This window comes from Hyla sarda, unplaced genomic scaffold, assembly GCF_029499605.1.
Source record: "Hyla sarda isolate aHylSar1 unplaced genomic scaffold, aHylSar1.hap1 scaffold_59, whole genome shotgun sequence".
Taxonomy (NCBI): Eukaryota; Metazoa; Chordata; class Amphibia; order Anura; family Hylidae; genus Hyla; species Hyla sarda.
This window is the reverse complement of record NW_026610603.1, coordinates 736,356-808,444: the sequence shown is the minus strand read 5'-3', so window position 1 is coordinate 808,444 and position 72,089 is coordinate 736,356. Positions and strand designations below refer to the sequence as shown.

At 46.0% G+C, this 72,089-nt stretch overlaps 1 protein-coding gene across 1 annotated transcript; it reads left to right on the top strand.

The window, feature by feature from the left end:
• The first annotated feature begins 25,778 nt into the window (after positions 1 to 25,778).
• LOC130340398 (calmodulin-binding transcription activator 1-like) lies at positions 25,779 to 51,990 on the top strand. Its single transcript, XM_056554185.1, has 14 exons — positions 25,779 to 25,800; positions 26,392 to 26,519; positions 30,843 to 31,024; positions 31,130 to 31,208; positions 31,411 to 31,687; positions 31,781 to 32,064; positions 32,210 to 32,394; positions 35,035 to 35,184; positions 40,000 to 40,219; positions 40,561 to 40,632; positions 45,255 to 45,275; positions 47,303 to 47,478; positions 48,350 to 48,424; positions 51,199 to 51,990. The coding sequence occupies exons 1-14, from the start codon at positions 25,779 to 25,781 to the stop codon at positions 51,260 to 51,262; spliced, it is 1,935 nt and encodes a 644-aa protein (XP_056410160.1). The 3' UTR covers positions 51,263 to 51,990.
• The last annotated feature ends 20,099 nt before the right edge of the window (positions 51,991 to 72,089 follow it).

The following is a 72,089-nucleotide window of genomic DNA, read 5'->3' as shown; positions in this document are numbered from 1 at the left end:
TGGAGCAGTAAATCCAGGTTACAGTGTAGTGTGGCTGTACATTGCCTGTATACTGTATAGAGCAGTATATCCAGGTTACAGTGTAGTGTGGCTGTACATTGTATATTGAATGGAGCAGTATATCCAGGTTACAGTGTAGTGTGGCTGTACATTGTATACTGTATGGAGCAGTATATACAGGTTACAGTGTAGTGTGGCTGTACATTGCCTGTATACTGTAAAGAGCAGTATATCCAGGTTACAGTGTAGTGTGGCTGTACATTGTATGCTGTATGGAGCAGTATATCCATGTTACAGTGTAGTGTGGCTGTACATTGTATACTTTATGGAGCAGTATATCCAGGTTACAGTGTAGTGTGGCTGTACATTGTATACTGTATAGAGCAGTATATCCAGGTTACAGTGTAGTGTAGCTGTACATTGTATACTGTATGGAGCAGTATATCCAGGTTACAGTGTAGTGTGGCTGTACATTGCCTGTATACTGTATAGAGCAGTATACCCAGGTTACAGTGTAGTGTGGCTGTACATTGTATACTGTATGGAGCAGTATTTCCAGGTTACAGTGTAGTGTGGCTGTACGTTGTCTGTATACTGTATGGAGCAGTATATCCAGGTTACAGTGTAGTGTGAATGTACATTGTATACTGTATGGAGCAGTATATCCAGTTTACAGTCTAGTGTGGCTGTACATTGTATACTGTATAGAGCAGTATATCCAGGTTACAGTGTATTGTAGCTGTACATTGTATACTGTATAGAGCAGTATATCCAGGTTACAGTGTATTGTAGCTGTACATTGTATACTGTATGGAGCAGTATATCCAGGTTACAGTGTAGTGTGGCTGTACATTGCCTGTATACTGTATAGAGCAGTATACCCAGGTTACAGTGTAGTGTGGCTGTACATTGTATACTGTATGGAGCAGTATTTCCAGGTTACAGTGTAGTGTGGCTGTACGTTGTCTGTATACTGTATGGAGCAGTATATCCAGGTTACAGTGTAGTGTGAATGTACATTGTATACTGTATGGAGCAGTATATCCAGTTTACAGTCTAGTGTGGCTGTACATTGTATACTGTATAGAGCAGTATATCCAGGTTACAGTGTATTGTAGCTGTACATTGTATACTGTATAGAGCAGTATATCCAGGTTACAGTGTATTGTAGCTGTACATTGTATACTGTATGGAGCAGTATATCCAGGTTACAGTGTAGTGTGGCTGTACATTGTATACTGTTTGGAGCAGTATATCCAGGTTACAGTGTAATGTGGCTGTACATTGTATACTGTATGTAGCAGTATATCCAGGTTACAGTGTAGTGTGGCTGTACATTGTATACTGTATGGAGCAGTATATCCAGGTTACAGTGTAGTGTGGCTGTACATTGTATACTGTATGGAGCAGTATATCCAGGTTACAGTGTAGTGTGGCTGTACATTGTATACTGTATGGAGCAGTATATCCAGGTTACAGTGTAGTGTGGCTGTACATTGTATACTGTATGGAGCAGTATATCCAGGTTACAGTGTAGTGTGGCTGTACATTGTATACTGTAGGGAGCAGTATATTCAGGTTACAGTGTAGTGTGGCTGTACATTGTATACTGTATAGAGCAGTATATCCAGGTTACAGTGTAGTGTGGCTGTATATTGTATACTGTATAGAGCAGTATATCCAGGTTACAGTGTAGTGTGGCTGTACATTGTATACTGTATAGAGCAGTATATCCAGGTTACAGTGTAGTGTGGCTGTATATTGTACACTGTATAGAGCAGTATATCCAGGTTACAGTGTAGTGTGACTGTGCATTGTACACTGTATGGAGCAGTATATCCAGGTTACAGTGTAGTGTGGCTGTACATTGTATACTGTACAGAGCAGTATATCCAGGTTACAGTGTAGTGGGGCTGTACATTGTATACTGTATGGGGCAGTATATCCAGGTTACAGTGTAGTTTGGCTGTACATTGTATACTGTATGGAGCAGTATATCCAGGTTAAAGTGTAGTGTGTCTGTACATTGTATACTGTATGGAGCAGTATTTCCAGGTTACAGTGTAGTGTGGCTGTACATTGTATACTGTATGGAGCAATATATCCAGGTTACAGTGCAGTGTAGCTGTACATTGTATACTGTATAGAGCAGTATATCCAGGTTACAGTGTAGTGTAGCTGTACATTGTATACTGTATGGGGCAGTATATCCAGGTTACAGTGTAGTGTGGCTGTACACTGTATAGCGCAGTATATCCAGGTTACAGTGTAGTGTGGCTGTACATTGTATACTGTATGGAGCAGTATATCTAGGTTACAGTGTATTGTGGCTGTACATTTCCTGTATACTGTATAGAACAGTATATCCAGGTTACAGTGTAGTGTGGCTGTACATTGCCTGTATACTGTATGGAGCAGTATATCCAGGTTACAGTGTAGTGTGGCTGTACATTGTATACTGTATAGAGCAGTATATCCAGGTTACAGTGTAGTGTGGCTGTACATTGCCTGTATACTGTATGGAGCAGTATATCCAGGTTACAGTGTAGTGTGGCTGTACATTGTATACTGTATAGAGCAGTATATGCAGGTTACAGTGTAGTGTAGCTGTACATTGTATACTGTATGGAGCAGTATTTCCAGGTTACAGCGTAGTGTGGCTGTACATTGTATATTGTATGGAGCAGTATATCCAGGTTACAGTGTAGTGTGGCTGTACATTGTATACTGTATGGGGCAGTATATCCAGGTTACAGTGTAGTGTGGCTGTACACTGTCGGTATACTGTATGGAGCAGTATATCCAGATTACAGTGTAGTGTGGCCGTACATTGTATACTGTATGGAGCAGTATATCCAGGTTACAGTGTAGTGTGGATGTACATTGTATACTGTATGGAGCAGTATATCCAGGTTACAGTGTAGTGTGGCTGTACATTGTATACTGTATGGAGCAGTATATCCAGGTTACAGTGTAGTGTGGCTGTACATTGCCTGTATACTGTATAGAGCAGTATATCCAGGTTACAGTTTAGTATGGCTGTACATTGTATACTGTATGTAGAAGTATATCGAGGTTACAGTGTAGTGTGGCTGTACATTGTATACTGTATGGGGCAGTATATCCAGGTTACAGTGTAGTGTGGCTGTACACTGTTGGTATACTGTAAGGAGCAGTATATCCAGGTTACAGTGTAGTGTGGCTGTACATTTTCTGTATATTGTATGGGGCAGTATATCCTGGTTACAGTGTAGTGTGGCTGTACACTGTCGGTATACTGTATGGAGCAGTATATCCAGGTTACAGTGTAGTGTGGCTGTACATTGTATACTGTATAGAGCAGTATACCCAGGTTACAATGTAGTGTGTCTGTACTTTGTAAACTGTATGGAGCAGTATATCCAGGTTACAGTGTAGTGTGGCTGTACATTGCCTGTATACTGTATAGAGCAGTATATTCAGGTTACAGTGTAGTGTGGCTGTACATTGTATACTGTATAGAGCAGTATATTCAGGTTACAGTGTAGTGTGGCTGTACATTGTATACTGTATAGAGCAGTATATCCAGGTTACAGTGTAGTGATGCTATACATTGTATACTGTATGGGGCAGTATATCCAGGTTACAGTATAGTGTGGCTGTACATTGTATCCTGTATGGAGCAGTATATCCAGGTTACAGTGTAGTGTGGCTGTACATTGTATACTTTATGCAGCAGTATATCCAGGTTACAGAGTAGTGTGGCTGTACATTGTATACTGTATAGAGCAGTATATCCAGTTTACAGTGTCGTGTGGCTGTACACTGTATAGAGCAGTATATCCAGGTTAAAGTGTTGTGTGGCTGTACATTGCCTGTATACTGTAAGGAGCAGTATATCCAGGTTACAATGTAGTGTGGCTGTACATTGCCTTTATACTGTATGGAGCAGTATATCCAGGTTACAGTGTAGTGTGGGTGTGCATTTTATACTGTACAGAGAAGTATATCCAGGTTACAGTGTAGTTTGGCTGTACATTGTATACTGTATGGAGCAATATATCCAGGTTACAGTGTAGTGTGGCTGTACTTTGTATACTGTACAGAGCAGTATATCCAGGTTACAGAGTAGTGTGGCTGTGCATTGTATACTGTACAGAGCAGTATATCCAGGTTACAGTGTAGTGTGGCTTTACATTGTATACTGTATAGAGCAGTATATCCAGGTTACAGTGTAGTGTGGCTGTACATTGTATACTGTATGGGGCAGTATATCCAGGTTACAGAGTAGTGTGGCTGTACATTGTATACTGTATAGAGCAGTATATCCAGGTTACAGTGTAGTGTGGCTGTACATTGTATACTGTATAGAGCAGTATATTCAGGTTACAGTGTAGTGTGGCTGTACATTGTATGCTGTATGGGGCAGTTTATCCAGGTTACAGAGTAGTGTTGCTGTACATTGTCTGTATACTGTATGGAGCAGTATATCCAGGTTACAGTGTAGTGTGGCTATACATTGTATACTGTATGGGGCAGTATATCCAGGTTACAGTGTAGTGTGGCTGTACACTGTATAGCGCAGTATATCCAGGTTACAGAGTAGTGTGGCTGTACATTGTATACTGTATAGAGCAGTATATCCAGGTCACAGTGTAGTGTGGCTGTACATTGTATACTGTATAGAGCAGTATATCCAGGTTACAGTGTAGTGTGGCTGTATATTGTACACTGTATAGATCAGTATATCCAGGTTACAGTGTAGTGTGGCTGTACATTGCCTGTATACTGTATGGAGCAGTATATCCAGGTTACAGTGTCGTGTGGCTGTACATTGTATACTGTACAGAGCAGTATATCCAGGTTACAGTGTAGTGTGGCTGTACATTGTTTACTGTATGTAGCAGTATATCCAGGTTACAGTGTAGTGTGGCTTTACATTGTATACTGTATGGAGCAGTATATCCAGGTTACAGTGTAGTGTGGCTGTACATTGTATACTGTACAGAGCAGTATATCCAGGTTACAGTGTAGTTTGGCTGTACATTGTATACTGTATGTATAGATTGGTTTCGCCAGGTGCTGGTGTAGTTTGATGGTGTGCTGGTGTAGTCTAGTTTTGGCTTTTGTAGACTGGTGTTGGAAGTGCTGGTGTAGATATGCTAGTGTTAACAGCTATTTGTGTAAATAGATTACTTGTTTCCTTGGCTGTTCTGCTGATAGGTATTGCTTTTAGCTTTTTGGGGTTTTAAATTGTGCAGTGTTGGCAGGTTGTGGTGTAGCTTGGTTGGTTTTCAGGTTGTGTTGTAGCTTGGTTGGGTATATAGAAGACTGTGTTGTTTGCAGGTGCTGGTGTAGTTTGGTGTCCTAGCGTAGACTGGTTTTGGCAGGTGCTGGTGTAGATTGGTTTCGGCAGGTGCTGGTATAGTTTGATGTCCTAGCGTAGATTGGTTTTGGCAGGTGCTGGTGTAGTTTGATGGTGTAGACTGGTTTCAGCTGTTGTAGACTGGTATTGGTGTAGGTGCTGGTGTATGGAGCAGTATATCCAGGTTACAGTGTAGTGTAGCTGTACATTCGATACTGTATAGAGCAGTATATCCAGGTTACAGTGTAGTGTGGCTGTACATTGAATACTGTATGGGGCAGTATATCCAGGTTACAGTGTAGTGTGGCTGTACAGTGTATACTGTATGGAGCAGTATATCCAGGTTACAGTGTAGTGTGGCTGTACATTGTATACTGTATGGAGCAGTATTTCCAGGTTACAGTGTAGTGTGGCTATACATTGTATACTGTGTGGGGCAGTATATCCAGGTTACAGTGTAGTGTGGCTGTACATTGTATACTGTATGGAGCAGTATATCCAGGTTACAGTGTAGTGTGGCTGTACATTGCCTGTATACTGTATAGAGCAGTATATCCAGGTTACAGTGTAGTGTGGCTGTACATTGTATACCGTATGGAGCAGTATTTCCAGGTTACAGTGTAGTGTTGCTGTACATTGTATACTGTATGGGGCAGTATATCCAGGTTACAGTGTAGTGTGGCTGTACATTGTAAACTGTATAGAGCAGTATATCCAGGTTACAGTGTAGTGTGACTGTGCATTGTACACTGTATGGAGCAGTATATCCAGGTTACAGTGTAGTGTGGCTGTACATTGTATACTGTGTAGAGCAGTATATCCAGGTTACAGTGTAGTGTAGCTGTACATTGTATACTGTATGGAGCAGTATATCCAGGATACAGTGTAGTGTGGCTGTACATTGCCTGTATACTGTATAGAGCAGTATTTCCAGGTTACAGTGTAGTGTGGCTGTACATTGTATACTGCATGGAGCAGTATATTCAAGTTACATTGTAGTGTGGCTGTACATTGTATACTGTATGGAGCAGTAAATCCAGGTTACAGTGTAGTGTGGCTGTACATTGCCTGTATACTGTATAGAGCAGTATATCCAGGTTACAGTGTAGTGTGGCTGTACATTGTATATTGAATGGAGCAGTATATCCAGGTTACAGTGTAGTGTGGCTGTACATTGTATACTGTATGGAGCAGTATATACAGGTTACAGTGTAGTGTGGCTGTACATTGCCTGTATACTGTAAAGAGCAGTATATCCAGGTTACAGTGTAGTGTGGCTGTACATTGTATGCTGTATGGAGCAGTATATCCATGTTACAGTGTAGTGTGGCTGTACATTGTATACTTTATGGAGCAGTATATCCAGGTTACAGTGTAGTGTGGCTGTACATTGTATACTGTATAGAGCAGTATATCCAGGTTACAGTGTAGTGTAGCTGTACATTGTATACTGTATGGAGCAGTATATCCAGGTTACAGTGTAGTGTGGCTGTACATTGCCTGTATACTGTATAGAGCAGTATACCCAGGTTACAGTGTAGTGTGGCTGTACATTGTATACTGTATGGAGCAGTATTTCCAGGTTACAGTGTAGTGTGGCTGTACGTTGTCTGTATACTGTATGGAGCAGTATATCCAGGTTACAGTGTAGTGTGAATGTACATTGTATACTGTATGGAGCAGTATATCCAGGTTACAGTCTAGTGTGGCTGTACATTGTATACTGTATAGAGCAGTATATCCAGGTTACAGTGTATTGTAGCTGTACATTGTATACTGTATAGAGCAGTATATCCAGGTTACAGTGTATTGTAGCTGTACATTGTATACTGTATGGAGCAGTATATCCAGGTTACAGTGTAGTGTGGCTGTACATTGTATACTGTTTGGAGCAGTATATCCAGGTTACAGTGTAGTGTGGCTGTACATTGTATACTGTATGTAGCAGTATATCCAGGTTACAGTGTAGTGTGGCTGTACATTGTATACTGTATGGAGCAGTATATCCAGGTTACAGTGTAGTGTGGCTGTACATTGTATACTGTATGGAGCAGTATATCCAGGTTACAGTGTAGTGTGGCTGTACATTGTATACTGTATGGAGCAGTATATCCAGGTTACAGTGTAGTGTGGCTGTACATTGTATACTGTATGGAGCAGTATATCCAGGTTACAGTGTAGTGTGGCTGTACATTGTATACTGTAGGGAGCAGTATATTCAGGTTACAGTGTAGTGTGGCTGTACATTGTATACTGTATAGAGCAGTATATCCAGGTTACAGTGTAGTGTGGCTGTATATTGTATACTGTATAGAGCAGTATATCCAGGTTACAGTGTAGTGTGGCTGTACATTGTATACTGTATAGAGCAGTATATCCAGGTTACAGTGTAGTGTGGCTGTATATTGTACACTGTATAGAGCAGTATATCCAGGTTACAGTGTAGTGTGACTGTGCATTGTACACTGTATGGAGCAGTATATCCAGGTTACAGTGTAGTGTGGCTGTACATTGTATACTGTACAGAGCAGTATATCCAGGTTACAGTGTAGTGGGGCTGTACATTGTATACTGTATGGGGCAGTATATCCAGGTTACAGTGTAGTTTGGCTGTACATTGTATACTGTATGGAGCAGTATATCCAGGTTAAAGTGTAGTGTGTCTGTACATTGTATACTGTATGGAGCAGTATTTCCAGGTTACAGTGTAGTGTGGCTGTACATTGTATACTGTATGGAGCAATATATCCAGGTTACAGTGCAGTGTAGCTGTACATTGTATACTGTATAGAGCAGTATATCCAGGTTACAGTGTAGTGTAGCTGTACATTGTATACTGTATGGGGCATTATATCCAGGTTACAGTGTAGTGTGGCTGTACACTGTATAGCGCAGTATATCCAGGTTACAGTGTAGTGTGGCTGTACATTGTATACTGTATGGAGCAGTATATCCAGGTTACAGTGTATTGTGGCTGTACATTTCCTGTATACTGTATAGAACAGTATATCCAGGTTACAGTGTAGTGTGGCTGTACATTGCCTGTATACTGTATGGAGCAGTATATCCAGGTTACAGTGTAGTGTGGCTGTACATTGTATACTGTATAGAGCAGTATATCCAGGTTACAGTGTAGTGTGGCTGTACATTGCCTGTATACTGTATGGAGCAGTATATCCAGGTTACAGTGTAGTGTGGCTGTACATTGTATACTGTATAGAGCAGTATATGCAGGTTACAGTGTAGTGTAGCTGTACATTGTATACTGTATGGAGCAGTATTTCCAGGTTACAGCGTAGTGTGGCTGTACATTGTATATTGTATGGAGCAGTATATCCAGGTTACAGTGTAGTGTGGCTGTACATTGTATACTGTATGGGGCAGTATATCCAGGTTACAGTGTAGTGTGGCTGTACACTGTCGGTATACTGTATGGAGCAGTATATCCAGATTACAGTGTAGTGTGGCCGTACATTGTATACTGTATGGAGCAGTATATCCAGGTTACAGTGTAGTGTGGATGTACATTGTATACTGTATGGAGCAGTATATCCAGGTTACAGTGTAGTGTGGCTGTACATTGTATACTGTATGGAGCAGTATATCCAGGTTACAGTGTAGTGTGGCTGTACATTGCCTGTATACTGTATAGAGCAGTATATCCAGGTTACAGTTTAGTATGGCTGTACATTGTATACTGTATGTAGAAGTATATCGAGGTTACAGTGTAGTGTGGCTGTACATTGTATACTGTATGGGGCAGTATATCCAGGTTACAGTGTAGTGTGGCTGTACACTGTTGGTATACTGTAAGGAGCAGTATATCCAGGTTACAGTGTAGTGTGGCTGTACATTTTCTGTATATTGTATGGGGCAGTATATCCAGGTTACAGTGTAGTGTGGCTGTACACTGTCGGTATACTGTATGGAGCAGTATATCCAGGTTACAGTGTAGTGTGGCTGTACATTGTATACTGTATAGAGCAGTATACCCAGGTTACAATGTAGTGTGTCTGTACTTTGTAAACTGTATGGAGCAGTATATCCAGGTTACAGTGTAGTGTGGCTGTACATTGCCTGTATACTGTATAGAGCAGTATATTCAGGTTACAGTGTAGTGTGGCTGTACATTGTATACTGTATAGAGCAGTATATTCAGGTTACAGTGTAGTGTGGCTGTACATTGTATACTGTATAGAGCAGTATATCCAGGTTACAGTGTAGTGATGCTATACATTGTATACTGTATGGGGCAGTATATCCAGGTTACAGTATAGTGTGGCTGTACATTGTATCCTGTATGGAGCAGTATATCCAGGTTACAGTGTAGTGTGGCTGTACATTGTATACTTTATGCAGCAGTATATCCAGGTTACAGAGTAGTGTGGCTGTACATTGTATACTGTATAGAGCAGTATATCCAGTTTACAGTGTCGTGTGGCTGTACACTGTATAGAGCAGTATATCCAGGTTAAAGTGTTGTGTGGCTGTACATTGCCTGTATACTGTAAGGAGCAGTATATCCAGGTTACAATGTAGTGTGGCTGTACATTGCCTTTATACTGTATGGAGCAGTATATCCAGGTTACAGTGTAGTGTGGGTGTGCATTTTATACTGTACAGAGAAGTATATCCAGGTTACAGTGTAGTTTGGCTGTACATTGTATACTGTATGGAGCAATATATCCAGGTTACAGTGTAGTGTGGCTGTACTTTGTATACTGTACAGAGCAGTATATCCAGGTTACAGAGTAGTGTGGCTGTGCATTGTATACTGTACAGAGCAGTATATCCAGGTTACAGTGTAGTGTGGCTTTACATTGTATACTGTATAGAGCAGTATATCCAGGTTACAGTGTAGTGTGGCTGTACATTGTATACTGTATGGGGCAGTATATCCAGGTTACAGAGTAGTGTGGCTGTACATTGTATACTGTATAGAGCAGTATATCCAGGTTACAGTGTAGTGTGGCTGTACATTGTATACTGTATAGAGCAGTATATTCAGGTTACAGTGTAGTGTGGCTGTACATTGTATACTGTATGGAGCAGTTTATCCAGGTTACAGAGTAGTGTTGCTGTACATTGTCTGTATACTGTATGGAGCAGTATATCCAGGTTACAGTGTAGTGTGGCTGTACATTGTCTGTATACTGTATAGAGCAGTATATCCAGGTTACAGTGTAGTGTGGCTGTACATTGTCTGTATACTTTATGGAGCAGTATATCCAGGTTACAGTGTAGTGTGGCTATACATTGTATACTGTATGGGGCAGTATATCCAGGTTACAGTGTAGTGTGGCTGTACACTGTATAGCGCAGTATATCCAGGTTACAGAGTAGTGTGGCTGTACATTGTATACTGTATAGAGCAGTATATCCAGGTTACAGTGTAGTGTGGCTGTACATTGTATACTTGATTGGGCAGTATATCCAGGTTACAGTGTAATGTGGCTGTACATTGTATGCTGTATGGAGCAGTATATCCAGGTTAAGGTGTAGTGTGGCTGTATATTGTCTGTATACTGTATAGAGCAGTATATCCAGGTTACAGTGTAGTGTGGCTGTACATTGTATACTGTATGGCGCAGTATATCCAGGTTACAGTGTAGTGTGGCTGTGCATTGTATACTGTACAGAGCAGTATATCCAGGTTACAGTGTAGTGTGGCTGTACATTGTATACTGTATGGAGCAGTATATCCAGGTTACAGTGTAGTGTGGCTGTGCATTGTATACTGTACAGAGCAGTATATCCAGGTTACAGTGTAGTGTGGCTTTACATTGTATACTGTATGGAGCAGTATATCCAGGTTACAGTGTAGTGTGGCTGTACATTGTATACTGTATGGAGCAGTATATCCAGGTTACAGTGTAGTGTGGCTGTACATTGTATACTGTATGGAGCAGTATATCCAGGTTTCAGTGTAGTGTGGCTGTGCATTGTATGCTGTACAGAGCAGTATATCCAGGTTACAGTGTAGTGTGGCTGTACATTGTCTGTATACTGTATGGAGCAGTATATCCAGGTTACAGTGTAGTGTGGCTTTACATTGTATACTGTATGGAGCAGTATATCCAGGTTACAGTGTAGTGTGGCTGTACATTGTATACTGTATGGAGCAGTATATCCAGGTTACAGTGTAGTGTGGCTGTACATTGTATACTGTATGGAGCAGTATATCCAGGTTTCAGTGTAGTGTGGCTGTGCATTGTATGCTGTACAGAGCAGTATATCCAGGTTACAGTGTAGTGTGGCTGTACATTGTCTGTATACTGTATGGAGCAGTATATCCAGGTTACAGTGTAGTGTGGCTTTACATTGTATACTGTATGGAGCAGTATATCCAGGTTACAGTGTAGTGTGGCTGTACATTGTATACTGTATGGGGCAGTATATCCAGGTTACAGAGTAGTGTGGCTGTACATTGTACACTGTATAGCGCAGTATATCCAGGTTACAGAGTAGTGTGGCTGTACATTGTATACTGTATAGAGCAGTATATCCAGGTTACAGTGTAGTGTGGCTGTACATTGTATGCTATATTGGGCAGTATATCCAGGTTACAGAGTAGTGTGGCTGTACATTGTCTGTATACCGTATGGAGCAGTATATCCAGGTTACAATGTAGTATTGCTGTAAATTGTCTGTATACTGTATAGAGCAGTATATCCAGGTTACAGTGTAGTGTGGCTGTGCATTGTATACTGTATAGAGCAGTATATCAAGGTTATAGTGTAGTGTGGCTGTACATTGTATACTGTACAGAGCAGTGTATCCAGGTTACAGTTTAGTGTGGCTGTACATTGTATACTGTATGGGGCAGTATATCCAGGTTACAGTGTAGTGTGGCTGTACACTGTATAGCGCAGTATATCCAGGTTACAGTGTAGTGTGGCTGTACATTGTATACTGTATGGGGCAGTATATCCAGGTTACAGTGTACTGTGGCTGTACATTGTCTGTATACTGTATGGAGCAGTATATCCAGGTTACAGTGTTGTGTGGCGGTGCATTGTATACTGTATAGAGCAGTATATCCAGGTTACAGTGTAGTGTGGCTGTACATTGTATACTGTATGGAGCAGTATATCCAGGTTACAGTGTTGTGTGGCGGTGCATTGTATACTGTACGGAGCAGTATATCCAGGTTACAGTGTAGTGTGGCTGTACATTGTATACTGTGTGGGGCAGTATATCCAGGTTACAGTGTAGTGTGGCTGTACATTGTCTGTATATTGTATGGAGCAGTATATCCAGGTTACAGTGTAGTGTGGCTGTACATTGTCTGTATATTGTATGGGGCAGTATATCCAGGTTACAGTGTAGTGTGGCTGTACATTGTCTGTATATTGTATGGGGCAGTATATCCAGGTTACAGTGTAGTGTGGCTGTACATTGTCTGTATATTGTATGGTGCAGTATATCCAGGTTACAGTGTAGTGTGGCTGTACATTGTATACTGTATGGGGCAGTATATCCAGGTTACAGTGTAGTGTGGCTGCACATTGTCTGTATATTGTATGGAGCAGTATATCCAGGTTACAGTGTAGTGTGGCTGTACATTGTCTGTATATTGTATGGTGCAGTATATCCAGGTTACAGTGTAGTGTGGCTGTACATTGTATATTGTATGGAGCAGTATATCCAGGTTACAGTGTAGTGTGGCTGTACATTGTCTGTATATTGTATGGAGCAGTATATCCAGGTTACAGTGTAGTGTGGCTGTACATTGTATACTGTATGGAGCAGTATATCCAGGTTACAGTGTAGTGGGGCTGTACATTGTATACTGTATAGAGCAGTATATCCAGGTTACAGTGTAATGTGGCTGTACACTGTCTGTATACTGTATGGAGAAGTATATCCAGGTTTTGTCTCCGGTTTAAAAACTGTACTGCAACCACATACTTTGTTTTTTACATGAATGTCAATGGGGAAACGCACATGTATACGGTTCCATACGGGAAAACGTGTACAGTTTTTACTAAAGTCCCCACCCAACACCTCTCCCATTAAAAATAAACAAAATTTTAAAAAACGTATCCTTTTTTTAAATTTTTTTAAAAATTTTTCATAAAAACAGTCGGAACCGTATGCACTTTTAAAAACAGTATACGGTTTAAAAATGCATACTGTTTACTTTTTCCCATACAGATCCATCCGTTTTTATTTTTGCCAATATGGTTTTCTCTAGAAAACTGATTGAAAACAGTATGGAAAAAGTGATGTGAACCCAGCCTTACATCGTATCTATGTTACATTGTATCTAGTTTATACTGTATCTAGTTTACATTGAATCTAGTGTAGGTACATTGTATCTAAGGTGGTTAAATTGTAACTAGTGTGTTTACCTTGTATCTAGGTAACATGGTATTTGGTGTGGCTACATTGTATCTACTTTACATTGTTTCTAGTGTGGTAACATTGCATCTAGGTTACTTTGTATCCAGGTTACATTGTATCTAGGGTGGGTACGTTGTATCTAAGGTGGTTAAATTGTAACTAGTGTGTTTACCTTGTATCTAGGCAACATGGTATTTGGTGTGGCTACATTGTATCTACTTTACATTGTTTCTAGTGTGGTAACATTCCGTCTAGGTTACTTTGTATCCAGGTTACATTGTATCTAAGGTGGTTACATTGTAACTAGTGTGTTTATTTTGTATTAAGGCAACATGTTATTTAGTGTGGTTACATTGTATCTACTTTATATTGTTTCTAGTGTGGTAACATTGCATCTAGTGTGGTTACTTTGTATCTAGTTTACATTATATCTAGTGTGGTTACATTGGATCTAGGTTACATTGGATCTAGTGTGGTTACATTGGATCTAGGTTACTTTGTATCTAGTTTATATTGTATCTAGTGTGGTTACATGGGATCTAGTTTGGTTACATGGGATCTAGGTTACATTGGATCTCGGTTACATTGTATCTAGTGTGGTTACATTGGATCTAGGTTACATTGTATCTAGTGTGGTTACAATGGATCTAGGTTACATTGTATCTAGTGTGGTTACTTTGTATCTAGTTTACATTGTATCTAGTGTGGTTACATTGTATCTAGTGTGGTTACATTGGATCTAGGTTACATTGGATCTAGTGTGGTTACAATGGATCTAGGTTACATTGTATCTAATGTGGTTACTTTGTATCTAGTTTACATTGTATCTAGTGTGGTTACAATGGATCTAGGTTACATTGTATCTAGTGTGGTTACTTTGTATCTAGTTTACATTATATCTAGTGTGGTTACATTGTATCTAGTGTGGTTACTTTGTATCTAGTTTACATTATATCTAGTGTGGTTACATTGTATCTAGTGTGGTTACTTTGTATCTAGTTTACATTATATCTAGTGTGGTTACATTGTATCTAGTGTGGTTACTTTGTATCTACTTTACATTGTATCTAGTGTTGTTACATTGTATCTAGTGTTGTTACATTGTGTCTAGTGTTGTTACATTGTGTCTAGTGTTGTTACATTGTGTCTAGTGTTGTTACATTGTATCTAGTGTGGTTACTTTGGATCTAGTGTGGTTACTTTGGATCTAGTGTGGTTACATTGGATCTAGTGTGGTTACATTGGATCTAGGTTACATTGGATCTAGGTTACATTGGATCTAGGTTACATTGGATCTAGGTTACATTGGATCTAGGTTACATTGGATCTAGGTTACATTGGATCTAGGTTATATTGGATCTAGTGTGGTTATATTGGATCTAGGTTATATTGGATCTAGGTTATATTGGATCTAGGTTTTATTGGATCTAGTGTGGTTATATTGGATCTAGGTTACATTGGATCTAGTGTGGTTACATTGGATCTAGGTTTTATTGGATCTAGGTTATATTGGATCTAGGTTACATTGGATCTAGTGTGGTTACATTGGATCTAGGTTATATTGGATCTAGTGTGGTTATATTGGATCTAGGTTGCATTGGATCTAGTGTGGTTACATTGGATCTATGTTACATTGGATCTAGGTTACATTGGATCTAGGTTACATTGCATCTAGTGTGGTTACATTGGATCTAGGTTATATTGGATCTAGTGTGGTTATATTGGATCTAGGTTATATTTGATCTAGGTTACATTGGATCTAGTGTGGTTACATTGGATCTAGGTTACATTGGATCTAGTGTGGTTACATTGGATCTAGTGTGGTTACATTGGATCTAGTGTGGTTACATTGGATCTAGGTTACATTGGATCTAGGTTATATTGGATCTAGGTTACATTGGATCTAGTGTGGTTACATTGGATCTAGGTTACATTGGATCTAGTGTGGTTACATTGGATCTAGGTTACATTGGATCTAGGTTACATTGGATCTAGGTTACATTGGATCTAGTGTGGTTACATTGGATCTAGGTTATATTGGATCTAGGGTGGTTACATTGGATCTAGGTTACATTGGATCTAGGTTACATTGGATCTAGGTTACATTGGATCTAGGTTACATTGGAGCTAGTGTGGTTACATTGGATCTAGGTTACATTGGATCTAGGTTACATTGGATCTAGTGTGGTTACATTGGATCTAGGTTACATTGGATCTAGTGTGGTTACATTGGATCTAGGTTACATTGGATCTAGGTTACATTGGATCTAGTGTGGTTACATTGGATCTAGGTTACATTGGATCTAGGTTACATTGGATCTAGTGTGGTTACATTGGATCTAGGTTACATTGGATCTAGTGTGGTTACATTGGATCTAGGTTACATTGGATCTAGTGTGGTTACATTGGATCTAGGTTACATTGGATCTAGTGTGGTTACATTGGATCTAGGTTACATTGGATCTAGGTTACATTGGATCTAGTGTGGTTACATTGGATCTAGGTTATATTGGATCTAGGTTACATTGGATCTAGGTTACGTTGCTGGGTTCCTGTGCCCATCTTGCTCCCTCCGCCATGGCGTCCACGTACAGGGCTGACCAGTCATGACTTATTTTGATGTGTTCCATGAGTCGGATTTTCCTTCCCTTTAATGATCCGGAGGGAGGGGGGGGGGGCGTCTATTTTAGTAGGGTGAGGATTATAGGATGGAGGAGGCGACACGTCTCATCACAGGACAGCAGGAAACATTAGTCTCAGGGTGATTCCCTGCAGACACTTCACAGGACTCGCCGAACAGGGGGATCCTCTGGGCCGCACAAGAGGATGCTGGGAAGGATCTGACTACTGTGTGCATGACATGAAGGTAGGGGAGGGGGGTGCTCATGGTGCAATGTAGATTGGTGTCATTGTATTCCTTTTATGCCTTAACACTAAAGGATACACGGGGTCTCTGAGGGTGAACTGTGGGTGGGCAGTGAGTGGCACAGTGTACTCGGGTACTGAGTGACACAGTGTGGCAGTAGTCTCTGTGATCAGTTAGTAGCACAGTATGGCAGTAGTCTCGGTGATCAGTTAGTAGCACAGTGTGGCAGTAGTCTCGGTGATCAGTTAGTAGCACAGTATGGCAGTAGTCTTAGTGATCAGTTAGTAGCACAGTATGGCAGTAGTCTCTGTGATCAGTTAGTAGCACAGTATGGCAGTAGTCTTAGTGATCAGTTAGTAGCACAGTATGGCAGTAGTCTCTGTGATCAGTTAGTAGCACAGTATGGCAGTAGTCTTAGTGATCAGTTAGTAGCACAGTATGGCAGTAGTCTCGGTGATCAGTTAGTAGCACAGTGTGGCAGTAGTCTCGGTGATCAGTTAGTAGCACAGTATGGCAGTAGTCTTAGTGATCAGTTAGTAGCACAGTGTGGCAGTAGTCTCGGTGATCAGTTAGTAGCACAGTATGGCAGTAGTCTTAGTGATCAGTTAGTTGCACAGTATGGCAGTAATCTTAGTGATCAGTTAGTAGCACAGTGTGGCAGTAGTCTCTGTGATCAGTTAGTAGCACAGTATGGCAGTAGTCTTAGTGATCAGTTAGTAGCACAGTATGGCAGTAATCTTAGTGATCAGTTAGTAGTACAGTATGGCAGTAGTCTCGGTGATCAGTTAGTAGCACAGTGTGGCAGTAGTCTCGGTGATCAGTTAGTAGCACAGTGTGGCAGTAGTCTCTGTGATCAGTTAGTAGCACAGTATGGCAGTAGTCTCGGTGATCAGTTAGTAGCACAGTATGGCAGTAGTCTCGGTGATCAGTTAGTAGCACAGTATGGCAGTAGTCTCGGTGATCAGTTAGTAGCACAGTGTGGCAGTAGTTTCGGTGATCAGTTAGTAGCACAGTATGGCAGTAGTCTCTGTGATCAGTTAGTAGCACAGTATGGCAGTAGTCTCTGTGATCAGTTAGTAGCACAGTGTGGCAGTAGTCTCGGTGATCAGTTAGTAGCACAGTATGGCAGTAGTCTTAGTGATCAGTTAGTAGCACAGTATGGCAGTAGTCTCTGTGATCAGTTAGTTGCACAGTATGGCAGTAATCTTAGTGATCAGTTAGTAGTACAGTATGGCAGTAGTCTTAGTGATCAGTTAGTAGCACAGTATGGCAGTAGTCTCGGTGATCAGTTTGTAGCACAGTATGGCAGTAGTCTCTGTGATCAGTTAGTAGCACAGTATGGCAGTAGTCTTAGTGATCAGTTAGTAGCACAGTATGGCAGTAGTCTCTGTGATCAGTTAGTAGCACAGTATGGCAGTAGTCTCGGTGATCAGTTAGTAGCACAGTATGGCAGTAGTCTCGGTGATCAGTTAGTAGCACAGTGTGGCAGTAGTCTCTGTGATCAGTTAGTAGCACAGTATGGCAGTAGTCTCGGTGATCAGTTAGTAGCACAGTGTGGCAGTAGTCTCGGTGATCAGTTAGTAGCACAGTGTGGCAGTAGTCTCGGTGATCAGTTAGTAGCACAGTGTGGCAGTAGTCTCGGTGATCAGTTAGTAGCACAGTATGGCAGTAATCTTAGTGATCAGTTAGTTGCACAGTATGGCAGTAGTCTCTGTGATCAGTTAGTAGCACAGTGTGGCAGTAGTCTCGGTGATCAGTTAGTAGCACAGTGTGGCAGTAGTCTCTGTGATCAGTTAGTAGCACAGTGTGGCAGTAGTCTCGGTGATCAGTTAGTAGCACAGTGTGGCAGTAGTCTCGGTGATCAGTTAGTAGCACAGTGTGGCAGTAGTCTCTGTGATCAGTTAGTAGCACAGTGTGGCAGTAGTCTCGGTGATCAGTTAGTAGCACAGTATGGCAGTAGTCTCGGTGATCAGTTAGTAGCACAGTATGGCAGTAGTCTCGGTGATCAGTTAGTAGCACAGTATGGCAGTAGTCTCGGTGATCAGTTAGTAGCACAGTGTGGCAGTAGTCTCGGTGATCAGTTAGTAGCACAGTATGGCAGTAGTCTTAGTGATCAGTTAGTAGCACAGTATGGCAGTAGTCTCGGTGATCAGTTAGTAGCACAGTGTGGCAGTAGTCTCGGTGATCAGTTAGTAGCACAGTGTGGCAGTAGTCTCGGTGATCAGTTAGTAGCACAGTGTGGCAGTAGTCTCTGTGATCAGTTAGTAGCACAGTATGGCAGTAGTCTCGGTGATCAGTTAGTAGCACAGTATGGCAGTAGTCTCGGTGATCAGTTAGTAGCACAGTATGGCAGTAGTCTCGGTGATCAGTTAGTAGCACAGTGTGGCAGTAGTCTCTGTGATCAGTTAGTAGCACAGTATGGCAGTAGTCTCTGTGATCAGTTAGTAGCACAGTGTGGCAGTAGTCTCGGTGATCAGTTAGTAGCACAGTGTGGCAGTAGTCTCGGTGATCAGTTAGTAGCACAGTATGGCAGTAGTCTTAGTGATCAGTTAGTAGCACAGTATGGCAGTAGTCTTAGTGATCAGTTAGTAGCACAGTGTGGCAGTAGTCTCGGTGATCAGTTAGTAGCACAGTATGGCAGTAGTCTTAGTGATCAGTTAGTAGCACAGTATGGCAGTAATCTTAGTGATCAGTTAGTAGCACAGTATGGCAGTAATCTTAGTGATCAGTTAGTTGCACAGTATGGCAGTAGTCTCTGTGATCAGTTAGTAGCACAGTATGGCAGTAGTCTTAGTGATCAGTTAGTAGCACAGTATGGCAGTAGTCTCTGTGATCAGTTAGTAGCACAGTATGGCAGTAGTCTCGGTGATCAGTTAGTAGCACAGTGTGGCAGTAGTCTCTGTGATCAGTTAGTAGCACAGTGTGGCAGTAGTCTCGGTGATCAGTTAGTAGCACAGTATGGCAGTAGTCTCGGTGATCAGTTAGTAGCACAGTATGGCAGTAGTCTCGGTGATCAGTTAGTAGCACAGTATGGCAGTAGTCTCGGTGATCAGTTAGTAGCACAGTGTGGCAGTAGTCTCGGTGATCAGTTAGTAGCACAGTATGGCAGTAGTCTTAGTGATCAGTTAGTAGCACAGTATGGCAGTAGTCTCGGTGATCAGTTAGTAGCACAGTGTGGCAGTAGTCTCGGTGATCAGTTAGTAGCACAGTATGGCAGTAGTCTCGGTGATCAGTTAGTAGCACAGTATGGCAGTAGTCTCGGTGATCAGTTAGTAGCACAGTATGGCAGTAGTCTCGGTGATCAGTTAGTAGCACAGTGTGGCAGTAGTCTCGGTGATCAGTTAGTAGCACAGTATGGCAGTAGTCTTAGTGATCAGTTAGTAGCACAGTGTGGCAGTAGTCTCGGTGATCAGTTAGTAGCACAGTGTGGCAGTAGTCTCTGTGATCAGTTAGTAGCACAGTGTGGCAGTAGTCTCGGTGATCAGTTAGTAGCACAGTATGGCAGTAGTCTCGGTGATCAGTTAGTAGCACAGTGTGGCAGTAGTCTCGGTGATCAGTTAGTAGCACAGTGTGGCAGTAATCTTAGTGATCAGTTAGTAGCACAGTGTGGCAGTAGTCTCGGTGATCAGTTAGTAGCACAGTGTGGCAGTAGTCTCTGTGATCAGTTAGTAGCACAGTATGGCAGTAGTCTTAGTGATCAGTTAGTAGCACAGTGTGGCAGTAGTCTCTGTGATCAGTTAGTAGCACAGTATGGCAGTAGTCTCGGTGATCAGTTAGTAGCACAGTATGGCAGTAGTCTCGGTGATCAGTTAGTAGCACAGTATGGCAGTAGTCTCGGTGATCAGTTAGTAGCACAGTATGGCAGTAGTCTCGGTGATCAGTTAGTAGCACAGTATGGCAGTAGTCTCGGTGATCAGTTAGTAGCACAGTGTGGCAGTAGTCTCTGTGATCAGTTAGTAGCACAGTATGGCAGTAGTCTCTGTGATCAGTTAGTAGCACAGTGTGGCAGTAGTCTCGGTGATCAGTTAGTAGCACAGTGTGGCAGTAGTCTCGGTGATCAGTTAGTAGCACAGTATGGCAGTAGTCTTAGTGATCAGTTAGTAGCACAGTATGGCAGTAGTCTTAGTGATCAGTTAGTAGCACAGTGTGGCAGTAGTCTCTGTGATCAGTTAGTAGCACAGTGTGGCAGTAGTCTCGGTGATCAGTTAGTAGCACAGTATGGCAGTAGTCTTAGTGATCAGTTAGTAGCACAGTATGGCAGTAATCTTAGTGATCAGTTAGTAGCACAGTATGGCAGTAATCTTAGTGATCAGTTAGTTGCACAGTATGGCAGTAGTCTCTGTGATCAGTTAGTAGCACAGTATGGCAGTAGTCTTAGTGATCAGTTAGTAGCACAGTATGGCAGTAGTCTCTGTGATCAGTTAGTAGCACAGTATGGCAGTAGTCTTAGTGATCAGTTAGTAGCACAGTATGGCAGTAATCTTAGTGATCAGTTAGTTGCACAGTATGGCAGTAGTCTCTGTGATCAGTTAGTAGCACAGTATGGCAGTAATCTTAGTGATCAGTTAGTAGTACAGTGTGGCAGTAGTCTCTGTGATCAGTTAGTAGCACAGTATGGCAGTAATCTTAGTGATCAGTTAGTAGTACAGTGTGGCAGTAGTCTCTGTGATCAGTTAGTAGCACAGTATGGCAGTAATCTTAGTGATCAGTTAGTAGCACAGTATGGCAGTAATCTTAGTGATCAGTTAGTAGCACAGTGTGGCAGTAGTCTCGGTGATCAGTTAGTAGCACAGTATGGCAGTAGTCTCGGTGATCAGTTAGTAGCACAGTATGGCAGTAGTCTTAGTGATCAGTTAGTAGCACAGTATGGCAGTAGTCTCGGTGATCAGTTAGTAGCACAGTATGGCAGTAGTCTCTGTGATCAGTTAGTAGTACAGTATGGCAGTAATCTCTGTGATCAGTTAGTAGCACAGTATGGCAGTAGTCTCTGTGATCAGTTAGTAGTACAGTATGGCAGTAATCTCTGTGATCAGTTAGTAGCACAGTATGGCAGTAGTCTCTGTGATCAGTTAGTAGCACAGTGTGGCAGTAGTCTCTGTGATCAGTTAGTAGCACAGTGTGGCAGTAGTCTCTGTGATCAGTTAGTAGCACAGTATGGCAGTAGTCTCGGTGATCAGTTAGTAGCACAGTATGGCAGTAGTCTCGGTGATCAGTTAGTAGCACAGTGTGGCAGTAGTCTCGGTGATCAGTTAGTAGCACAGTATGGCAGTAGTCTCTGTGATCAGTTAGTAGCACAGTATGGCAGTAGTCTCGGTGATCAGTTAGTAGCACAGTGTGGCAGTAGTCTCGGTGATCAGTTAGTAGCACAGTGTGGCAGTAGTCTCGGTGATCAGTTAGTAGCACAGTATGGCAGTAGTCTCGGTGATCAGTTAGTAGCACAGTATGGCAGTAGTCTCGGTGATCAGTTAGTAGCACAGTATGGCAGTAGTCTCGGTGATCAGTTAGTAGCACAGTATGGCAGTAGTCTTAGTGATCAGTTAGTAGCACAGTGTGGCAGTAGTCTCGGTGATCAGTTAGTAGCACAGTATGGCAGTAGTCTCGGTGATCAGTTAGTAGCACAGTATGGCAGTAGTCTCGGTGATCAGTTAGTAGCACAGTGTGGCAGTAATCTTAGTGATCAGTTAGTAGCACAGTATGGCAGTAATCTTAGTGATCAGTTAGTAGCACAGTATGGCAGTAGTCTCAGTGATCAGTTAGTAGCACAGTGTGGCAGTAGTCTCGGTGATCAGTTAGTAGCACAGTATGGCAGTAGTCTCTGTGATCAGTTAGTAGCACAGTATGGCAGTAGTCTCGGTGATCAGTTAGTAGCACAGTGTGGCAGTAGTCTCGGTGATCAGTTAGTAGCACAGTGTGGCAGTAGTCTCGGTGATCTGTTAGTAGCACAGTGTGGCAGTAGTCTTAGTGATCAGTTAGTAGCACAGTATGGCAGTAGTCTCGGTGATCAGTTAGTAGCACAGTATGGCAGTAGTCTTAGTGATCAGTTAGTAGCACAGTATGGCAGTAGTCTCGGTGATCAGTTAGTAGCACAGTATGGCAGTAGTCTCGGTGATCAGTTAGTAGCACAGTGTGGCAGTAGTCTCTGTGATCAGTTAGTAGCACAGTGTGGCAGTAGTCTCTGTGATCAGTTAGTAGTACAGTATGGCAGTAGTCTCGGTGATCAGTTAGTAGCACAGTGTGGCAGTAGTCTCGGTGATCAGTTAGTAGTACAGTATGGCAGTAGTCTCTGTGATCAGTTAGTAGTACAGTATGGCAGTAGTCTCTGTGATCAGTTAGTAGTACAGTATGGCAGTAGTCTCGGTGATCAGTTAGTTGCACAGTGTGGCAGTAGTCTCGGTGATCAGTTAGTAGCACAGTATGGCAGTAATCTTAGTGATCAGTTAGTAGCACAGTATGGCAGTAGTCTCTGTGATCAGTTAGTAGCACAGTGTGGCAGTAGTCTCGGTGATCAGTTAGTAGCACAGTATGGCAGTAGTCTCGGTGATCAGTTAGTAGCACAGTATGGCAGTAGTCTCAGTGATCAGTTAGTAGCACAGTGTGGCAGTAGTCTCGGTGATCAGTTAGTAGCACAGTGTGGCAGTAGTCTCGGTGATCAGTTAGTAGCACAGTATGGCAGTAGTCTCGGTGATCAGTTAGTAGCACAGTATGGCAGTAGTCTTAGTGATCAGTTAGTTGCACAGTATGGCAGTAGTCTCAGTGATCAGTTAGTAGCACAGTATGGCAGTAGTCTTAGTGATCAGTTAGTTGCACAGTGTGGCAGTAGTCTCGGTGATCAGTTAGTAGCACAGTGTGGCAGTAGTCTCTGTGATCAGTTAGTAGCACAGTGTGGCAGTAGTCTCGGTGATCAGTTAGTAGCACAGTATGGCAGTAATCTTAGTGATCAGTTAGTAGCACAGTGTGGCAGTAATCTTAGTGATCAGTTAGTTGCACAGTATGGCAGTAGTCTCGGTGATCAGTTAGTAGCACAGTATGGCAGTAGTCTCTGTGATCAGTTAGTAGCACAGTATGGCAGTAGTCTCGGTGATCAGTTAGTAGCACAGTGTGGCAGTAGTCTCGGTGATCAGTTTGTAGCACAGTATGGCAGTAGTCTCTGTGATCAGTTAGTAGCACAGTATGGCAGTAATCTTAGTGATCAGTTAGTAGCACAGTATGGCAGTAGTCTCGGTGATCAGTTAGTAGCACAGTATGGCAGTAGTCTCGGTGATCAGTTAGTAGCACAGTGTGGCAGTAGTCTCTGTGATCAGTTAGTAGCACAGTATGGCAGTAATCTTAGTGATCAGTTAGTAGCACAGTATGGCAGTAATCTTAGTGATCAGTTAGTTGCACAGTATGGCAGTAATCTTAGTGATCAGTTAGTAGCACAGTATGGCAGTAATCTTAGTGATCAGTTAGTTGCACAGTATGGCAGTAGTCTCGGTGATCAGTTAGTAGCACAGTATGGCAGTAGTCTCTGTGATCAGTTAGTAGCACAGTGTGGCAGTAGTCTCTGTGATCAGTTAGTAGCACAGTGTGGCAGTAGTCTCGGTGATCAGTTAGTAGCACAGTGTGGCAGTAATCTTAGTGATCAGTTAGTAGCACAGTATGGCAGTAGTCTCTGTGATCAGTTAGTAGCACAGTATGGCAGTAGTCTCGGTGATCAGTTAGTAGCACAGTATGGCAGTAATCTTAGTGATCAGTTAGTAGCACAGTATGGCAGTAGTCTCTGTGATCAGTTAGTAGCACAGTATGGCAGTAGTCTCGGTGATCAGTTAGTAGCACAGTATGGCAGTAGTCTTAGTGATCAGTTAGTAGCACAGTATGGCAGTAGTCTCTGTGATCAGTTAGTAGCACAGTGTGGCAGTAGTCTCGGTGATCAGTTAGTAGCACAGTATGGCAGTAGTCTCGGTGATCAGTTAGTAGCACAGTATGGCAGTAATCTTAGTGATCAGTTAGTAGCACAGTATGGCAGTAGTCTCGGTGATCAGTTAGTAGCACAGTGTGGCAGTAGTCTCGGTGATCAGTTTGTAGCACAGTATGGCAGTAGTCTCGGTGATCAGTTAGTAGCACAGTATGGCAGTAGTCTCGGTGATCAGTTAGTAGCACAGTGTGGCAGTAGTCTCGGTGATCAGTTAGTAGCACAGTGTGGCAGTAGTCTCGGTGATCAGTTAGTAGCACAGTATGGCAGTAGTCTCTGTGATCAGTTAGTAGCACAGTATGGCAGTAGTCTCGGTGATCAGTTAGTAGCACAGTATGGCAGTAGTCTCGGTGATCAGTTAGTAGCACAGTGTGGCAGTAGTCTCGGTGATCAGTTAGTAGTACAGTGTGGCAGTAGTCTCGGTGATCAGTTAGTAGCACAGTGTGGCAGTAGTCTCGGTGATCAGTTAGTAGCACAGTATGGCAGTAGTCTCGGTGATCAGTTAGTAGCACAGTGTGGCAGTAGTCTCGGTGATCAGTTAGTAGCACAGTGTGGCAGTAGTCTCGGTGATCAGTTAGTAGCACAGTATGGCAGTAGTCTTAGTGATCAGTTAGTTGCACAGTATGGCAGTAGTCTCAGTGATCAGTTAGTAGCACAGTATGGCAGTAGTCTTAGTGATCAGTTAGTTGCACAGTATGGCAGTAGTCTCTGTGATCAGTTAGTAGCACAGTGTGGCAGTAGTCTCGGTGATCAGTTAGTAGCACAGTATGGCAGTAATCTTAGTGATCAGTTAGTAGCACAGTATGGCAGTAGTCTTAGTGATCAGTTAGTTGCACAGTATGGCAGTAATCTTAGTGATCAGTTAGTAGCACAGTATGGCAGTAGTCTTAGTGATCAGTTAGTAGTACAGTATGGCAGTAGTCTCTGTGATCAGTTAGTAGCACAGTGTGGCAGTAGTCTCGGTGATCAGTTAGTAGCACAGTATGGCAGTAGTCTTAGTGATCAGTTAGTAGCACAGTATGGCAGTAGTCTTAGTGATCAGTTAGTTGCACAGTATGGCAGTAATCTTAGTGATCAGTTAGTAGCACAGTGTGGCAGTAGTCTTAGTGATCAGTTAGTTGCACAGTATGGCAGTAGTCTCGGTGATCAGTTAGTAGCACAGTATGGCAGTAGTCTCTGTGATCAGTTAGTAGCACAGTATGGCAGTAGTCTCGGTGATCAGTTAGTAGCACAGTATGGCAGTAGTCTCGGTGATCAGTTAGTAGCACAGTATGGCAGTAGTCTCTGTGATCAGTTAGTAGCACAGTATGGCAGTAGTCTCGGTGATCAGTTAGTAGCACAGTATGGCAGTAGTCTTAGTGATCAGTTAGTAGCACAGTGTGGCAGTAGTCTCTGTGATCAGTTAGTAGCACAGTGTGGCAGTAGTCTCTGTGATCAGTTAGTAGTACAGTATGGCAGTAGTCTCGGTGATCAGTTAGTAGCACAGTATGGCAGTAGTCTCGGTGATCAGTTAGTAGCACAGTGTGGCAGTAGTCTCGGTGATCAGTTAGTAGCACAGTATGGCAGTAGTCTCGGTGATCAGTTAGTAGCACAGTATGGCAGTAGTCTCGGTGATCAGTTAGTAGCACAGTGTGGCAGTAGTCTCGGTGATCAGTTAGTAGCACAGTATGGCAGTAGTCTCGGTGATCAGTTAGTAGCACAGTATGGCAGTAGTCTCGGTGATCAGTTAGTAGCACAGTATGGCAGTAGTCTCGGTGATCAGTTAGTAGCACAGTATGGCAGTAGTCTCGGTGATCAGTTAGTAGCACAGTATGGCAGTAGTCTCGGTGGGCACATCCCGGTATCATCATCCACTATTACCCATAGTCCTCTTCTTTCCTGCAGACAATCAGTTCAGGATGTCTATACTGGAGCGTCTGGAGCAGATGGAGCGACGGATGGCCGATATGAGCTCCGGTCAGCACCAGCCGCCAGCCAGACCTCCCAGCGGCCCCCGTGGAGGGGACAGTCAGGTTAGTGTGTATACCTGTCTGTGTATACTCCTCACCTGTTGTATATACTCCTCACCTGTGTATACCTGTCTGTGTATCTACTCCTCCACCTGTGTGTATACCTGTCTGTGTATATACTCTTCCACCTGTGTGTATACCTGTCTGTGTATATACTCCTCCACCTGTGTGTATACCTGTCTGTTTATATACTCCTCCACCTGTGTGTATACCTGTCTGTGTATATACTCCTCCACCTGTGTGTATACCTGTCTGTGTATACTCCTCACCTGTTGTATATACTCCTCACCTGTGTATACCTGTCTGTGTATCTACTCCTCCACCTGTGTGTATACCTGTCTGTGTATATACTCCTCCACCTGTGTGTATACCTGTCTGTGTATATACTCTTCCACCTGTGTGTATACCTGTCTGTGCATATACTCCTCCACCTGTGTGTATACCTGTCTGTGTATATACTCCTCCACCTGTGTGTATACCTGTCTGTGTATATACTCCTCCACCTGTGTGTATACCTGTCTGTGTATATACTTCTCCACCTGTGTGTATACCGGTCTGTGTATATACTCCTTCACCTGTGTGTAAACCTGTCTGTGTATATACTCCTCCATCTGTGTGTATACCTGTCTGTGTATACCTGGCTGTGTATATACTCCTTCACCTGTGTGTATGCTTGTCTGTGCATATACTCCTTCACCTGTGTGTATACCTGTCTGTGTATATGCTCCTCCACCTGTGCGTATACCTGTCTGTGTATATACTCCTCACCTGTGTGTTTACCTGTCTGTGTATATACTCCTCACCTGTGTGTTTACCTGTCTGTGTATATACTCCTCACCTGCGTGTTTACCTGTCTGTGTATATACTCCTCACCTGTGTGTAAACCTGTCTGTGTATATACTCCTCCACCTGTGTGTATACCTTTGTGTGTATATACTCCTCCATCTGTGTGTATACCTGTCTGTGTATATACTCCTCCACCTGTGTGTATACTTGGCTGTGTATATACTCCTTCACCTGTCTGTGTATATACTCCTCACCTATGTGTTTACCTGTCTGTGTATATACTCCTCCACCTGTGTGTATACCTGTCTATGTATATACTCCTCCATCTGTGTGTATACCTGTCTGTGTATATACTCCTCCATCTGTGTGTATACCTGTCTGTGTATATACTCCTTCACCTGTGTGTATACCTGGCTGTGTATATACTCCTACACCTGTGTGTATACCTGTCTGTGTATATACGCCTTCCCCTGTGTGTATACCTGGCTGTGTATACCTGGCTGTGTATATACTCCTTCACCTGTGTGTATGCATGTCTGTGTATATACTCCTTGACCTGTGTGTATACCTGTCTGTGTATATACTTCTCCACCTGTGCGTATACCTGTCTGTGTATATGCTCCTCACCTGTGTGTTTACCTGTCTGTGTGTATACTCCTCCCCACCTGTGTGTATACTCCTCCCCACCTGTGTATATACTCCTCCTCCCCACCTGTGTATATACTCCTCCTCCCCACCTGTGTATATAGTCCTCCCCACCTGTGTATATACTCCTCCACACCTGTGTATAAAGTCCTTGCTCCCCCTCCTCCCTTTATCCTGTTGTGGTTTTCCCTCTGTCCTTGGAGGAATCTTCAGTCTCTGATTTTCCATTAGACGTCACTTGAGATTTACTAAGTGGATTATTTGCTTCTTAAGTTACAGACAATATTTTCCACCACGTCTGTCCAGTGTGGGGGATGGGGGCGGCTTTGTGTTCTCCTGTAGAGGGTCCGGGTCTCCTCCTGACCAGCACCGCAAACCCCAACGGTTTACAGGATCTCCACCCAACCCCCACCACCACAAGACCCTGTGTCCTCTCTATAATATCACCAGATCCTCCAGACCTCGTGTCCTCTCTATGATATCACCAGATCCTCCAGACCCTGTGTCCTCTCTATAATATCACCAGATCCTCCAGACCCTCTGTCCTCTCTATAATATCACCAGATCCTACAGACCCTGTGTCCTCTCTATGGTATCACCAGATCCTCCAGACCCTCTGTCCTCTCTATAATATCACCAGATCCTACAGACCCTGTGTCCTCTCTATGATATCACCAGATCCTCCAGACCCTGTGTCCTCTCTATGATATCACCAGATCCTCCAGACCTTGTGTCCTCTCTATAATATCACCAGATCCTCCAGACCCTGTGTCCTCTCTATAATATCACCAGATCCTCCAGACCCTCTGTCCTCTCTATAATATCACCAGATCCTACAGACCCTGTGTCCTCTCTATGGTATCACCAGATCCTCCAGACCCTGTGTCCTCTCTATAATATCACCAGATCCTACAGACCCTGTGTCCTCTCTATAATATCACCAGATCCTCCAGACCCTGTGTCCTCTCTATAATATCACCAGATCTTCCAGACCCTGTGTCCTCTCTATGATATCACCAGATCCTCCAGACCTCGTGTCCTCTCTATGATATCACCAGATCCTCCAGACCCTGTGTCCTCTCTATGGTATCAACAGATCCTCCAGACCTTGTGTCCTCTCTATAATATCACCAGATCCTCCAGACCCTGTGTCCTCTCTATGATATCACCAGATCCTCCAGACCCTGTGTCCTCTCTATGATATCACCAGATCCTCCAGACCCTGTGTCCTCTCTATGATATCACCAGATCCTCCAGACCCTGTGTCCTCTCTATGATATCACCAGATCCTCCAGACCCTGTGTCCTCTCTATGATATCACCAGATCCTTCAGACCCTCTGTCCTCTCTATGATATCACCAGATCCTCCAGACCTTGTGTCCTCTCCATGATATCACCAGATCCTCCAGATCCTGTGTCCTCTCTATGATATCACCAGATCCTCCAGACCCTCTGTCCTCTCTATGATATTACCAGATCCTCCAGACCCTCTGTCCTCTCTATGATATTACCAGATCCTCCAGACCCTCTGTCCTCTCTATGATATCACCAGATCCTCCAGACCTTGTGTCCTCTCCATGATATCACCAGATCCTCCAGACCCTGTGTCCTCTCTATGATATCACCAGATCCTCCAGACCTTGTGTCCTCTCTATAATATCACCAGATCCTCCAGACCCTGTGTCCTCTCTATGATATCACCAGATCCTCCAGACCCTGTGTCCTCTCTATGATATCACCAGATCCTCCAGACCCTGTGTCCTCTATGATATCACCAGATCCTCCAGACCCTGTGTCCTCTCTATGGTATCAACAGATCCTCCAGACCTTGTGTCCTCTCTATAATATCACCAGATCCTCCAGACCCTGTGTCCTCTCTATGATATCACCAGATCCTCCAGACCTCGTGTCCTCTCTATGATATCACCAGATCCTCCAGACCCTGTGTCCTCTCTATGATATCACCAGATCCTCCAGACCCTGTGTCCTCTCTATAATATCACCAGATCCTCCAGACCCTGTGTCCTCTCTATGATATCACCAGATCCTCCAGACCCTGTGTCCTCTCTATGATATCACCAGATCCTCCAGACCCTGTGTCCTCTCTATGATATCACCAGATCCTCCAGACCCTGTGTCCTCTCTATGATATCACCAGATCCTCCAGACCTCGTGTCCTCTCTATGATATCACCAGATCCTCCAGACCCTGTGTCCTCTCTATGATATCACCAGATCCTCCAGACCCTGTGTCCTCTCTATGATATCACCAGATCCTCCAGACCCTGTGTCCTCTCTATGATATCACCAGATCCTCCAGACCTTGTGTCCTCTATATCACCAGATCCTCCAGACCCTCTGTCCTCTCTATGATATTACCAGATCCTCCAGACCCTCTGTTCTCTCTATGATATCACCAGATCCTCCAGACACTCTGTCCTCTCTATGATATCACCAGATCCTTCAGACCCTCTGTCCTCTCTATGATATTACCAGATCCTCCAGACCCTCTGTCCTCTCTATGATATCACCAGATCCTCCAGACACTCTGTCCTCTCTATGATATTACCAGATCCTCCAGACCCTGTGTCCTCTCTATAATATCCCCAGATCCTCCAGACCCTGTGTCCTCTGCCTATTATCTATAACACTAGATCCTCCAGACTCTGTCTTGTTTGTCATACTAGATCCTCCAGACTCTTCTCTGTGATACAAATAGGTAGACTGGTGGATCTATTTGGTGATAACACAAGGTCGCTCTTTTGTGATCTCATATACCAGGCACTGTGATGTATTTAGTGTTCACGCTCGATCCTCCCGTTCTGTGTTAATCACCAGATCCTCCTCTACGTCCTGCCATGAATGTGAATGAAGTCTGAATCTTCTACTATTTTAGGTGTCAGCCACAGACTCGTTTGAAGTCAGGCTGGTCGCGGTATGCGAAAAGATGATGTCGCAGGCCTGCTGGGTGACATCAGACCTTCTGGCGCACGAGATGAGTTTCCGAGGGATGACCCTGCTCCACTTGGCTGCAGCTCAGGGCTATGCCCGTCTTATCGAGACCCTGATACAGTGGAGGTGGGTGATGGTGTCAGATAAGGAGAAAGCGTCCTTGGTATCTGGGGGGAGCAGACGCCTGAGGAGCGGTATATGACTTATAACGTGTCATTTTTTTGTCTTTAGGAGCATCCACTCTCAAAGCTTAGCTGTGGAGCTGGAGGTGGACCCTCTGAATGTCGACCACTTCTCCTGCACACCCCTGGTATGTACGTTGTGAAGTTGCACTCCTGTGCGTTGCATTCATCTGAGGCAGTGTTTACAAACCAGATCCCCTCCCGCTATTGCAAAACTATTACTCCCAGCATGCCCGGACAGCCAGAGGCTGTCCGGGCATGCTGGGAGTTGTAGTTTTGCAGCAGCTGATTGGTAAACACTGATCTGGTGTCTCAATCTTCCCTCTGTAGATGTGGGCTTGTGCTCTAGGACACACGGAGGCCGCCACGCTCCTCTTCCGCTGGGACTGCCGAGCTCTCTCCATACCGGACTCTCTGGGTAGACTTCCCCTAGGAGTTGCGCGGTCGCGAGGACACGTCAAGCTGGCGTCTACCCTAGAGGAGATGCAGAGGCAGGAGGTAGCGTTGGGAAACGTGACAGACTTACAGCAGTCGGGTTGGCATTCACTCATGGGGCACCAAGAGATCAGCCGGGGACTCTCTCCTCTATCCACCAGCGCCGATACAGGTAACGGGGCCTCGTCTATGATATAGTCCAAGTAGATTCCACATTCGGGATCGGAGTATGTGCTGAACCTTTGGCGGTTTCTCCACTCCGCAGGTCTCAGCAGCCTCCCGTCCCCATCAGAGGCATCAGACGGTTCTGTCTCTGTGACCTCCGCCTATTCCAGTAGCTCAGCCCTACGCGGTTCACCCGACTGCAGCCCGGAGAGCAGCCAAGACACCCCCGTAGAGACCCCTCCCAATTCCAGAATAATGGGAGCCGCCTCCTGGGAAATCGAGGACCCGGTAGAACAAGTGCGCTACAACATGGGCTCTCCTGAAGTAGATGAAGCCGATCTCCTTGAATACCAGGAGGACACTGAGAACCACGACTACCTGCAGGTAACGTGTCACTTCTACCCCAAGTACTTTCTCTCACTGTGTCTCGTTCTTTCTCTCCATTTTCCGCCATTTTGTATCCTTTTTTCTCTCTATCTCGCGCTCCCTCACATCCTTCCTCTGTCGCCCTCGCTCTGCTTTGTCCCAGGTTGATATGGTTACCCTCGCAGAACAGATCATAGAAGCCACACCAGATCGCATCAAGCAGGACGACTTTACCGCGTCAGACTCTGCGCCCCTCAGAGAGAGATCGGGGAACCTCAGTAAGACGATGGCGTGGTTGGCCAGCTACCTGGACACGGCGGACCAGATGCCAGGGCTACCCCCACACGGGTCAGTGAAAAACATAGTTGTATGTGTATAAATGTATTAGTGTCTGGACTGTGTATACAGGTCATGGTGTATTAGTGTCTGGACTGTGTATACAGGTCATGGTGTAGTAGTGTCTGGACTGTGTATACAGGTCATGATGTAGTAGTGTCTGGACTGTGTATACAGGTCATGGCGTAGTAGTGTCTGGACTGTGTATACAGGACGTGGTGTAGTAGTGTCTGGACTGTGTATACAGGTCATGGTGTAGTAGTGTCTGGACTGTGTGTATACAGGTCATGGTGTAGTAGTGTCTGGACTGTGTGTGTATACAGGTCATGGTGTAGTAGTGTCTGGACTGTGTATACAGGTCATGGTGTAGTAGTGTCTGGAATGTGTGTGTATACAGGACGTGGTGTAGTAGTGTCTGGACTGTGTATACAGGACGTGGTGTAGTAGTGTCTGGACTGTGTATACAGGTCATGGTGTAGTAGTGTCTGGACTGTGTATACAGGTCATGGTGTAGTAGTGTCTGGACTGTGTATACAGGTCATGGTGTAGTAGTGTCTGGACTGTGTATACAGGTCATGGCGTAGTAGTGTCTGGACTGTATATACAGGTCATGGTGTAGTAGTGTCTGGAATGTGTGTGTATACAGGACGTGGTGTAGTAGTGTCTGGACTGTGTATACAGGACGTGGTGTAGTAGTGTCTGGACTGTGTATACAGGTCATGGTGTAGTAGTGTCTGTACTGTGTATACAGGTCATGGTGTAGTAGTGTCTGGACTGTGTGTGTATACAGGTCATGGTGTAGTAGTGTCTGGACTGTGTGTATACAGGTCATGGTGTAGTAGTGTCTGGACTGTGTATACAGGTCATGGTGTAGTAGTGTCTGGACTGTGTGTGTATACAGGTCATGGTGTAGTAGTGTCTGGACTGTGTGTATACAGGTCATGGTGTAGTAGTGTCTGGACTGTGTATACAGGTCATCGCGTAGTAGTGTCTGGACTGTGTATACAGGACGTGGTGTAGTAGTGTCTGGACTGTGTATACAGGTCATGGTGTAGTAGTGTCTGGACTGTGTGTATACAGGTCATGGCGTAGTAGTGTCTGGACTGTGTATACAGGTCATGGTGTAGTAGTGTCTGGACTGTGTATACAGGTCATGGTGTAGTAGTGTCTGGACTGTGTATATACAGGTCATGGTGTAGTAGTGTCTGGACTGTGTGTATACAGGTCATGGTGTAGTAGTGTCTGGACTGTGTGTATACAGGTCATGGTGTAGTATTGTCTGGACTGTGTATACAGGTCATGGTGTAGTAGTGTCTGGACTGTGTATACAGGTCATGGTGTAGTAGTGTCTGGACTGTGTATATACAGGTCATGGTGTAGTAGTGTCTGGACTGTGTGTATACAGGTCATGGTGTAGTAGTGTCTGGACTGTGTGTATACAGGTCATGGTGTAGTAGTGTCTGGACTGTGTGTATACAGGTCATGGTGTAGTAGTGTCTGGACTGTGTGTATACAGGTCATGGTGTAGTAGTGTCTGGACTGTGTATACAGGTCATGGTGTAGTAGTGTCTGGACTGTGTATACAGGTCATGGTGTAGTAGTGTCTGGGCTGTGTATATGTAGAATTGTTGTGTTGTAGTAGTGTCTGGACTGTGTGTATATGTAGAATTGTCGTGGTATAGTAGTGTCTGGACTGTGTGTATACAGGTCATGGTGTAGTAGTGTCTGGACTGTGTATATACAGGACGTGGTGTAGTAGTGTCTGGACTGTTTGTATATGTAGAATTGTCGTGGTGTAGCAGTGTCTGGACTGTGTATACTGGAGGTGTTGTAGTAGTGTCTGGACTGTGTATATGTAGAATTGTCGTGGTGTAGTAGTGTCTGGACTGTGTGTACTGGACGTGTTGTAGTAGTGTCTGGACTGTGTATATGTAGAATTGTCGTGGTGTAGTAGTGTCTGGACTGTGTGTACTGGACGTGTTGTAGTAGTGTCTGGACTGTTTGTATATGTAGAATTGTCGTGGTGTAGTAGTGTCTGGACTGTGTATACAGGACGTGGTGTAGTAGTGTCTGGACTGTGTGTACTGGACATGTTGTAGTAGTGTCTGGACTGTGTATATGTAGAATTGTCGTGGTGTAGCAGTGTCTGGACTGTGTATACTGGAGGTGTTGTAGTAGTGTCTGGACTGTGTATATGTAGAATTGTCGTGGTGTAGTAGTGTCTGGACTGTGTATACTGGAGGTGTTGTAGTAGTGTCTGGACTGTGTATATGTAGAATTGTCGTGGTGTAGTAGTGTCTGGACTGTGTGTACTGGACGTGTTGTTGTAGTGTCTGGACTGTGTGTATATGTAGAATTGTCGTGGTGTAGTAGTGTCTGGACTGTGTGTACTGGACGTGTTGTAGTAGTGTCTGGACTGTGTATATGTAGAATTGTCGTGGTGTAGCAGTGTCTGGACTGTTTGTATATGTAGAATTGTTGTGGTGTAGTAGTGTCTGGACTGTTTGTATATGTAGAATTGTTGTGGTGTAGTAGTGTCTGGACTGTTTGTATATGTAGAATTGTTGTGGTGTAGTAGTGTCTGGACTGTGTGTATATGTAGAATTGTCGTGGTGTAGCAGTGTCGAGCTCACACACGTTGTGTACACACAGTGAGGGAATGCGTGCAGCTCGTGCTTTGGCTCGCTTTGCTCAGATGAGCCCAGGAGATGATGGGAGTCCTTCTGAGATCGGAGGATATGGGCAGCGCTTCAAGCGGGTGAATAGGAGATCTATGGAGGGGTTACGAGTCAAGGTGACCAGGTATGAAGCACGTCACCCTGTCATGTGTATGATTTAGGGCTGCACGATATATCGCAAAAGCAGTCGAATCACGATTTTTGCTTTTTGCAATATAGCGATACGGCCCCCGGGAAAGCTCTGCTCGGGGCGGCTCACGTGCTGCTGCAGGCGGGGCCGTCCAGAGCAGGTAAAAACAAACTTAAATACTAAAAGTCAGTGTTTCCCAACCAGGGTGCCTCCAGTTGTTGCAAAACTACAACTTCCAGCATGCCCGGCAAAGGCTGTCCGTGCATGCTGGTAGTATTAGTTTCACAACAGCTGGAGGCACCCTGGTTGAAAATCAGTGAGCGAAGGGAAAGGGTGCAGGGAGAAAAGAAAAAAAAAACTTCTGCTAACCTGCAGATGCCGTTTCCCTCCGTGCCGTCCGGTGTCTCTTCTCTTCACCATTCAACTAGTAGGACCTTTCCCTTTACAGCCAATCACTGGCCACAGCGGTATCACGTGATTGGCTGATGGGGAAAGGTCTTTTTCAGCAGCAATACACTGGGTTTACCGGATCCGGTGGGAGATTTGAAAACCGCCCGGGAAACCCAGTGTATTGCTGCAGTACAAAATGTGACATGGTGGGTAGGCCGAATGTGACAGGGGGTGGAGAATGTGACATGGGGGAGAGAATGTGACATGGGGGGGCCGAATGTGACAGGGGGTGGCGAATGTGACATGGGGGGCCGAATGTGACATGGGGGGCCGAATGTGACAGGGAGGGGAGAATGTGACATGGGGGGCCGAATGTGACAGGGAGGGGAGAATGTGACAGGGGGGGGAGAGAATGTGACATGGGGGGCCGAATGTGACAGGGAGGGGAGAATGTGACATGGGGGGCCGAATGTGACAGGGGGTGGAGAATGTGACATGGGGGAGAGAATGTGACATGGGGGGGCCGAATGTGACAGGGGGTGGAGAATGTGACATGGGGGAGAGAATGTGACATGGGGGGCCGAATGTGACAGGGAGGGGAGAATGTGACATGGGGGGCCGAATGTGACAGGGAGGGGAGAATGTGACAGGGGGGGGAGAGAATGTGACATGGGGGGCCGAATGTGACAGGGGGGGGGAGAATGTGACATGGTGGGGAGAATGTGACATGGTGGGGAGAATGTGACATGGGGGGCCGAATGTGACAGGGGGGGGGAGAATGTGACATGGTGGGGAGAATGTGACATGGTGGGGAGAATGTGACAGGGGGGGGGGGAGAATGTGACATGGGGGGCCGAATGTGACAGGGAGGGGAGAATGTGACAGGGGGTGGAGAATGTGACATGGTGGGCCGAATGTGACAGGGAGGGGAGAATGTGACATGGGGGGCCGAATGTGACAGGGGGGGGGAGAATGTGACAGGGGGGGGAGAATGTGACATGGTGGGGAGAATGTGACATGGGGGGCCGAATGTGACAGGGGGGGGGAGAATGTGACATGGTGGGGAGAATGTGACATGGTGGGGAGAATGTGACATGGTGGGGAGAATGTGACATGGTGGGGAGAATGTGACAGGGGGGGGGGAGAATGTGACATGGTGGGGAGAATGTGACATGGTGGGGAGAATGTGACATGGTGGGGAGAATGTGACATGGTGGGGAGAATGTGACATGGTGGGGAGAATGTGACAGGGGGGGGAGAATGTGACAGGGGGGGGGGAGAATGTGACATGGTGGGGAGAATGTGACATGGTGGGGAGAATGTGACATGGTGGGGAGAATGTGACAGGGGGGGGGGGAGAATGTGACATGGTGGGGAGAATGTGACATGGTGGGGAGAATGTGACAGGGGGGGGAGAATGTGACATGGTGGGGAGAATGTGACATGGTGGGGAGAATGTGACATGGTGGGGAGAATGTGACAGGGGGGGGGGGGAATGTGACAGGGGGGGAGAATGTGACATGGTGGGGAGAATGTGACGGGTGGAGAATGTGACATGGTGGGGAGAATGTGACATGGTGGGGAGAATGTGACAGGGGGGGCCGAATGTGACGGGGGGGAGAATGTGACGGGGGGGGCGAATGTGAAGGGGGGTGGGGGGGGAGAGAATGTGACATGGGGGGCCGAATGTGACGGGTGGAGAATGTGACGGGTGGAGAATGTGACATGGTGGGGGCCGAATGTGACGGGGGGGAGAATGTGACGGGGGGGGGCCGAATGTGACGGATGGGGGGGAGAATGTGAAGGGGGGTGGGGGGGGAGAGAATGTGACATGGGGGGCCGAATGTGACATGGGGGGCCGAATTTGACAGTGGGGGGAGAATGTGACATGGGGGGGGGGGGGGCCGAATGTGACATGGGGGGGGGGGGGGAGAATGTGGCAAGGGGGCCGAATGTACCGGGGGAGGGGGAGAATGGGGTGAGGGGGAATGTATGTGACATGGTGGGGAGAATGTGACGGGGGGGGGAGAGAGAATGCGACATGGGGGGCCGAATGTGACGGGGGGTGGAGAGAATGTGACATGGGGGGGAGAATGTGAAGGGGGGAGAGAATGTGACATGGTGGGCCGAATGTGACATGGGGGGCCGAATTTGACTGGGGGGGGAGAATGACAGGGGGGCCGAATGTACCGGGGGTGGGGGGAGAATGGGGTGAGTGGGGAATGTATGTGACATGGTGGGGAGAATGTGACCTGGTGGGGAGAATGGGGTCGGGGGGAATGTATGTGACGGGGGGGGGGGGGGAGAATGTGACGGGGGGATGTCACAAGGTGGGGGGAGAATGTAACAGGGGCGGTGAGATGTGATATGGGGGGGAGAATGTGGTAGGGGGAGAAGGGAATGTGATATGGGGGAAGAATGTGGGGAATGTGACAGGGGGTGAGATGTGATATGGGGCGGTGGGGGGGGGGGGGGTTATGTGACGCGGAGGAAATGTGATGGGAGAAGATGTGACCATGAGGGGATAATGTGACAGGGTGGGGGGGGGGGAGATGTGAAATGGGAGGTGGGCATGAAATGGCTGGATAGTTGTAAAATGGAGGAGATGGGAGATGAAATGGCGGGATTTCACCATTTATTATTTCACATCGCATATCGAAATCGCGATATTTAGGCCCATAATCGCAATCGCACATTTTCCCCATATCGTGCAGCCCTAGTATGAATCATGTGACCCTGTCATGTATGAGTCATGTGACCCCTCCATGTACAGTGGGGAAAAAAGTATTTAGTCAGCCACCAAATGTGCAAGTTCTCCCACTTAAAAAGATGAGAGGCTGTAATTTTCATCTTAGTTTATAACCTCAACTACGAGAGACGGAATGGGGGGAAAGAATACAGGAAATCACATTGTAGGATTTCTAATGAATTAATTGGTAAATTCTTTGGTAAAATAAGTATTTGGTCACCTACAAACAAGCCAGATTTCTGGCTCTCACAGACCTGTAACTTCTTCTTTAAGAGTCTCCTCTCTCCTCCACTCGTTACCTGTATTAATGGCTCCTGTATGAACTTATCAGTATAAAAGACACCTGTGCACAACCTCAAACAGTCACACTCCAAACTCCACTGTGGCCAAGACCAAAGAGCAGGACACCAGAAACAAAATTGTAGACCTACACCAGGCTGGGAAGACTAAATCTGCAATAGGCAAGCAGCTTGGTGTGAATGAATCAACTGTGGGAGCAATTATTAGAAAATGGAAGACATACAAGACCACTGATAATCTCCCTCGATCTGAGGCTCCACGCAAGATCTCACCCCGTGGTGTCAAAATGATCATAAGAACGGTGAGCAAAAATTCCAGAACCACATGTGAATGACCTGCTGAGAGCCGGGACCAAAGTAACAAAGGCTACCATCAGTAACACACTACGACGCCAGGAACTCAAATCATGCAGTGCCAGACGTGTCCCCCTGCTTAAGCCAGTACATGTCCGGGCCAGTCTGAAGTTTGCTAGAGAGAATTTGGATGATCCAGAAGAGTATTGGGAGAATGTCATATGGTCAGATGAAACCAAAGTAGAACATTTTGGTAAAAACTCAATGCGCCGTGTTTGGAGGATAAAGAATGCTGATTTGCATCCGAAGAACATCATACCTACTGTGAAGCATGGGGGTGGAAACATCACGCTTTGGGGCTGTTTTTCTGCTAAGGGACCAGGACGACTGATCCGTGTAAAGGAAAGAATGAATGGGGCCATGTATACTGAGATTTTGAGTGAAAACCTCCTTCCATCAGCAAGGGCATTGAAGATGAAACGTGGCTGGGTCTTTCATCATGGCAATGATCCCAAACACACCGCCCGGGCAACAAAGGAGTGGCTTCGTAAGAAGCATTTCAAGGTCCTGGAGTGGCCTAGCCAGTCTCCAGATCTCAACCCCATAGAAAACCTTTGGAGGGAGTTGAAAGTCTTCTGTGTTGCCCAGCGACAGCCCCAAAACATCACTGCTCTAGAGGAGATCTGCATGGAGGAATGGGACAAAATACCAGCAACAGTGTGTGAAAACCTTGTGAAGACTTTCAGAAAACGTTTGACCTCTGTTATTACCAACAAAGGGGATATAACAAAGTATTGAGATGAACTTTTCTTATTGACTAAATACTTTCCACCATAATTTGCAAATAAATTCTATAAAAATCAGAAAATGTGATTTTATGGATTTTTTTTCTCATTCTGTCTCTCATAGTTGAGGTTATAACCTATGATGGAAATTACAGCCTCATCTTTATAAGGGGGAGAACTTGCACAATTGATGGCTGACTAAATACTTTTTTCCCCCACTGTATATGAATCATGTGACCCTGCCATGTACATTGCTATTGTTTTACCATTACCACCTCCTTGTCATCTCCAGGTCCGAGGCACCGCCGTCCCCGGCCTCTCCGCCTCCTCTGGGTGAAATCTCCTTCGAGAGGTTTGACCCTCCAGGTGCCGCCCGCTGGTCAGAGTTTCTCAGTGCCTCAAGTAGTGGACGCATGGAAAGTGAGTTTGCCCTCCTGACCCTCTCGGACCACGAGCAGCGTGAACTGTATGAGGCGGCTCGAGTCATCCAGACCGCCTTCCGCAAATACAAGGTGAGAGGCCGCAGCATTGTCCAGCGGCGCCCCCTACTGTCCAGTATTGTCTTGTACAGTGGGAGCTCTGACTGCTTTCTCTGATTGCTTATAAGCGTCGTCTCCAGCCATTGGCTGTCTGGACACGCTGGGAGTTGTAGTTTTGCAACATCTGGAGGTGTACAGTTCAGAGACCACTGACTTAGGAGCAGGAAATGCAGTTGTTCTTGGGAGGAGTCAAGGGGGAGGGACTAATTTTGCCCTGTGTTTGGCTTCTGTTGTCTCCCTGTAGCGTTGCTCTTTATATACGTGGAGATCACCCATTATCCACTTTAATATTTATTTTTATTTTTTTTATCTAGGGACGACGACTAAAGGAACAGCAGGACTTGGCGGCTGCTGTCATTCAGCGCTGCTACCGGAAATACAAGCAGGTATCCTATTATTTGGGCAGAGGCTCCACCCACTAAACATAGAAATGACCCTGACCTGATCAATGAGGGGGGTCAGAGGGCATAGCAATGTATTGGTCAAGTATACACCATCATTGGGACTACACTATTTGATGCAGTTGGGGATGTAGAGAAGGATCTGACATACACTGGAATGGTGACATGACAAAGACACTTGATGGGGCTGTAGAGAAGGATCTGTCATAGATTGGGCTGTAGAGAAGGATCTGTCATAGATTGGGCTGTAGAGAAGGATCTGTCATAGATTGGGCTGTAGAGAAGGATCTGTCATAGATTGGGCTGTAGAGAAGGATCTGTCATAGATTGGGCTGTAGAGAAGGATCTGTCATAGATTGGGCTGTAGAGAAGGATCTGTCATAGATTGGGCTGTAGAGAAGGATCTGTCATAGATTGGGCTGTAGAGAAGGATCTGTCATAGATTGGGCTGTAGAGAAGGATCTTTCATAGATTGGGCTGTAGAGAAGGATCTGTCTTAGATTGGGCTGTAGAGAAGGATCTGTCATAGATTGGTCTGTAGAGAAGGATCTGTCATAGATTGGGCTGTAGAGAAGGATCTGTCATAGATTGGGCTGTAGAGAAGGATCTGTCATAGATTGGGCTGTAGAGAAGGATCTTTCATAGATTGGGCTGTAGAGAAGGATCTGTCTTAGATTGGGCTGTAGAGAAGGATCTGTCATAGATTGGGCTGTAGAGAAGGATCTGTCATAGATTGGGCTGTAGAGAAGGATCTTTCATAGATTGGGCTGTAGAGAAGGATCTGTCTTAGATTGGGCTGTAGAGAAGGATCTGTCATAGATTGGGCTGTAGAGAAGGATCTGTCATAGATTGGGCTGTAGAGAAGGATCTGTCATTGATTGGGCTGTAGAGAAGGATCTGTCATTGATTGGGCTGTAGAGAAGGATCTGTCATTGATTGGGCTGTAGAGAAGGATTTGTCATTGATTGGGCTGTAGAGAAGGATCTGTCATAGATTGGGCTGTAGAGAAGGATCTGTCATAGATTGGGCTGTAGAGAAGGATCTGTCATAGATTGGGCTGTAGAGAAGGATCTGTCATAGATTGGGCTGTAGAGAAGGATCTGTCATTGATTGGGCTGTAGAGAAGGATCTGTCATAGATTGGGCTGTAGAGAAGGATCTGTCATAGATTGGGCTGTAGAGAAGGATCTGTCATAGATTGGGCTGTAGAGAAGGATCTTTCATAGATTGGGCTGTAGAGAAGGATCTGTCTTAGATTGGGCTGTAGAGAAGGATCTGTCATAGATTGGGCTGTAGAGAAGGATCTGTCATAGATTGGGCTGTAGAGAAGGATCTGTCATTGATTGGGCTGTAGAGAAGGATCTGTCATTGATTGGGCTGTAGAGAAGGATTTGTCATTGATTGGGCTGTAGAGAAGGATTTGTCATTGATTGGGCTGTAGAGAAGGATCTGTCATAGATTGGGCTGTAGAGAAGGATCTGTCATTGATTGGGCTGTAGAGAAGGATTTGTCATTGATTGGGCTGTAGAGAAGGATCTGTCATAGATTGGGCTGCAGAGAAGGATCTGTCATAGATTGGGCTGCAGAGAAGGATCTGTCATTGATTGGGCTGCAGAGAAGGATCTGTCATAGATTGGGCTGTAGAGAAGGATCTGTCATAGATTGGGCTGTAGAGAAGGATCTGTCATAGATTGGGCTGTAGAGAAGGATCTGTCATTGATTGGGCTGTAGAGAAGGATCTGTCATTGATTGGGCTGTAGAGAAGGATCTGTCATAGATTGGGCTGTAGAGAAGGATCTGTCATTGATTGGGGCTGTAGAGAAGGATCTGTCATTGATTCGGCTGTAGAGAAGGATCTGTCATAGATTGGGCTGTAGAGAAGGATCTGTCATAGATTGGGCTGTAGAGAAGGATCTGTCATAGATTGGGCTGTAGAGAAGGATCTGTCATAGATTGGGCTGTAGAGAAGGATCTGTCATAGATTGGGCTGTAGAGAAGGATCTGTCATAGATTGGGCTGTAGAGAAGGATCTGTCATAGATTGGGCTGTAGAGAAGGATCTGTCATAGATTGGGCTGTAGAGAAGGATCTGTCATAGATTGGGCTGTAGAGAAGGATCTGTCATAGATTGGGCTGTAGAGAAGGATCTGTCATAGATTGGGCTGTAGAGAAGGATCTGTCTTAGATTGGGCTGTAGAGAAGGATCTGTCATAGATTGGTCTGTATAGAAGGATCTGTCATAGATTGGGCTGTAGAGAAGGATCTGTCATTGATTGGGCTGTAGAGAAGGATCTGTCATTGATTGGGCTGTAGAGAAGGATTTGTCATTGATTGGGCTGTAGAGAAGGATCTGTCATAGATTGGGCTGTAGAGAAGGATCTGTCATTGATTGGGCTGTAGAGAAGGATCTGTCATTGATTGGGCTGTAGAGAAGGATTTGTCATTGATTGGGCTGTAGAGAAGGATCTGTCATAGATTGGGCTGTAGAGAAGGATCTGTCATTGATTGGGCTGTAGAGAAGGATTTGTCATTGATTGGGCTGTAGAGAAGGATCTGTCATAGATTGGGCTGCAGAGAAGGATCTGTCATTGATTGGGGCTGTAGAGAAGGATCTGTCATAGATTGGGCTGTAGAGAAGGATCTGTCATAGATTGGGCTGCAGAGAAGGATCTGTCATTGATTGGGCTGCAGAGAAGGATCTGTCATTGATTGGGCTGCAGAGAAGGATCTGTCATAGATTGGGCTGTAGAGAAGGATCTGTCATAGATTGGGCTGTAGAGAAGGATCTGTCATAGATTGGGCTGTAGAGAAGGATCTGTCATTGATTGGGCTGTAGAGAAGGATCTGTCATTGATTGGGCTGTAGAGAAGGATCTGTCATTGATTGGGGCTGTATAGAAGGATCTGTCATAGATTGGGCTGTAGAGAAGGATCTGTCATTGATTGGGGCTGTAGAGAAGGATCTGTCATTGATTCGGCTGTAGAGAAGGATCTGTCATAGATTGGGCTGTAGAGAAGGATCTGTCATAGATTGGGCTGTAGAGAAGGATCTGTCATAGATTGGGCTGTAGAGAAGGATCTGTCATAGATTGGGCTGTAGAGAAGGATCTGTCATTGATTGGGCTGTAGAGAAGGATCTGTCATTGATTGGGGCTGTAGAGAAGGATCTGTCATTGATTGGGCTGCAGAGAAGGATCTGTCATAGATTGGGCTGTAGAGAAGGATCTGTCATAGATTGGGGCTGTAGAGAAGGATCTGTCATAGATTGGGGCTGTAGAGAAGGATCTGTCATAGATTGGGGCTGTAGAGAAGGATCTGTCATAGATTGGGCTGTAGAGAAGGATCTGTCATTGATTGGGCTGTAGAGAAGGATCTGTCATTGGGGCTGTATAAAAGGATCTGTCATAGATTGGGCTGTAGAGAAGGATCTGTCATTGATTGGGGCTGTAGAGAAGGATCTGTCATTGATTCGGCTGTAGAGAAGGATCTGTCATAGATTGGGCTGTAGAGAAGGATCTGTCATAGATTGGGCTGTAGAGAAGGATCTGTCATAGATTGGGCTGTAGAGAAGGATCTGTCATAGATTGGGCTGTAGAGAAGGATCTGTCATAGATTGGGCTGTAGAGAAGGATCTGTCATAGATTGGGCTGGAGAGAAGGATCTGTCATTGATTGGGCTGTAGAGAAGGATCTGTCATTGATTGGGCTGTAGAGAAGGATCTGTCATAGATTGGGCTGTAGAGAAGGATCTGTCATAGATTGGGCTGTAGAGAAGGATCTGTCATAGATTGGGCTGTAGAGAAGGATCTGTCACTAATTGGGCTGCAGAGAAGGATCTGTTATTGATTGGGGCTGTAAAGAAGGATCTGTCATTGATTGGGCTGTAGAGAAGGATCTGTCATTGATTGGGCTGTAGAGAAGGATCTGTCATAGATTGGGCTGTAGAGAAGGATCTGTTATTGATTGGGCTGTAGAGAAGGATCTGTCATAGATTGGGCTGTAGAGAAGGATCTTTCATAGATTGGGCTGTAGAGAAGGATCTGTCATTGATTGGGGCTGTAGAGAAGGATCTGTCACTGATTGGTCTGTAGAGAAGGATCTGTCATAGATTGGGCTGTAGAGAAGGATCTGTCATAGATTGGGCTGTAGAGAAGGATCTGTCATAGATTGGGCTGTAGAGAAGGATCTGTCATAGATTGGGGCTGTAGAGAAGGATCTGTCATAGATTGGGCTGTAGAGAAGGATCTGTCATAGATTGGGGCTGTAGAGAAGGATCTGTCATAGATTGGGGCTGTAGAGAAGGATCTGTCATAGATTGGGCTGTAGAGAAGGATCTGTCATAGATTGGGGCTGTAGAGAAGGATCTGTCATAGATTGGGGCTGTAGAGAAGGATCTGTCATTGATTGGGGCTGTAGAGAAGGATCTGTCATTGATTGGGGCTGTAGAGAAGGATCTGTCATAGATTGGGGCTGTAGAGAAGGATCTGTCATTGATGTGTTTTCTGAATTTGATGGATATTGCATCCTGGGGTCAGACCATACATGGGCCATCTTACTTTAGGGGTCACTCTAACCCACTAACCACTAACCCAAGCCTTCTTCTTTTACAAGCTGACATGGATTGCGCTAAAGGTAAAAACCTGTGGTTTCCTTGAGGGAGGAGACACTTCTGATGACACCAATTTCCTAATTTCGGCCCTAGAGTGAATGTGCTTGTTATGGGGAGACTCCTCTGTTTAGTCTATGGCTAAAGGCTGTGCGGGCATGCTAGGAGTTGTAGTTTTGCTTTAGGCACACTGCTTGGAAAACATTGCACTACGGTGTAATGTCTGCATGATCTCCAGCTCGTTCCTTCCCGATCTCCAAACTAAAGCGTTGGGCGTAGTCATCTGCCATCTAATGGTCAGAAATATTATGAGAGAGTGTCGCCATCTAGTGGTCAATATTGTAATAAATAATGTTTAGAATGTCCTGAGAAGCCGGCATAGAAGGGGATACAGTGGGGCAAAAAAATATTTAGTCAGCCACCAAATGTGCAAGTTCTCCCCCTTATAAAGATGAGAGGCTGTAATTATCATCATAGGTTATAACCTCAACTATGAGAGACAGAATGAGAAAAAATCCATAAAATCACATTGTCTGATTATTAAAGAATTTATTTGCAAATTATGGTGGATAATAAGTATTTGGTCAATAAGAAAAGTTAATCTCAATACTTTGTTATATCCCTTTGTTGGCAATGACAGAGGTCACATGTTTTCTGTCTTCACAAGGTTCTCACACACTGTTGCTGGTATTTTGGCCCATTCCTCCATGCAGATCTCCTCTAGAGCAGTGATGTTTTGTGCTTTTGCTGGGCAACACAGACTTTCAACTCCCTCCAAAGGTTTTCTATGGGGTTGAGATCTGGAGACTGGCTAGGCCACTCCAGGACCTTGAAATGCTTCTTACGAAGCCACTCCTTCGTTGCCCAGGCAGTTTGTTTGGGATCATTGTCATGATAAAAGACCCAGCCACGTTTCATCTTCAATGCCCTTGCTGATGGAAGGAGGTTTTCACTCAAAATCTCAGTATACATGGCCCCATTCATTCTTTCCTTTAAAGGAATCAGTCGTCCTGGTCCCTTAGCAGAAAAACAGCCCCAAAGCATGATGTTTCCACCCTGATGCTTCACAGTAGGTATGATGTTCTTTGGTTGCAACTCAGCATTCTTTCTCCTCCAAACACGATGAGTTGAGTTTTTACCAAAAAGTTCTACTTTGGTTTCATCTGACCATATGACATTCTCCCAATCCTCTTCTGGACCATCCAAATTCTCTCTAGCAAACTTCAGACTGGCCCGGACATGTACTGGCTTAAGCAGGGGGACACATCTGGCACTGCATGATTTGAGTCCCTGGCGGTGTAGTGTGTTACTAATGGTAGCCTTTGTTACTTTGGTCCCGGCTCTCTGCAGGTCATTCACTAGGTCCCCCCGTGTGGTCCTGGGATTTTTGCTCATCGTTCTTGTAATCATTTTGACACCACGGGGTGAGATCTTGCGTGGAGCCTCAGATCGAGGGAGATTATCAGTGGTCTTGTATGTCTTCCATTTTCTAATAATTGCTCCCACAGTTGATTTCTTCACACCAAGCTGCTTGCCTATTGCAGATTCAGTCTTCCCAGCCTGGTGCAGGTCTACAATTTTGTTTCTGGTGTCCTGCGACAGCTCTTTGGTCTTGGCCATAGTGGAGTTTGGAGTGTGACTGTTTGAGGTTGTGGACAGGTGTCTTTTATACTGATAACAAGTTCATACAGGAGCCATTAATACAGGTAACGAGTGGACGACAGAGGAGACTCTTAAAGAAGAAGTTACAGGTCTGTGAGAGACAGAAATCTTGCTTGTTTGTAGGCGACCAAATACTTATTTTCCACCATAATTTGCAAAAAAATTCTTTAAAAATCTGACAATGTGATTTTATGAATTTTTTTTCTCCCTATGTCTCTCATAGTTGAGGTTATAAACTATGATGAAAATTACAGCCTCTCATCATTACGTGGGAGAACTTGCACAATTGGTGGCTGACTAAATACTTTTTTCCCCACTGTATGTGTCGGTCTTCATCTGGTCAGACCAGTTCGAACCCATTGACACTTCTGTATTTTTTTCCCTTCCCCAGTATGCACTGTACAAGAAGATGACACAGGCGGCCATCCTGATCCAGTCCAAGTTCCGTAGTTACTACGAGCAGAAGCGTTTCCAGCAGAGCCGGCGGGCAGCTGTGCTTATTCAGCAATGTTACCGCAGCTACAGAGAGGGTTCCCGTGCGGGCCCAGCTCTGCAACATCGCATCAAGTGAGTGATTATAGGACTGTATTGATTGCTATTGCTGTTCAGTACTATGCATTGTGATAGCACTGATCAGTGATATTGGTGATCCACTTGTATAGCCTGGCAGAAGTCAGACCATGCAAGGGGATCACAGGTGAAGGGACCTCCGGCTGCCATCTTGACTCATTTAACCCCCTGAAGTGGTGCTGATGGGTGTCCAATGAGTCTCCCAAAGCTATGCAGATGCTTTAGATGTCGTGATTTAAAGGGTTAATGGCTGGCATCAGTGTTATCACTGATATCCACCATAAGCCCTTAGCAGCTGGGACCCACGCGACAAGTCTGTTGGAAAACTACAACTCTCAGCATGCCCAGACAGCCAAAGGCTGTCCGGGCATGCTGGAAGTTGTAGTTTTGCAACAGCTGGAGGCACCTTGGTTGGGAAACACTGCTCTAGACCATTGGTAATGTCTTTCCTCCTTGACATTGTGTCAAGACATCCCTGACTGCTCCTGACCAGCACTTGATGATCAACAAATAGGGGCATTCAATTATCAGCACTTGGCTGCTACTTGTACTCTTAATTCCTATAGAAGCAGTAAGGATGAATTTTCACACATTGCATCTGCATTTTGGCCTATTTTTTTATAAATTTTTTTACAAATCATGACACTGTGACATATGCTCAGTGTTATTGTTCACTTGTGGTTTATATATCGGACTATACGGCTTTCTGCTGTGTCTGTACCATGCGGTGGGCATACACTGAGAGATGTGGTTATAGACTCGAAAGCCTTCGCTAAGCTAAAAACATCAGACATGGATGTTGTTATACTGTGTCTTGGTAAGAACTCGTGTGTGCCTCCATAAGTGACACTTCTCACGTCTTTCCCAGGGGGTCCTTTCTCACCAAGAAGCAAGACCAGGCCGCCCGCAAGATCATGCGCTTTCTCCGCCGTTGTCGTCACAGGTAAAGAGTGGGGGTAGAGGACCAATATTATACACTTATTATGGATATCTCGATTCTTATTAGGAAATTCCCCCCCCCCAGGCAGAAGCCCCCAGTAAGTCTGGAATCCCTTCTCTTAGGTATAAGCCCCAAGTAGGCAGGGAATCCCTTCATATTAAGTTGAAGCCCCCAGTAGTTAGGTAGGGAATTCCCCAAAATAGGTAAGAAGCCTTTAGAAGGTAGGTTGGTAAGAAATACCCTCTAATTAAAATCCTCCAGTAAGTAGGTAGGGAATCCCCCTATTAGGTACAAGCCCCCAGAAGGTAGATTGGGAATTACCCAATTAGGTAGAAGTCCTCAGAAGATAGGTAGAAAAGGAATTCCCCCTTATTAGTTAGATGCCCCCAGAATATAGGTAGGGAGGGAATCCCCCTATTAGGTAGAAGCCCCCAGAATATAGGTACAATCAGTAGCAAAGCGAAAAAGAAACCTTGGGATGGCGCTGCTGGTTCCACTGGTGCGGGTAACAAACTGTAGCCAGAGATGCAGGTAGTACAAAACACTGGACAGTTTATTGGATGAACCATAAAACAATAAAACAGGCGGATTCGGGGGAGCCTCCCCCTTCTTCAGATCAGTATGTCAAAAGTTACAATCATGCAGGTATATATACAGGAGAAAATGGGAGGGGCTACAAACAGGTGTGTTGCATAAAAGGTACTTAGTTCAGTCACAAAACATAATGATTAAATGATATGCAAAGTTATATTCTTTACAGGACCTCTATTGGTCTGCAGATGTACAAATATGGTGCAAAATGTATATACAGTGATGTAAATACATTAACCGCAGCTGGTGTCCACATCCGGTGTCCAGATGAAAACATCCGGACTCCAGATGCGTACGCTGGGGTCAGTAGACACTGTGGCAGAGTGAGTGATCGTGTGGTTGCTAGGGAGGCGTCGCACAGGGGCGGGAACCACGTGACCGGCTAGATCCAATGGTTAGCGGAGCAGTGAAGTGTGCGTGTACCGGTGCTGCCGGTGACATAGCTGCGCTGTCACGGGGAGAGGATGTATGACAATGCTGATCTGTGCTATTAGGTAGAATAGGATAGGAAGGCACAGAATAATGTGTGCTAATGCATATTGGTTGGTATGTAAGGTAGATATAAGGGGGGTGTCAGTGGGAAGGGGGCGTGACACAATATTTGACAGCTGTTGGTGAATTGGACAACTGGGGTATGAGCTGTGGAAACCTATCATTAGATGTGTGTGTATATATATATATATATATATATATATATATATATATATACACATATATATATATACATATATATATATACATATATATATATACATATATATATACATATATATATACATACATACACACACACACACATACACACCCCAGGGTGGGCTGTATAATTTTGAGTAAGGGCTGTTCGCTCAAAGGACATATAGCTGAGCTAATTATATACAAATGTAGATGTGTAAGATGAACCTTAGGAGTACCAAGGTTCATGCATTTAGAGGATATATATATATACACACACACGTGTAGATATACACCTAGAACCATGGAAACAACATATGTATGTGTATATATTTGTCAAGGGTTCTTCTTCTCTAAACCCCGTTGTGGGTTGATATGCAGGTTTTTACTTGCTGCAAGGTGAGCAGCCATTACTTTGGGGTCTAAAGAGGCCCCATCTATTCTCTTGCTCTCTCCTACTACTCTTATGGTATCACACTAGGCACCCCCCTCTGGTCTCCCCATTTTTCCTTCATTTACAGAATATAGGTAGGGAGGGAATCCCCTTATTAGGTAAAGCCCCCAAAAGATAGGTAGGAAGGGAATTCCCCCTATTGGATAGAAGCCCCCAGTAGGTAGCTAGAGAATCCTTCCCTTTTAGTTAGCAGCCCGCAGTATTTAGGTAGTCAGGAAACCCCCTGTAAGATTGATAAAGAAGTTCCGCCAATAAGTCCCCACTAAAAGAAAATAATTAAAATCCCCCTCACCTTCCCTCTGCTCCCACGCTGAGGCCTCTGCATCCTTCCCTCTGTTACTTCTCCTGCCATCCCGAGAGCAGTGCAGGACCTTCTCCTGCCATCCCGAGAGCGGTGCAGGACCTTCTCCTGCCATCCTGAGAGCGGTGCAGGACCTTCTCCTGCCATCCTGAGAGCGGTGCAGGACCTTCTCCTGCCATCCTGAGAGCGGTGCAGGACCTTCTCCTGCCATCCTGAGAGCGGTGCAGGACCTTCTCCTGCCATCCTGAGAGCGGTGCAGGACCTTCTCCTGCCATCCCGAGAGCGGTGCAGGTCCTTCTCCTGCCATCCCGAGAGCGGTGCAGGTCCTTCTCCTGCCATCCCGAGAGCGGTGCAGGACCTTCTCCTGCCATCCTGAGGGGTGCAGGACCTTCGCCTGCCATCCTGAGGGGTGCAGGACCTTCACCTGCCATCCTAAGGGGTGCAGGACCTTCACCTGCCATCCTGAGGGGTGCAGGACCTTCTCCTGCCATCCTGAGGGGTGCAGGACCTTCTTCATCAAGGTCCGCATCAATCTGGATCACATAGTGAACAATGAAGAGGCCTCAGAGCTGGAGGGGAGGGGGATATCATGGATACATTTGCACCAGTACAAAATCTAATGTCTGATATTGGGAAATCTCTAGTTCTTATGGTCCCAGGTGTAGCGTCTATTATAGGAGAGTAATGGGGCGCTCTGTGCAACCCTATGACCTTTGCTCCCTCTCATGTTCCTCACCCGATTCTCTCTCCCCTGCACAGGATGAAGGAGATGAAGCAGGCGCAGGATCTGGACTGTTTACAGAAGAGGGGGCTGACCAATTAACCCCTCGTTCCTCCCGATGGATCTGCCTGGAGCCTGTGCACCACCCACGCACGTGTGTGTGTAAATAGTCATGTGTGACGGACGTGTGTGGTATCACTCATACCTCTTAATGAGCTGCCCCCCCCTGTGCGAGGTGCAGCGCCCCCCCGCCTGTGTATATCCGCAGGGTACACGGGCTGATGTACATAGGATAACCTGTACAAACATGTTTATATATATACATATATTTCTGCACGTTCTTTCCCAGTATATGACCCACCAACCTGCCCGTATGTACACGTGTGCTCGCTGGTGTGTGTATATACATCTATATAATGTGACTGGTCGTGTGGGGGGGGTGGGGGGATGGGGGGGAGGAGGTCGGTTACCATTGCATGTGGGTGTAAGTATTGGTGTGCATCCATGGCTATGTGCGTGTGTGTATATATCCGTATATAAATATATACATATATATATATAGGGCTGTGTGTATATACATATATATATATCTGTACATTTGTGGCGAGGGTCACGTGAGCATCACACTCAGGCAGCTGAATTATTTATTTCACTGGTGTCATTTCATGCACTTTGATACTCATATTATAGTCAAGTAATATGGTTTTTTTTACGGTTATTGCTGAATATTTTTCATGTTTTTCTGTTATTTTTATGTCATTGTGTTTTGTAAAGTTGTTTTTTTATTTTTTTTTTTAAGTGTTTTTCATTGTCCTGGGGGGGGGGGAGGAGTTATGTTTATGGGGGATGGCGGGAGGAGGAGGAGTTCTACGAGACGACGCACAGATCTGGGGTCTCCGCGTAACGCAGACGTTAGCCGGCTAGCGCCTGTGCTTTGCCGGCAGAGATTGTCTTTAGGGGAGAGTCTATTGCACTATTAGTTCATTTAAAAAAAAGGGGGGGGGGGGGGTGGGGGGTTTGGTCGTCACTTTCATCCAGTGTTTCCCAACCAGGGTGTCTCCAGCTGTTGCAAAACTACAACTCCCAGCATGCTCAGACAGCCAAAGGCTGTCCGAGCATGCTGGGAGTTGTAGTTTTGCAACAGCTGGAGGCACCCTGGTTGGGAAACACTGGTCTTAAACCAATGCAGAGCGACGCGTTTCGGGCGCCGCCACCCTGGAGCCTTTGCTGTCAGACGACGGAGTTTAGAGCGTTGCTATTATTTGTAAATCTGTAACATTTTCGCACTGCTGTACAGGGGGCGGGGTATAAAATGATGATGATGAGGGGGTCCGGGGGATTAGAAAGTCTGTGCCTCAGCTGGATATGGCGGTATAACATGGCCGATGTCCGTTTTTTAATATAATCACAAAACACTAAGACGAGCGCACAACGCACGCCGCGTTCTCTACCCGCCGGGGAGCCTCCCCGAAAAATAAGAGTTTTATTACAATTTTTGACACTTATTAATTATATAAAAATGGATAAACCTAAAAGATCCGGACACAGCCTTGGATTCATGCTATGCTGCGTTTCTGTTTTTTGTAGATTTTATTTTTATGTAATATATATATATATATATATATATATATATATATATATATATATAACCCCCAATGTCATCTTGTGTTCAAGAATACAATTTTTTTTAATCTACCGTATTTTTTAATTTTTTTTTTGGTTAATTTAACAAAAATTTAGAGATCATTTTCCTCCTATTTTGTTTTTTCTTGTTTTTACTGTTCCCTACAATTCCTTTTCCAGACTTTTTTCCCCCTTAATTTCCATTGTTTTATCCAAGGACAACAAACGTAAAAGAAAATGTGATCTGGTTCTATAAAGATACAGAACGAGTCGTCTGAAGCAGGTCAACCTATAAATGCACAAAAGTCTACAGATATGTAGATATGAAGAGACTATATACAGGGCTGTGAAGTAGAGAAGCCTTACAGACTCACAACTGTATACAAGGCAGTAATTTAGAGAATCCTTCCAGATAAACAACTATACACAAGGCAGTACAGTAGAGAATCCTTCCAGATAAACAACTATACACAAGGAAGCACAGTAGAGAATCCTTCCACACAACTATGCACAAGGCAGTACAGTAGAGAATCCTTCTTGATATACAACCATACACAAGGCAGTACAGTAGAGAATCCTTCTAGTTATACAACCATACACAAGGCAGTACAGTAGAGAATCCTTCCAGATACACAACTATACACAAGGCAGTAAAGTAGAGAATCCTTCTAGATATACAACCATACACGAGGCAGTACAGTTGGGAATCCTTCCAGATACACAACTATACACAATGCAGTAAAGTAGAGCATCCTTCCAGATACACAACTATACACAAGGCAGTACCGTAGAGAATCCTGCCAGATACACAACTATACACGAGGCAGTAAAGTAGGGAATCCTTTCAGATACACAACTATACCCAAGACTGTGAAGTAGAGATCCTTCCAGACACACAATTATACACAAGGCAGTACAGTAGAGAATCTTTCCAGACACACAACTGTACTCGAGGCAATAGAGAATCCTTCCAGATACACAACTATATACACGGCAGTAAAGTAGGGAATTCTTTCAGATACACTACTATACACAAGACTGTGAAGTAGAGAATCCTTCCAGATACACATTTATACACAAGGCAGTACAGTAGAGAATCTTTCCAGATACACAACTATACAAAAAGCAGTACAGTAGAAAATCCTTTCAGACACATAACTATACACAAAGTTGTGATGTTGAGAATCCTTCCAGATAGATTTTATGAAACATGAATGTCTTTATTAAATACAAAGATCTATTTAAAATGTGCTATTTTATGGATGTGGAAATATTAATATATGAAGATTTATACATGTCCTTCCCTGTTTTCTTCTCTTTTTACCTCATTTTATGTACGTGGAGTTTTCTCCTGGAGGCCGATGTCTGTTTTATAAGATTTTTTTGTATTTGTCCGATCACTTTGCTGACCCTTAGAACACGGGCAGATTACATATATTTTCTCCTCCATGCTTCGTGTTCCCCACCCTGTGGCCCTCCAGCTGTTTCATCCCCGGAGAGGCATTCTGGGAGTTGTAGTTATGAAGCAGCTGGAGGGCTACAGGTTGGGGGGTGGATACTGGAGTAATTTATCCACCACTGAGGGACGGGGTAAATAAGAAAAAAAAATTGTAAAAATTTTAACAAATATTTTAAAATGTTTAAAGTGACACTACAGATCCTAGTGAATGGGATAAATTATTTAAAAATTTACAAAAAAAAAAAAAGAATATTTTTCAGAGTGGACAGCGGAGGGCTGGGGGGGGTCTGTTTGCATGAAAATTTAAGTGTAAATAATGTATTATAAAAAAAAATCTGAAAATTTAGAATTTATTGCCTGCCTGCTTCACATGCAAACATTTTGAAAATGCGAGAATTGATCAATGGATTTCCTTTTTTTTTTTTTTTTCCGGCTTTTGTCCTGAGTACTTTTACTTGTTTTAGGGTTTTACCCCCTTTTTTTTTTATGTTTATTTTCTTCCTCTTTTTGCATGACTTTGTACCCATTTACATTAAAAATGCTGAATTGGCCGGAATACGTGTCTGTTTTTTTTTTTTTATCTATGGCATTGTTTCCCAACTAGGGTGCCTCCAGCTGTTGCAAAACTAGAACTCCCATCATGCCTGGACAGCCAAAGGCTGATGTATGGTGTTGTCTGTAACACGCTGAATGCTGCTGCATCAGGTGTGTCCTCTCCTGGGCCTTACACCTATGGGGGTTGTTCACTTTCCCTTTTTCCACTACATCCAGCGCTGCTGTCATGAGGATTTCCTTCAGCCAAACTCTTCTAAACCCATTATGTAGGTGGATTGCTCGAGTGGGTAGTTTTTCCAATTTGGTAGGTGTTGAATGCCCCATTAGGTAGTCCCCCACTGTAGTTAGCCCACCTGTAGATAGGACCCCTTAAGGTAGTTTGCTCCTCTATATTGGACCCCCTGTAGGTTGTAGCTTGCCCCTACAGGGGGTCCTGCCAGGTCACCGGCCTTGCTCCCCAACCTGCATCTATTAAGTCATGCTTCAGCCTGAAGGTCTGCCCTGGAACAGATTTGTAAATAACTTCTATTAAAAATCTTAATCCTTCCAGTACTTATCAGCTGTTGTGTGCTCCACAAGAAGTTGCTATCGCCACATGTGAAATTGGCTGAATTATTAAAAAAGTAAAGTTTACGATTTTGTGTGGTAAATGCATGAATGCAAAAATTCTAAATGCCAAAAATGCGGTAAAAAGTGATCAAAAAGTCACATATACACAAAAATGGTCCTGATAAAAAAAATTTAAAGATCATGGCGCAAACAAATGAGCAGCTTATTCCAAAAAATTAAAACTTTAGGGGTTAGAAGACGACAATTTTCGGCATAGGGATTTTGTTACAAATTTTTTTTTAAGGTGGTGCAATAATAGAAAAAAAAAAATCAACTGGATTATTTCAATCGTTTTAACCTACAGAATATAGAAAACGTGGCTTTACCGTAAAGTGCACTGTGTAAGAATCAAAACTCCCCAAAAGTTGCAAAATTGTGGTTTTCTTTTCAATTTCCCTCCATAATTTTATATATATTATTTGTGTTCAGGGCTTCACACTCGTGCTCGTGGTTACAGTAATACATACGTACCTGTATGGGAAACATTACACTAAACCTAACGGTCAGCTTTGTGCCCAATGACCGCGACGGAGGGCACGCCTTTAGTGGGTAAAAATGAACCTGGTAGGAATAGAAAAGGGGTTTATAATCATGAATCAAATACCAACAACCTTAACACGAACCCCAATTTTGCCTCTGAATTGAGACCGAAATAAAGAATCTGCGAACTAGCTAGTGTAGTAATTGATGCCTGGAACCAAAGCTGTGGTAGACTTTCTTATTCCGTAATAAACGAGTCGGCATTGAAACCAGATCAAACTGACATACAAGCAGATAAATGCCTCTTTAACATACTTGCCTTTGACATAGTGGTAAGAGGGAAACCCATAGATACCTGTTAGGCACCGTATGAAACTATCCGTTCCCTGCTATTAGTTGGCAAAAATAAACTGTTAGCAAGTGACACACAACACGCTACCTGACAGACCTGACCTGTGCGTCATGAAATTATTTCTACGAGAAACGTGTCCGTGACAACAACTTCACAGTGTATGCTCCTGCAGGCGTGGCAGGTATGAAGCATATACAACCGCCTACTTGTTGTGACGTAGTAGTTCGGCAGACGTGTCAGTAAAAACAATTATGCAGTGCCTTCCCCTGCAGACGTGGCTGGTAGCACGGGTATACAACAGTCTGTGAAGCGTGATGTTATTGTTCTGAAGATGTTTCAGTAACAACAACCTGCGTGGTGCCTTCCCCCTGCCGACGTGGCAGGCATACTGGGTAAAACAACCACCTATATGTCATAATGTTATTGGTCTGAAGACGTGTCAGTAACAATAACCTGTGTGGTGCCACCCCCTGCCGACGTGGCAGGCATACTGGGTAAAACAACCACCTATATTTCGTAATGTTATTGCTCTGAAGACGTGTCAGTAACAATAAGCTGTGTGGTGCCTCCCCCTGCCAACATGGCAGGCATAAAGAGCAAACAACCACATGTGTGTCGTAATATTATTGCTTTGAAGACGTGTCAGTAACAATTCCCTATGTGGTGCCTCCCCCTGCAAATATGGCAGGCATAATGGGTAAACAACCACCTAAGTGTCGAAATATTGCTCTCAAGATGTGTCAGTAACCATAACTTGTGTGATACCGACCCCTGCAGACGTGGCAGGCATAATGGGTAAACAACCACACATGTTGTATAGTTATTGCTTTGAAGACGTGTCAGTAGCAATTAACTGTGTGGTGCCACCCCCTGCAGACATGGCAGGCATCATAGGTAAACATCCATCTGTCTGTCGATGTCGTTGCTCTGAAGGTGTGTCCGTGACAACAACTATGTCGTGCTTCCCTCTGCAGACATGGCAGTGAACGGGTGTACCCCCACTATGTATCATGAGGTTTGCTTATAAGAAAACGTGTCAGTAGCAACAATTATGTGGTGCATTCCCCTGCAGAAGTGGCCGGTATCACGGGTGTACAACAGCCTATGAATAGAGATGTTATTGCTCTGAAGACGTGTCAGTACCAGTAACCTGCATAGTGCCTCCCCCTGCAGATATGGCAGGCATGACTGGTAAACAAGCCACCTATGTGTCGTAATATAATTGCTCTGCAGCAGTGTCAGTAAAATACCCTGCATGGTGCATTTTTTTTTTTTCCCGTAAAAGTGGTAGGCATAACAGGTAAACAACCACCTATGTGTCGTAATGCTGTTGCTCGGAAGATGTGTCAGGAACAATAACCTGCGTGGTGCTTCCCCCTGCAGTCGTGGCAGGCATATCAAGTGACCAACCCCCTATGTGCGAACTGTTATTACTCTGAAGGAGTGTCAGTAACAATGACCTGCATGGTGCCCCCCTTGCAGATGTGGCAGGCATACCAGGTAAACGACCACCTTTGTGTCATGATCTCATTTCTCTGAAGATGTGTCAGCAACAAGAACCAGCATGGTGTCTCCCCCTGCAAGTGGCAGGTATAATAGGAAAACAACCACCTATGTTTGTTCTGGAGACGTGTCGGACAACAACCTGTGTGTGCCTCCCCCCTGCGGTTGTGGCCGGCTTAATAGGTAAAGCACCACCTGTGTATCGTAACGTTGCTCTCAAGGCGTGTCAGTAACAATGACCTGTGAGGTGTCTCCCCCCTGCAGACGTGGCAGGCATAACAGGAACTGACAACCTATGTCAGTGTGACGTAACTTTGGCAATAAATGGGAGTACTATAATGTAAGCCCCAAGCGGGAGCACAGTAGTTATAAGCGTGTGTATACTAGAACTGCATAAAAGCACTCGCCACTTACAGTAAATGTTATGAGCATATACACCACAGCCACCCCACCAGCTCGCCGATGTCATGAGCTTCCAGACAACCCAAATGCCCGGGGCACCTGTAACCCAGAGAAACCAATCCCCACACACGCACAAGCAGTCCTGTGTCAAGAGTGCCTGTGTGGCATAAAGCTATGGATGTATTAACAACGAGAGTGCATGATCAGCAAAGCCATGCGTACTGTGGAATACTATGATTGGCTTATGAACATTGGAACCATGAGCGTATGAAACAGTGAGAGCTAAGGAAGAATGAACAGAATGTTATGGATGCTATGAGCGTATGAAAGGGTACGAATGGCATAGGCGTAATGTCAATGCCATGGGCGTATGGGCCGTGTAAATGCCATGAGCGGATGATCGGTATAAATACCATTAACATATGATCCGAATAAAAGCCATTGCATATGGACAGTATGACTATGGGTGTATGAACCGTGTGCAAGCCATAAGCGGAAGACCCAATAGTGTGTGAAATAGTATGCTTACCAAACACAGTGATGATGCCATGAACGTATGTAAATACCATGAGCTTATGAACAGTGTAACAGCCATGGGTGTATTCAACAGTATCAACGCCGTGAGTGTATGACCAGTATGTACGTTGTGATCGTATAAATAGTAAAAACGCCATGTGCATATGACAGCAAACCCGTGGGTGTGTGAACAGTATGAATATTGTGAGTAAGTGATAAGTATAACTATCATGTGCGTATGAGCAGAATTAATGCCACGAGTGTATGCAGAGTATAACTGGCACGAGCGAAACGATAGTATAACTACTATTGCTTATGACCACCATGAATGCCACAATCGTATAGACAGTGCGTTCCATGAGCGAATGAGTACCATGAGCACCCAAGAACATATAGCCATGACCCACAAACTGTAAATGCCATGCGCCAAACGCCCCGAGTGTACGCACAGCATACCGCCATGAACAAGTGAGCAATACCAGTGGCATGAGCCTGGAACAGCATGAATACTATGTGCGCCCCCCCCCCCCCCCCCCAGTGTATGCGCCACCAGCACATACATGGAATGTAAGAACAGTGTAATGCCATGTATGAACAGCATGAGACAGTGCCGATGTCCTGAACATGCAACAGAATAAATACCATGAGCATAATGAAAAATAACCGCCAGAGCGCATGAACAGTGTAAACACCACAGCAAATACCCAGTGTAAACACCACGGCATATGAACAGTGTAAATGTGATAAGCGTATGAACAAATGCGTATGGCATAAATTACTTGAGCGTATGGACAGCTTAAATGCCAAGAGCGTATGAATAGTGTGAATGTTATGAATGTGTACAGTAAAAGCCAAGAGTGTATGCAGTATGAATGCCATGAGCGTGAGGACGGTGTAAAACAATGAGCGTGTGAACCAAGTGAAATGCTGTGAGCGTATGAACAGTATACCGAGCCATGAGTAAAAGAAAGGCATGACGGTATGACAAGCCATGAGCGTATGACCAGCCTAAATGCCATGAATGTATGAACAGAATAAATGTCATGCACGTGTTAACCAATCTGGCACCATGCCACATGCTTGTAAATGGTAATTCAACGAATTTGATTAGTTTAATACCTCTGTTTGTGCTATGCGTCAGGAAGTGTGTGCCCTGATTTTTTTTTTTTGTGTGTACGTGCAGTACAATTGTGTGAATGCAGAATAGACGCTAAACACTTGTGTGCAGAATAAACGCTAAGAGTGCATGTACGGTGTAAAGCTATGAACCGTGTGTACCGTATTGAGTGCCCTGAAGGTACAAACAGTGAAGATGCCCCCCTACCCATGAAACAGTATAAAGTTGTGTGTGTGACCAGTATAAATGCTGAGAGCATATGGATAGTATGGATGTCGTGACCGTACAAACAATAATTATAAGCATATTACCGTGCACACACCATGAGCGTATGGACAGTATGACGTGCCATAAATATATGAACCGTGCCTATGAGCGTATGTGCAGTATCAAACTTTGAGTATGGTAACTTAAACCTAGGATCGTACTTGCAGTGTGAAAGTTATGAGTGAATCGTGCGGAGTTTGCTATGAGGGTGCGTGGAATAATGTTGCTGTGAGTGTGTGAAATTTACCTAGTTTGAACCTGTGATTTGGCGTGTATCAGCCATGTGTGTGCCCTGATGTAACTCCCTGGGACAGTTTGAGTGTAATGGATTGATTGTGGATACGTTGTAACGAACACTAGACTGTGTACGGGCTAGCTCAGAACGGTTTGAATTTGAAATTAGTATGTTCCCTGACGGCAAGCAGAGGTATTGGAAGACCGAAGTCTATTAGAAAATTACCTAACGTTTTTACACAGAGCCGGTTGCGGTTCATTTACATGCAATCGGACGAGCGTCTACACTGATTTGGTTGAGCAGAGGGAGCAAAGCCCGCAGAGCTCCCAGAGTGACGGAAAACTCAAATGCCTGCCGTAGGACAGAGCCGCCCAATGAGGACTTCCATGCGCCCGGTGCGTAAAGGGGAGTCAGACTCAGAAGCCGTCGGACAATTACTAAATCCCCCCCCCCCATTTGAGGCGGAGTCCAACACTTACCAGGCAAATAGCAGCAGCTCACATATGACCCCTGCCACACTATGCGCCGGCCGTCTATCTGGAGCCTTCTGACCCAGAGACCGGCATACATAACATAAATAAACTCTACCTCTGCGGCCCGAGCTAAATGCCAGGAAGCGGCAGGGGCCTTTACTGCTCACGTGGACAGAGGAGCTCACTGATGGCGGGAGATGTGATCGCCGGAAACCGCAGCAGCACACGGTGACCTGTCCCCTTCTGCAAAACGTCATGAACGCCCCTCCCGTAGGAGCAGGGGCGTTATATACCCCTCCCCCTACCCACAACTACATGACGCTCTGCCTGAACGTGTGGGGGGCGGAAAACTCCCCCCTCACAAAAATTCAGCCAATAGGCTTCCCACATATGTTGTAAAAAGGAACAATAAGGGAGGTTTATCAAAACCTGTCCAGAGGAAAAGTTGCTGAGTTGCCCATAGCAACCAATCAGATCCCTTCTTTCATTTTCCAGAGGCCTTGTTAAAACTGAAAGAAGCGATCTGATTGGTTGCTATTGGCAACTGGGCAAATTTTCCTCATCACAGGTTTTGATAAATCTCCCTCAATGTCACTTCAAAGTACAATTTGTCGCACAAAAAACGAGCCTCATGTGTCTGTGGATGGAAAAAAATAAAGAGAAAAAGGTTATGGAAAAATGAAAACGCAAAAAACGAGATTTTTGTTTACTTACCATAAAATCTCTTTCTCGAAGGATCCATTGGGGGACACCGACCGTGGGTGTATGCTGCTGTCTCTACGAGGTGTGACACTATGGTAATAAAAAAAAGTCGGCTCCTCCCAGCAGGATACACCCGCCTTCAGGCCCTGAGGTAATCAGTTTAAGTTCCAGAGCAAAAGGAGAGGACCAACAGGTCAAGAAAAAACCAAAACTGTCCAAGAACCAGAAGAAAAAAACATAACTGAACACACCCTCGGACAGAGAACCAAAGGAAACCTTAAAAAAGGGCGGGACCTGTGTCCCCCAATGGATCCTTCGAGAAAGAGATTTTACGGTAATTAAACAAAAATCTCCTTTTCTCTATCGGCTCCATTAGGGGACACAGACCGTGGGACGTACCAAAGCCGTCCCTTGGGTGGGCAGATAAGCAGTCAGGCAGACGGCCGTTCCACTGCCGCCAGCAACACTTTACGGCCCAGACTAGCATCAGCCGATGCGAAGGTATGAACTCGGTAGAACCTCGAGAAAGTGTGCAAAGATGACCAGGTAGCCGCCTTGCAAATCTGCGAGGCCGAGGCTCTATTCTGGAGAGCCCAGGATGCCCCAACAGAACGGGTAGAATGAGCCACAACCTTGAAAGGAGGAATCTTCCCCTTACAGCGATAGGCTTCCGAAATGGCGGACCGAATCCACCGGGAAATGGTGGCCTTGGAAGCAGACTGTCCCTTACAACGACCTTCTGTAAAGGACGAAAAAGGAATCACACTGACAAAACGAAGAAGTGATGGAGAGATAAGACCGAACAGCCCGAACTACATCCAGCTTGTGTAGTAAGCGCTACTTAGGATGAGAAGGAGCAGGACAAAAATACGGGAGGACAATGTCCTCATTGAGATTAAAAGGCCAAAACCACCTTAGGCAAAAAGTAACGATCTGGCCGGAAAACAACCTTGTCCTGGTGGATCACCAGAAACGGAGAACGGCAGGAGAGAGCTGCCAATTCAGACACCCTCCGGATGGAGGTGATAGCAACAAGAAACGCCACTTTCCAAGAAAAGAGGCGGAGAGACACCTCTCTAAAGGGCTCAAAGGGTTCACCCTGGAGGGCACTCAGAACCAGATTCAAGTCCCAAGGGGGAGAGGGTGACCGATAAGGAGGAACAGCATGTGCCACTCCTTGAAGGAAGGTCCGGACATGAGAACTAGAAGCCAGAGGCCGCTGGAAAAGAATAGCAAGGGCCGAAACCTGACCTTTAAGGGAACTGAGAGACAACCCCAGTTCCAAACCCGACTGCAAAAAGGAGAGAAGACGGGGAACCTAGAAGGTTACAGGGGACAAGTCCTGAGCTTCACACCAACGAAAATAAGACCGCCAAGGACGGTGGTAAATTCTTGCGGAGGAGGGCTTACGAGCCCTGAGCATGGTGTGAATGACTTGGGAAGAGAACCCCCCCCCCCCCCCCCCCCCGTCCCTCAAAACCGCGGTCTCAACCACCACGCCGTCAAATGCAACGACTGTAAATTGGGGTGGCAAGGAGGACCCTGAGAGAGCAGGTCCGGACGGAGCAGAAGGCGCAGTGGAGCGTCGTCCAAGAGCCTGACTACGTCGGCGTACCACGACCTTCGGGGCCAATCTGGAGCTACCAGAATGGCGGGGACGTCCTCTGTTTTGAGCTTCCTCAGAACCCTGGAAAGGAGCGGAAGGGGAGGGAACAGATAGGGTAGGGCAAACCCCGCCCAAGGAATCACTAGGGCGTCCACGGCCAGAGCCTGAGGGTCCCGGGACTTGGACACAAAAGGAAGGATCTTCCGATTGTGCCGGAACGCGAAGAGGTCCATGTCCGGAAGCCCCAGAGGTCGCAGAGTTGCGTGAAGACCTCTGGATGTAGAGACCACTCGCCAGGGTCGGGTGAGGACCGACTGAGGAAGTCCGCTTCCTAGTTGAGCACCCCCGGAAAGTGAATCGCCGAAATGGCCGGAACCTTGCTTTCCGCCCAGATGAAAATCTTGGTCACCTCGGCCATGGCTGCCGAGCTGCGAGTGCCGCCTTGTTGATTTATGTACGCCACGGCTGTGGCGTTGTCCGACTGGACGTGGACAGGACGGGACTGAAGCCGGGACTCCCAATGAAGAAGACAAAGAAGAATCGCCCGTAATTCCAATAAATTTATCGGAAAAAGGGCCTCTCGGGGAGACCAGAGTCCCTGAACCGTCCAATCCCTGAACACGCCGCCCCAGCCCGACAGGCTGGCATCCGTTGTAACTACCTGCCAGTGAAGGGGAAGAAATTACCGCCCTTGGAGAAGCAGGGGGGAGCGGAGCCACCAGAGCAGAGACTGACGGACCCTGCGAGGGAGAACAATCTGATGATTGAGGGACAAAGGAGAATCGCCAGTTGAAGAGGGCGGTAATGAAACTGGGCAAAGGGTACGGCCTCCATAGTTGCTACCATCCGACCCAGGACTTCCATACAAGTGCGGATGGAGACTGAGACCTGGGTCAGAAGGGAGCGGAACCCCGACAGAAGCGCCAGACGTTTGTCCGGCGGGAGGCAAATTCGGGCAGAGGCCGTGTCGAAGCGAAGTCCCAAGGTTAGAGACTGGGTAGGGGAGAGGACTGACTTGTCCCAGTTGACCATCCACCCGAAGCGATCCAGAGTGTGGAGAGAGACGTCCACATTCTCCAGAGTCTGGGCTCTGGTTGGAGCCTTGATGAGAAGGTCGTCCAGGTAGAGTATCACCGAGACTCCCCTCGACCGTAACAGGCCCATCACTGGCGCAAGGATCTTGGTAAAGACCCGAGGAGGCGTGGCCAGGCCAAAGGGGGGGGGCTATAAATTGAAAATGCCCCTCCGGAACCGCAAAGTGGAGGTACCGATGATGGCCTGGAAATATTGGGACATGGAGGTAGGCATCCTTGATGTCCACCGAGGAAGAAACTCCCCTTGTTCCAGGGACGCCACCACCGAACGGAGAGACTCCATTCGGAAGCGGCGGATAAGAAGATGACTGTTGAGACGCTTGAGGTCTAGGATTGGTCACACAGGACCATCCTTCTTGGGAACCACAAAAATATTGGAATAGAAACCCCGAAACCGTGCCCCTGGAGGAATGGGAACGATAACCCCTTGGAAAAGCAGAGACCGAAGAGCCTCTCGAAATTGCTTCGCCAGAAAAGGAGACCGGGGAGCCCGGGATAAAAAAAAAGCGATCCCTCAGAAGGGAGGCGAATTCGATTCGGTAACCGTTGGACACCACGTCCCTGACCCACGAGTCCTGAATGTGTGAGGTCCAGATGTCTAGAAAAAGTAAGAGACGACCTCCCACCCGAGAAGAAAAAAACGCGGGTGGGGGCTTCACTTCATGCAGAAGTGGGTTTGTGGTTGCCTGATTTGGGCGCAAACCGGCCGGACCGGTTGGTGTCCGACTTCCAAGACGGGCGCGTCCGGAACGAGGGAGCCTTCTTGTCCCGCGAAGGCGCCTGCCCGGACCCTTTGCTGGAGCCAATGGTCCGAAGGACCGCAAGGACGAGAACTTCCTTTGGGAAGTAGGGCGAGCCTTATTTTGAGGCAACAAGGAACTCTTACCTCCTGTCGCCTCAGAGATAATCTCATCAAGGCGCCTGCCAAAAAGACGGCCACCCGTAAAGGGAAGCTCAGTGAGAGACCTTTTGGAAGCGGCATCCACATTCCAAGTTTTAAGCCACATAGAGCAGCGGAGAGCCGCTAGGTCACCCACAGCAAAGGCAGAACAACAGGCTGACTGCGTGGAAGCCGCTCACAGGAAGTCCCCAGCTTTAGAACATTGGAGAGCCAGAGCAGATAGATCCTCTGGGGGGGGATCCCCCTAAGATACCCTGATGGAGCTTTAGGCACCACTCCGACAGAGCCTTGGACACCCATGTCGAGGCGAAGATGGGAAGAAGAGAAGAGCCAGCTGCTTTAGAGGCAAACTTCGCTAAGGATTCTACCTTTTTGTCCGTGGAATCCTTGAAGGCAGCGGCATCTGCCAGTGGCAGTGTAGTAGCCTTAGAGATCCCGGAGATTGGTGGATCCAGTGAGGGAGGGGAAACCACCTTAGTGACAAGGTCCTTGTCAAATGGATAACGTTCCTGAATCATCTTGATTCCTGGGAACCTCTTGTCTGGATGTTTCCATGCAGATTCCAGAATGGCGTCAAAGTCAGCGTGAGAGCAGAACCTCTGAGGTGCTGGCTTACTCCTGGAGTGGCATCCGAAGATCCTGGGTCCTCTTAAGTGAAAGGTGTCTGAGTCAGATGCTGGCTCGGAAGCCTCGTCCGCCAGTTCACCAGGAGAATGTGAATGAGTGGAGGCAGTCCTGGAGGGGGGGGCGACCTTGACCGGGTACGCGGCTCTGGTGTTGCAGAGCGGTGACTCTGAGAACGTCCTCTGGAGGAGCGACGTTTGTGCCCAGATGACGGGGGGGGGGGGGGGGGGCGGGACGGGACCCACGAGGGGGACGCCCACGTCTATCTGAAGACTCAATGGAAGAGTCAGACGAGGCACCCCTAGTACGCTTGTGAGAGCGCAAAGCATGTGGAGACGAGGAGCGGGCCCTCTCAGAGGCCCTGCGCAGGGTAGACCCCTTCAAGGCAGACACCACCTCCCGGGAGGCCTCAGCCACCGAACGGGAGACTTGGGTCCAGTCAGCCATATACTGGGTCAGGGAAGAAAACCCAGGCTGATGGAGCGGCTGAATCCACCGGAACCGAAAGGGGATCAGGGGGTACCAGGGGGTCTGGGGTAGCAGTGGAGCAGGCAGGGCAAGTGGGCTCAGTAGAGCCAGGCATCTTGGTACTACAGTGCTTACAGACAAAATAAGTCACTGACGTCAGGAACTTTCTCACCCTAGTCTGTGTCCCCTGGCAGCTGCGGTGAGGAGAATCCGGCTCCGTGCAGCTAGAGTGCCAGCCAATAGCAGAGAGGGGCGTGCCTGAAGCCGAAGAACTAACTAATTGGCCCCTCCTAACTGAAAATCGCGCCCACGGCGCTGATTGGAGGCTACTTCGTGCCTCTGAAGAGCTCCGACAGCCCTGTGGGCGGAGCTACAGACTGGCCGAGAAGAAGCTGTAATGGCGTCCGCTCCTTATCCCGAGCGCACATGTCAGCCGCATATGCGCTCGGGGGAATAGAGCGGGCGGCCTATACGCCGGCAGAGACTGCCGGAGAAAGAGAAAGTAAGCCAGCGCTCAGAGCGCCCGGCCCGTACTGTAATGGCGCCTGCTCCTTATCCCGAGCGCACATGTCAGCCGCATATGCGCTCGGGGGAATAGAGCGGGCGGCCTATACGCCGGCAGAGACTGCTGGAGAAAGAGAAAGTAAGCCGGCGCTCAGAGCGCCCGGCCCGTACAAGCGCCGCGGCTGTCAGCCGCATATAAGGCGCTGCGGTCAAAGTAACCACACACACACACAGTGAAGTAAAACACAGATTACATGCCCCCTAAAATGCCACTGCTCCCCCAGAATAAAAAGTCCAGCCCCTGTATAGGCCAGCTTATGTCACCTACATCACGCCTGGCTGCTATGCGCGAGCGAGGCGAGCAGGTAAATAGGGGGACCCGGACCCATGAGGTACCAACCCAGGCGCTGACCGTTGGCGAGGGGGGGTGAACAGCGCATATACGCAATGTCTGTGCCCCCTTACTCACAATGAGGAAACGGTCCTGAGTTCCCACCTGAAAACAGGAAAGAAAAAGGAATTAAAAACCAACACGTCCCTAACTAGGAAAACAAAAAATCAGAAGACCTGGTCTGGAGAATTCCAGACCATGTCCACCTCCTTCAGACACTAAGCTTAAACTGATTACCTCAGGGCCTGAAGGCGGGTGTATCCTGCTGGGAGGAGCCGACTTTATTACCATAGTGTCACACCTCCTAGAGACAGCAGCATACACCCACGGTCTGTGTCCCCCAATGGAGCCGATAGAGAAAAACAAAATTCCCTGCATCCTTAACAATGCAGGACGTAAATGGACGTCCTGGTGCGGTGGTACTTAACGCACCAGGACGTACATTTACTTCCTGTACATGACCACTTCCGCCATTAACTCCTCAGATTGTCACGATGCCGGCTGGCAGGTAGTGGATCCTCTGTGCCAGAGAGGGATTGGCGTGGACCGTGCTAGTGGATCGGTTCTAAGTCACTACTGGTTTTCACCAGAGCCCGCCGCAAAGCGGGATGGTCTTGCTGCGGCGGTAGTGACCAGGTCGTATCCACTAGCAACGGCTCAACCTCTCTGACTGCTGAAGATAGGCGCGGTACAAGGGAGTAGACAGAAGCAAGGTCGGACGTAGCAGAAGGTCGGGGCAGGCAGCAAGGATCGTAGTCAGGGGCAACGGCAGGAGGTCTGGAACACAGGCTAGGAACACACAAGGAAACGCTTTCACTGGCACAATGGCAACAAGATCCGGCGAGGGAGTGAAGGGGAAGTGAGGTATAAATAGGGAGTGCACAGGTGAACACACTAATTGGAACCACTGCGCCAATCAGCGGCACAGTGGCCCTTTAAATCGCAGAGACCCGGCGCGCGCGCGCCCTAGGGAGCGGGGCCGCGCGCGCCGGGACAGGACAGACGGAGAGCGAGTCAGGTACGGGAGCCGGGATGCGCATCGCGAGCGGGCGCTACCCGCATCGCGAATCGCATCCCGGCTGGAGACGGTATCGCAGCGCACCGGGTCAGTGGAGCTGCCCGGAGCGCTGCGGTAGCGAGAGAGAAGCGAGCGCTCCGGGGAGGAGCGGGGACCCGGAGCGCTCGGCGTAACAGTACCCCCCCCCCCTTGGGTCTCCCCCTCTTCTTAGAGCCTGAGAACCTGAGGAGCAGACTTTTGTCTAGGATGTTGTCCTCAGGTTCCCAGGATCTCTCTTCAGGTCCACAGCCCTCCCAATCCACTAAAAAGAACCTTTTTCCTCTGACCGTCTTGGAGGCCAGTATCTCTTTCACTGAGAAGACGTCAGAAGAACCGGAGACAGGAGTGGGAGAAACTAATTTGGGAGAGAAACGGTTGATGATGAGTGGTTTAAGAAGAGAGACATGAAAGGCATTAGGAATACGGAGAGAAGGAGGAAGAAGAAGTTTGTAAGAGACAGGATTAATTTGGCACAAGACTTTGAAAGGACCAAGATAGCGTGGACCCAGTTTGTAACTGGGGACACGAAAGCGGACATATTTAGCGGAGAGCCATACCTTGTCTCCGGGAGCAAAAATGGGGGGAGCTCTTCTTTTCTTATCGGCAAACTTTTTCATGCGAGATGAAGCCTGTAAAAGAGAATCTTGGGTCTCTTTCCATATGGTGGAAAGATCACGAGTCACTTCATCTACAGCGGGCAAACCAGAGGGCAAGGGAGTAGGGAGGGGGGGAAGAGGGTGACGGCCGTACACCACGAAAAATGGGGATTTGGAGGAAGATTCAGAGACTCTAAAGTTATACGAGAATTCGGCCCATGGTAGAAGATCTGCCCAATCATCCTGGCGGGAGGAAACAAAATGTCGTAAATAATCACCCAAGACCTGGTTAATTCTTTCTACTTGCCCATTGGATTGAGGATGATATGCAGAAGAAAAGTTTAATTTAATCTTGAGTTGTTTACAGAGAGCCCTCCAGAATTTTGACACGAATTGGACGCCTCTATCCGAGACTATCTGTGTGGGCAACCCGTGAAGACGAAAAATGTGTACAAAAAATTGTTTAGCCAATTGAGGCGCTGAAGGAAGACCAGGAAGAGGGATGAAATGTGCCATCTTGGAGAATCGATCAACGACCACCCAAACAACAGTGTTGCCACGGGATGGGGGTAGGTCTGTAATAAAATCCATACCAATCAGAGACCAAGGCTGTTCGGGGACAGGCAGAGGATGAAGAAAACCAGCGGGCTTCTGGCGAGGAGTCTTATCCCGGGCACAGACAGTGCAGGCTCGCACAAAGTCCACGACATCCGTCTCCAGAGTCGGCCACCAATAGAAGCGAGAGATGAGTTGCACAGATTTCTTGATGCCCGCATGGCCTGCGAGATGGGAGGAGTGACCCCATTTGAGGATTCCGAGGCGTTGGCGTGGAGTGACGAAGGTCTTCCCTGGAGGAGTTTGCCTGATGGAGGCTGGAGAAGTGGAAATCAGGCAGTCAGGAGGAATGATGTGTTGCGGAGAGAGTTCAACTTCCGAGGCATCCGAGGAACGAGAGAGAGCATCGGCCCTAATGTTCTTATCGGCAGGCCGAAAGTGAATTTCAAAATTAAATCGGGCAAAGAACAGAGACTACCTGGCCTGGCGAGGATTCAGCCGTTGGGCCGACTGGAGGTAGGAGAGGTTCTTGTGATCGGTGTAAATAATAACTGGAAATCTTGATCCCTCCAGCAGATGCCTCCATTCCTCAAGTGCTAATTTAATGGCTAGAAGCTCTCGATCCCCGATGGAGTAGTTCCTCTCCGCCGGAGAGAAGGTCCTAGAAAAAAAACCACAAGTAACAGCATGCCCGGAAGAATTTTTTTGTAGAAGGACCGCTCCAGCTCCTACAGAGGAGGCATCAACCTCCAATAGGAAGGGTTTAGATGGGTCAGGTCTGGAGAGCACAGGAGCCGAAGAAAAGGCAGACTTGAGCCGTTTAAAGGCGTCTTCCGCTTGAGGAGGCCAAGACTTGGGATTGGCATTTTTTTTGGTTAAAGCCACGATAGGGGCCACAACGGTAGAAAAATGTGGAATAAATTGCCTGTAATAATTGGCGAACCCCAAAAAACGTTGGATAGCACGGAGTCCGGAGGGGCGTGGCCAATCTAAGACGGCAGAGAGTTTGTCTGGATCCATTTGTAGTCCTTGGCCAGAGACCAAGTATCCTAGGAAAGGAAGAGATTGGCATTCAAACAGACATTTCTCTATCTTGGCATAAAGTTGATTGTCACGAAGTCTCTGAAGAACCATACGGACATGCTGGGGGTGTTCTTCTAGATTGGCAGAAAAAATCAGGATATCGTCCAGATATACAACAACACAGGAGTATAAGAGATCACGAAAAATTTCATTAACAAAGTCTTGGAAGACGGCAGGGGCGTTGCACAGGCCAAAGGGCATGACCAGATACTCAAAGTGTCCATCTCTAGTGTTAAATGCCGTTTTCCATTCATCCCCCTCTCTGATGCGGATGAGATTATAAGCACCTCTTAAGTCCAGTTTGGTAAAGATGTGGGCACCTTGGAGGCGATCAAAGAGTTCAGAGATGAGGGGTAGGGGGTAGCGGTTCTTTACCGTGATTTTATTAAGACCGCGGTAGTCAATGCAAGGACGTAGAGAGCCATCTTTTTTGGACACAAAGAAAAATCCGGCTCCGGCAGGAGAGGAGGATTTACGGATAAAGCCTTTTTTTAAATTTTCCTGGATGTACTCCGACATAGCAAGAGTCTCTGGGGCGGACAGAGGATAAATTCTGCCCCGGGGTGGAGTAGTGCCCGGGAGGAGGTCAATAGGACAATCATAAGGCCTGTGAGGAGGTAGAGTCTCAGCTTGTTTTTTGCAAAAAACATCCGCAAAGTCCATATAGGCCTTAGGGAGACCGGTTACAGGGGGAACCACAGAGTCACGGCAAGGGGTACTGGGAACCGGTTTTAGGCAGTCCTTGAAACAAGAGGGCCCCCAACTCTTGATCTCCCCAGTGGACCAATCCAGGGTTGGGGAATGGAGTTGAAGCCAGGGTAGTCCAAGGAGGATTTCGGAAGTGCAATTGGGGAGGACCAAAAATTCAATCTTCTCGTGATGAGGTCCGATGCACATTAGAAGGGGCTCCGTGCAGAGACGTATGGTACAGTCCAATCTTTCATTGTTTACACAATTGATGTAGAGGGGTCTGGCGAGATTGGTCACTGGGATGTTGAACCTGTTGACGAGAGAGGCCAAAATAAAATTTCCTGCAGATCCGGAATCCAAGAAGGCCATAGTAGAGAAGGAGAAGGCAGAGGCAGATATCCGCACAGGCACAGTAAGACGTGGAGAAGCAGAGTAGACATCAAGGACTGTCTCACCTTTGTGCGGAGTCAGCGTACGTCTTTCCAGGCGGGGAGGACGGATAGGACAATCCTTCAGGAAGTGTTCGGTACTGGCACAGTACAGGCAGAGATTCTCCATGCGGCGTCGTGTCCTCTCTTGAGGTGTCAGGCGAGCCCGGTCGACCTGCATAGCCTCCACGGCGGGAGGCACAGGAACGGATTGCAGGGGACCAGAGGAGAGAGGAGCCGGGGAGAAAAAACGCCTTGTGCGAACAAAGTCCATATCCTGGCGGAGCTCCTGACGCCTTTCGGAAAAACGCATGTCAATGCGAGTGGCAAGATGGATGAGTTCATGTAGGTTAGCAGGGATTTCTCGTGCGGCCAGAACATCTTTAATGTTGCTGGATAGGCCTTTTTTAAAGGTCGCGCAGAGGGCCTCATTATTCCAGGATAATTCTGAAGCAAGAGTACGGAATTGTACGGCGTACTCGCCAAGGAAGAATTACCCTGGACCAGGTTCAACAGGGCAGTCTCAGCAGAAGAGGCTCGGGCAGGTTCCTCAAAGACACTTCGAATTTCCGAGAAGAAGGAGTGTATAGAGGCAGTGACGGGGTCATTGCGGTCCCAGAGCGGTGTGGCCCATGACAG

Coding starts and splice junctions, on each gene's coding strand:
- LOC130340398 (XM_056554185.1), top strand. CDS start 25,779: ATGGCAGTAGTCTCTGTGATCA. Junction 31,209..31,410: donor ACTTCTCCTGCACACCCCTG/GTATGTACGTTG, acceptor TTCCCTCTGTAG/ATGTGGGCTTGTGCTCTAGG. Junction 48,425..51,198: donor CTCCGCCGTTGTCGTCACAG/GTAAAGAGTGGG, acceptor TCCCCTGCACAG/GATGAAGGAGATGAAGCAGG.